Source organism: Pezoporus occidentalis, unplaced genomic scaffold (assembly GCF_034315485.1).
Source record: "Pezoporus occidentalis ecotype Australia unplaced genomic scaffold, CSIRO_AGI_Poc_V1 ctg222, whole genome shotgun sequence".
Lineage (NCBI taxonomy): Eukaryota > Metazoa > Chordata > Aves > Psittaciformes > Psittacidae > Pezoporus > Pezoporus occidentalis.
Genome location: NW_026914095.1, coordinates 174,443 through 244,025, shown reverse-complemented (window position 1 = coordinate 244,025; position 69,583 = coordinate 174,443). Strand labels below are relative to the sequence as shown.

General features: G+C 44.0%; 4 protein-coding genes and 1 long non-coding RNA gene across 16 annotated transcripts; 2 read left to right on the top strand and 3 right to left on the bottom strand.

Moving 5' to 3' along the window:
• The first annotated feature begins 18,284 nt into the window (after positions 1-18,284).
• YTHDC1 (YTH N6-methyladenosine RNA binding protein C1) lies at positions 18,285-39,496 on the top strand. 3 transcript variants are annotated; one of them, XM_062620636.1, is made up of 17 exons: positions 18,285-18,428; positions 22,260-22,361; positions 22,966-23,294; positions 23,427-23,781; positions 24,973-25,062; positions 25,569-25,622; positions 26,226-26,320; positions 28,262-28,370; positions 28,471-28,588; positions 29,619-29,703; positions 31,609-31,775; positions 34,249-34,331; positions 35,548-35,584; positions 35,677-35,716; positions 35,818-35,880; positions 37,452-37,586; positions 38,483-39,496. In XM_062620636.1, exons 1-17 carry the CDS (start codon positions 18,401-18,403, stop codon positions 38,705-38,707), a joined length of 2,115 nt encoding a protein of 704 aa, XP_062476620.1. In that variant the 5' UTR covers positions 18,285-18,400; the 3' UTR covers positions 38,708-39,496. The 3 variants fall into 3 exon arrangements, with proteins under 3 accessions (XP_062476620.1, XP_062476621.1, XP_062476622.1); XM_062620637.1 differs by lacking the exon at positions 25,569-25,622; XM_062620638.1 differs by lacking the exon at positions 37,452-37,586.
• A 2,349-nt stretch (positions 39,497-41,845) lies between these two features.
• On the bottom strand, positions 41,846-56,002 carry LOC134164638 (UDP-glucuronosyltransferase 2A2-like). 3 transcript variants are annotated; one of them, XM_062620641.1, is made up of 7 exons: positions 55,104-56,002; positions 52,666-53,288; positions 47,651-47,799; positions 46,269-46,400; positions 45,759-45,846; positions 44,796-45,015; positions 41,846-43,281 (listed from the first exon to the last, which is right to left on the bottom strand). In XM_062620641.1, the coding sequence occupies exons 1-7, from the start codon at positions 55,841-55,843 to the stop codon at positions 43,002-43,004; spliced, it is 2,232 nt and encodes a 743-aa protein (XP_062476625.1). In that variant the 5' UTR covers positions 55,844-56,002; the 3' UTR covers positions 41,846-43,001. The 3 variants fall into 3 exon arrangements, with proteins under 3 accessions (XP_062476625.1, XP_062476623.1, XP_062476624.1); XM_062620639.1 differs by lacking the exon at positions 52,666-53,288 and having other exon boundaries at positions 55,108-56,002; XM_062620640.1 differs by lacking the exons at positions 52,666-53,288; positions 55,104-56,002 and adding an exon at positions 49,748-50,638.
• Positions 56,003-61,892: 5,890 nt separating this feature from the next.
• On the top strand, positions 61,893-62,319 carry LOC134164636 (uncharacterized). The gene is made up of 2 exons (XR_009965196.1): positions 61,893-62,030; positions 62,243-62,319. It is a non-coding gene; the product is annotated as an uncharacterized LOC134164636 (long non-coding RNA).
• Positions 62,320-63,018: 699 nt separating this feature from the next.
• LOC134164635 (sulfotransferase 1B1-like) lies at positions 63,019-65,987 on the bottom strand. 8 transcript variants are annotated; one of them, XM_062620633.1, is made up of 9 exons: positions 65,848-65,986; positions 65,257-65,377; positions 64,511-64,662; positions 64,212-64,340; positions 64,003-64,100; positions 63,772-63,898; positions 63,591-63,685; positions 63,336-63,516; positions 63,019-63,261 (listed from the first exon to the last, which is right to left on the bottom strand). In XM_062620633.1, exons 3-9 carry the CDS (start codon positions 64,656-64,658, stop codon positions 63,149-63,151), a joined length of 891 nt encoding a protein of 296 aa, XP_062476617.1. In that variant the 5' UTR covers positions 64,659-64,662; positions 65,257-65,377; positions 65,848-65,986; the 3' UTR covers positions 63,019-63,148. The 8 variants fall into 8 exon arrangements, with proteins under 8 accessions (XP_062476617.1, XP_062476618.1, XP_062476619.1 ...); XM_062620634.1 differs by having other exon boundaries at positions 64,511-64,659; XM_062620635.1 differs by lacking the exon at positions 65,257-65,377 and having other exon boundaries at positions 64,511-64,659; positions 65,848-65,987.
• Positions 65,988-67,592: 1,605 nt separating this feature from the next.
• On the bottom strand, positions 67,593-68,788 carry LOC134164625 (sulfotransferase 1 family member D1-like). The gene is given in 6 exon segments (XM_062620605.1): positions 67,593-68,003; positions 68,091-68,186; positions 68,220-68,273; positions 68,276-68,378; positions 68,428-68,505; positions 68,771-68,788. Coding segments are annotated over 6 exon segments (540 nt in total). The 3' UTR covers positions 67,593-67,812.
• Between the last annotated feature and the right edge of the window lie 795 nt (positions 68,789-69,583).

Genomic DNA, 69,583 nt, shown 5'->3' with positions numbered 1-69,583 from the left:
TGTTACAACTGGAAGGCAGGCATATACCCTCTGTGCTTGAACCAAAGCTCATTTAACAGAGACGTAAGCATTAGCAGAAGTTTAGACATTTAGATGATTTTTAATTCAGAAAGTCAGTAAGACTTACTCACACTGACATAGTCCACAAAACAAATGCTTTGCTATATGGTGACTCTACAGGAGTCTGTCAGCTGACTTTGCACAGACTAGTGCACATCCATTATAAACAGTGTTTTAGTTCAAATACTCAAGAACTTTCCCAGGCAAAACCCTTAGGAAGTGCTTGACAACTCTACATCGTATGTTGGAGATGAGGAACATGTATTCAAGATGTTCGGCCACACATGGCATTCCCACAGGAGTCAGCAAGACGCGGGTTCTGGAGGAAGAAAAGCCTTCAACTAAAAGTCTTCAATAAAAAAAAAATTACATTTTTCCAAAGATATCTTAACTCAAGTTGTCTCTGCCACCAGCAGGACCAGAATGACTGCTAAACTGTTTGAAAAGAAAACCGAGATTTCCAGCATCTCTTGCCACAGATGGAAGGAGAAACTCATACTTCCATAGTAAGTAACTTAGCCATACTTCAAACATTGAGATAATCATGGTAATACTACTAGTAGTTGACACTCACAAGTGTCAAGTCTCCTCCACACCTGCTTAGCCTAGCAGTTAGGTGCTGCTGGACTGGCTCTTCTGCCTCTTCCTTGGAGATAAATGAGCCAACAGCAGGCAGCTCTAAGCCTTTGCCAACATCTGTACCATGCACAGGCTCCAACTGCTGCTCAGGAAGGATAAGGGTCTGCCTAAGTCCTATGCACTAGACCCAAGAGGACATCTCGGATACTCCAAGGTGTCTTAGGTAATATTAGAAGGCAATATAATGGCAATTGGATCAAACCCAAGGGACACTGCTCTTTCCATTGCAGGGACAGGAATCTCCATTACACTGGCAATAAAACACACTTCAAGTATTCTCCCTAAAAGTTCAACACTGCTGGACAAAATTTAATTCTCAGACTTGATTAGATAGAAAAGTCTTGTTTATATCTTAGATAATACAGGATCCTTACACTGACAGCAACCTATGGGAGATGCTGCTAAGTAATTCTGGCTTAACTTTGCACCAAAACCACATTTATGTTTATCTACAGAAACAGCTCCAACAGCTTCTTTTGAAAGAAATAGGTGCTCTATACCCAGCACCTTTCAGAGTCCTATGTTTGAACACAGAGGGCTGCCTTTCAAAGCTACCCATCTTTAACTCTGTATGTTGGCAGTCAGGACTGCAAGGGACAAGTGTCTTGAGGTGGTCCTGTAAGGAACTGAGGCTAAGGAGAGATGACTGCTAACAGTCAAGTCACCACATGATAGCTAGCTACAAGTTATCTGCTGAACTGTATTAACTCGTCAATTGCAGTGTAACCTGAACTTACTTCCATCTGATTTATAACAACATGTTAAGCTAACAAGCTTGCTTTGTACTGTGATAGGATAGAAACAAGCATACAATCCACATCAGCCAGCTGAGCTATACTGTGTTGAACAAAAGCAATTCAAAGGTCACTGCTTCTTCCAGCATCCTCAACAATCCTTCCTGTAATTCTGGGGTGCGGCACCTTCCCAGAATTAGCAGTGGTTCACTATTAACCCCTTCCCCTAGCCTGAAGAAAAATACATTATAAAAATTAGAAGAGAACCTAAGAAACCTAGTAACCATTAATCTTTTCTTCCCTCTGTCTCCCCTCCATGTCCTTTACCTTTATGGTCATCCTCACAAATAGCCCCAGGTGTAGTTTACTTAAACTGCATGTAACCTCTCCTAATTAATGTTGGAGAGAGGTGGAGCTACTGTTGTAACAGCAAGAGGTAGTCTGTCAGTGGCCACAAGATTCAAGATAAAAACCTAACAGGCGGAATTCTCCCACACACCCTACCAAGGCCCAACAAAAATCTAAACGTAATCAGTTTGAGGAAATGTAAGTCCATGTTACTCTACTCCAAGTATAATGTTTGCCAATAACATGGAAAACTTAATTGTGTGAGTAGCTAATATCTACTTCCTTTGATAACCACACTTCTTTCCTCTGCAGACTGCAGGTTTTAAAATGACAGCTTGGTTACTGGCTATATTCAGTTGCATCTACATGGTGGAGAGGACTAACTGCTACTGCTTAAACATATGTCAGAGTGGTAAAGAAAAAGCCTACTGAAAATTAAATGGAAGATCAAAATACGCTGTGGTCAAAAGATGCTTCACTAAGACTGCCTAAAACCAGAATCAGATTGCTGCATGCAGCGGCATGTTACTAAGGTATGATATATATTATATTTATATGTATTTAATAATAAAGGGTATTTTATTTTTTTCTTTTCAGTTCTTCATTCTCTTTCAAGGAAGTCAAGCCAAACAATGAAAATCTCTTATGAGCAAGAAGCCAGCTGGGGAATCACCGGGGCTTACTGTTGCTAGAGCATATAACTGCAACACCTCAATAGGTTGGACTGGAAGTGGCTCTGACTGCCAGCATCATCTCCTGAGGACCCCTGTGTAGTGGTATTGAACACTTGGAGCAGCGAGATGCTCTGCAAGAGGGTAGAAAGGACCAGTAAAGACAGCAAGAACAAGCACAATACCTGCATCGCCTTCCTTACCCAGCAGTCCTGTTTCCACCACATACATGTTTAATGAACTCCCGCTCCCCAGTGCACAGAAACCACAAATTGAGAGGCCTACCATGGGAACACAGGCAAGCTTTGCTTATTCTTCATGGCTTCCACCTCTCCCTCCCTGTTCTCAGCCATTCTAGCTGGGTATTTAAACCCTGAACTCACACAACAGCTCTGCAAATTATTAAGGCAGGCCACATTTACTAGTGACACAGCTCATGCTTACTGTTGCCCAACCACAGCTTACAGTAGGAAAAACTGCTTTTCCTTCTTGGCCTGAGCATCTTATGCATACAGAAGCTTTCACACGAGCAAAAAATACCCCAACCAGTTTAGACATAGTCTCATCTGCACCTAAATGAGAAGATTAACTTCTTCCTTTCCAACACAATAGACTTAAGGCAGTTTCCTTGCACAAATTCTCTAGTGCCACACCAGTCACGCTCTTCCTGCTTCCTCCAAGAGTCACCCATACCTCTTGAACATGAGCTACCACCAGTCATTCCTTCCACGCCCTTATAAAACAACCAAGGTTGTCCCTGGCCATCTTTCTTTTGCAGTGGTTTTCCATAGCAACAATGCTGCAAATCTGGCTGAAAGGCTAAATCCACCTTTGACTCTTCCTGACAAAGGATGAAACAGGAAAGAAGCAACAAAAAGTGCTGGAGGCAAACCCCTCTACCCATATGAAGACTTTTCCAGACATGATACAGTGACTGTACAGACCAAGCACATACTCATATGCATGCAGAACTTTCTCTAGGTAGCTACTGGTACCTAAACCAAACCATCTTAAAACACACAACAGTGGCTCAACCCAAAAAAAAAAAAAGAGAAGCAGATATGTACCACCACTGCAGGTTAACTGCTCAGTTTATTCCCTCAAAGGCATCTCTGGCAGCCTACACCAAGCTTAGCTGGTCAGGCATCTTCCAGAACTGCAGGTAGGATTGAATTGGTTAAGCTGCAAGAGTCTGCCACACATCCAGCCCTATGAGTGACAGCAGCATGGGCGTGTTGGACCTATTCTTAGTCTCTCCCATGAGGTCTCCACAATTAAATGGGTTAAACATTTGTAAGAAATTTGAAGGTTGTTTATGGTCACTGTGCTGGAAGCCTGGACCAAGTTTCTTCTCTTCTGACAAAAATGGCTTTAGGAACAAGGGAAGACAGACAACACAAAGGAAGGCAGTCTATTAAAATGATGCCTTTCATGAACCTAGAGATATGTCCAAATGCAGATAAAATCACAAATTCTGGTCCATAAAATGCCAACACAACATAACAAAGGCTCAGGTAAAGATTTATTGAACAGTGTGATCAAGACAATCTGACTAATAAATCTTTCCCCAGGAATTTAGAGCAGAAGTCCACAGGATCAACAGACTATCAGACTATTAAAGCAGTACTGATGAAAGATGCGTTCAAAATAAAAACTTAAGGAAGTTCTTCACACCAGCCTAAGGGAGTTCATACTCTTTAGAAATAGATGATGTCCTATATTCGCCTCAAAGTAAGTGTCAGCAGAACAGAATTTGATTTTATTCATTCTTCCTTACCACTTCCTAAGGTTGAGTAATATTCACTCAAACATTCCCAGAGAACTCCTTCAAAGGGGAGCAGGAAGAATGGGAGCACAGAATGTTCCCCTCCTGAAAACTGAGACTTGCAAGGGCAGGTAGGAGGGAGAGTTACTATATTAAAACTTGAGCTGTTTCTCAAGATGCTACTTCCACATATATGAGGTAGCTGGCAAGCCAGAGAGTATCAGCACACGGCAATAACACACGAGCAGGAGTGTGACAGGCATCAAAATTTGTCAGGTCTTGGCTAAACCTCAAGAGAGAATGGGATGAAAAACCACAGGCCTGAAAACCTCAGCAGTCCACCTAGTAAGGTAGCAAGCAGCCATGCCTCCAAAAGAGCAGGGAAACATGCAGCGTGGTAGTTTTAAATCAGCCTGTATTTTCTGATATCTCTCCCAACATTTCTAAATGCCTGTAGTCAGAACAAGCCTCACCCTTTTTCATTGAAAAAGGAAGTACCTCCTCTCAGATTTTTCTCCTTAAGGTAACATGACACACAGGAAGAGATATTGCACTGGAGAGGGGCTGGGGGAAATCGCACTAACTCCAGTAAGTCAGAAACTGCACTGATCCAGACAAGACTGTACAGCATCCAGCCTTTTCCCAGGTCATGGAAGAGGCTGCTTCAATCCGTTGCAGTACACACAGCCACAGACTTGCCCTGTCCAGGACAGCACTGGGATTACCACCTGTATGTCAGTCTCAGAACAAGTAAATGTAAACACTTTCAGCTACATACATAGCCTAAAAATCTCATTCCTGAAACCACTCTAAAGACCTAGTAATGACCAAAGTATTATTACTACCATTCTCATTTTTACCACATTTCAGAATGAACAGAGACAATATGAATTCCCACTGTAACACTAGCTGTGTGGAAAAAGGGAAAACAGCTTGCCTGCTCTTTTATATCCTTTTTAGAAGGTGATTACTTAGCTGCAGTGACAGAATCACTTTGAGCTGTTTAGACTGGGTTTATCTCAAACATATTACTGATACTAAGAGCAGACATGGAAATAAATCTTATCCAAAACTGAAAACTAAGTGGCTGAATATAGGCATTTACAACATGAAACTGTAAAGCGCTTTACCTGAAACACTCAACACTGCTTTGTCTCCACATACCAGCAAGAGACATGACAATCATCTACAAGATGAGGTTTAAGTTCCAGCACTTGAAAAATTATCAGTCAATGCAAATGGTACAGGCATTTAGTGAAATTAGAAGTAATGAGTTTATAGTGGGCTTTTTATGCACTATACAATTACTGCCTTGCTGCAGGATATGAATGTGCCAAACAGCTTTATAATATTTATGAAAAATATAAAGCAGTTGGCTTTAAATAACAGGGCAGTTCGGGCCTGACATCACTCCTACTTGTAACTGGAGGGAATTTGTCTCAAGCTGTGGCAATACTGCAGAAGTAGTCACTTAGCATGTTGCAAAGCAATCAAACGGGTCATAATAGCAAGGACCTCCCAAGGACAATCTCCTGCACAACTGGCACTGGCCAGTAAGAGACAAGCTACCACATTAGTTAAACCTGCATCAGGTTTACAACATTTCTGATCCACCCAACTTGCACTTAGATAGCTGCATTACAAAGCTGTAGAAGAAAAGATAATGAATAAGCAACAGGCATATCCTTACAGTACCTCCCATGGCATTACTCCATTATGACCTGATCATTGGATTATATCCACTTCTAGTATTTCCATTTTTTCCTTTGAACTACAAGTGAAATGGCAGATCTGGGTTTTGGATACCAGACTGGTATCATAGCCATCCTATTTGGTATGGCAATCAAAAAATATCACAGCCTGGTTTCTTATGGGAAAGTGTCTTTTGCAGTCACACTTTCTCTGTGCTTACCCTAAATAGTTCTATGCCACCACAGATGACATGTGCACCCCTACTGAAAGAAAGGATGGAGTTTAAACTCACGTCTTCTAGACACTAGGGAACTCTCATGAGCAAGGTGATCAATGACAGTCAACACCACTGGCCAAAATACAGTGGGATAAAGATCCATACAAACCCAACTTCCAGTCTCACTGCACACAGCAGGTGTTTTGGGAAGGCAGCAAAAATGCTGACCTTGAATCTGTGAGCAGTGCTAGCAATCTGGACAGGCAGCAGGAGTAAGGACAGGCGCAGAGATACCGCTAACCAGCTAAAGCCTCTGATCCAAGAACTAGGTAAAACCCCCTAGTCTGTTATTCCACCAGGAGTGCCTAGCTTCTAATTCAGAAGACAGCCAAGTCCTACTCTCCTGTAAAATAGCAGAAGGCAAAGCAATCACAATGCACGAGTCCTTGCCTGCAGGTTCTCCAGAAGTCAGCATCTATGCACATCAGGTTAGCTGGGGCTGCCAAGCAGCCTGCCTGCAAGCTGCTTGATGCCATCTGTGACTGGTCTCACCGGGGGGAGAAAGTCTCCCTTGCTGCATCTCTCTCCAGCGCTGCAGAAATTTAAGACTTTTTAACTCAAAATGCAAGTTTTACTAGAACCTAAATTAACTTTTAAAACAGGAAAAGCAAAGTGCCTATGCAAAACACAACAGAAATGAAACAGATTTATAGACAGCTCTCTCCTAAGAGATTTTTCCTTTTGCAGATTTGATTCTGGTCACTCTAGTAAGTTTCTGGATCCCAGTAAACCCTGTAAAATCCCTTCCCCAAAGAAGCTGCTCTTTCTGTCACCAGAAGTCTGGCCAGCTCTACAGCATCCACCCAACAGCAGCATGGTCCCAGGGCTTTAACATCCCTTTCACCACTTATCAATCAAGGAAAGATTATATCCTAAGCATTAGGCTTCATGACCTTCTAACTGTTGCCCTCTTTCATTTGGAAAAATCAAACTTCACATCATCTGGGTTGCCTTGTGTCCTGGGCTCAGCAGTAGCAGTCATTTATTTTTCTCCTTCTTAGTAGCTGGTGCAGTGCTGTGTTTTTGACTTTCAGCCTGGGAACAGCACTGACAACACTGATGTTTTTAGTTGCTGCTCAGTAATGTTTACTCTGACCAAGGACTTCGTGAGGCTCATCCCCTCCAGGGAGGAGGGGAAGCCGGGAGGAAGCAGAGATAGGACACCTGACCCAAACTAGCCAAAGAGGTATTCCGTACCACAGCATGTCATGCCCACCACATAAACTGGGAGCAGTTAGCCAGAAGGGCAAAATCACTGCTCGGGTTGGGCTGGGTATTGGTCAGTGGGTGGTGAGCAGTTGTATTCTCTTCCCTTGTTTTTTCCCTTATCATTATTGGCGCTAGCAGTAGTGGTTTGTGTTACACCTTAGTTACTGGACTGTTCTTATCTCAACCTGTGGGAGTTACATTCTTTCAATTCTCCTCCCCATCCCTCTGGGAGTTGGGGGAGGAAGGGGGGGGGGGGGGGGCGACTGAGTGAGTGGCTGTGTGGCTCTGGGTTGCTGGCTGGCCTTAAAGCACAACCCTTTGATACTACCCATATTTGTGTACACAGTCCAACTCCATCCATGTAAAATGCTTTTAATTCACAGCTCAAATTAAATTACATGGATGTGATGTGGTCTGCTGGTAACACAGGAACCAAAACTAGTACCTCTCAAAAGCAATTCCATAAACACTGCAAGAAGGCTGAGCCAAAAAACAGGGCCCACACACTCTCCCACAGAAAAAGGGCAGCTGAGAACCAAGGGGACTCCAAAAACTAGGAATGTCTGCTCCAAGGAGGGACAGCTGTCATTCAGCTTTCTGAAGGTTCAGGTCTGAAGGTTCCTGGCTTCCTCAGTGTCACAGCCTCCTCTCGCACCTAAGACTAGGAGATAGTTACTTAAGTTGAGCAAAATATCCTGTGAACACATCTCAAAATTATAGGCACTGCAAGTGGAATTAAGTTGAAGTGAGTAGCTCAGATGATGGAAATTTTTAATGCTTTTGCCCTATAGAATAGCTTGAAAAATAGAATTTGGCTTTGTTTAAGAAAAAATATAGAAGCCTTAAAATTTAAGTAATCTAGCACTGTCAGAATGACCTTGAGAAAAAGTGTTTTGTTCCCAAAGCAAAGTTATTTTTGCTCTTCTTTGAATTGTCAAGTTCTATCTAATATATCCACACCTGAAACAACTATAATACCCAAGAAAGCCATAATTAAGATAATTAACCTATCATATATACATAATTGATATTTCAAGACTCTGAGAAAGAACATGTTGCTACATGACAAATAGAGATGATAAAGAGAACTTCAAAAGTAGCAGTTAGTAGGCTATAAAATAAAATAGGAGGCAATTAAAGCAGTTCATCTCCTTGCAGAGATTACCGTCATAGAACATTACATTTGGTCTAGTTGGGTCGTAGTTAGTTTTCTTCACAGAAGCCAATACGGTGCTGTGCTTTGGATTTGTGACCAAAACAGCGTTGATAACACACCAATATTTTAGCTTTTGCTGAGCAGTGCTTGCACAGCAACAAGGCCTTCTCTGTTTCTTATTCTACCCTTCCCCTCCCTGCCAGCAAGTAGTCTAAAGGTAAGGAGGGATTACAGTGAGGACAGATGACCCAAACTGATCAAAGGAATATTCCATACCACATGACATCATACTTGGTAAAAAACACCAGGGGCAGTATTTTCCAAAGTAGCCATTGCTCAGAGACTGCCTGGGCATCCCACTGCTTGTGGCAGGTGGCAAGGTACCGCCTTTGCATTGCTTGTAGCTCAGTTAGTTTCTCCCCAACTCACCCACCCCAAATCCTATCTTTCTTTTAAACTGTCTTGATCTTGACCCACAAGTTTTTCTTTTGTTCTTCTGATTATTTCATTCAACCTACTGGGTGGGCCTGAGCCATCAGCAGATGGGTGATTAGCTGCTGGCCAGGGCCAGCTCCTCTCAGAGTCACACAAGACAGTTACCCTGGACAAACCAAGGAACTGGGAGCCATGCAGGTCAGATTAAAGAAAGTTTAGTACGATTTATGGCACTGCAAAGAAAAATTACAGGGGAACTGAAAATTCATTGTATAACAATTTCAAGAGCAGAGAAAAAACAAAGATAATGTAGTTTTTCCATTACTGAATAATTTCTAAATGACCAAGACAAGGATAAAGCAGAAAAAGTCACTGCAGTGACATTGCGTATTTCTGCATCCGCTTTCACTTTTAGGGGATGTGGAACAGAAGATCTTCAGGCTCATGTTAACTGTTTTCGGGAAAATGCAAGCTACTTAAAGAGCCGAAACTCAAAGCACCAAACCCCACAGATACGGTCATTTGGGTCTCACAGTCCATGCCTGAGTAACCCAAGACCTGCAAAAGTGTAGTAGAAATGAAACAGTAAATTTCACACCAGTAACAAGCAGACAAGAGAAGCTTGTGACCCAACGGTGCTGACAAACTCAGAAACACCCTGTGGATTAAATTAGATCTATATATTATGACTCATCTGAATAATTGCCCAGCAAGCTGTGGCTGAAAAAAAAAATCTCAACATGCAAGAATTTCTACACTTGGGTCAGAGAAGACAAGATGTACTTGGCTGCCATGCTTTGCAGCAGAACTTGGCAGTGCCTTGCAGAGAAAGCCAGGTGGCAGAAGAAGAGCTGAAAAGAGACAAAACAAATGACAGTTCAGAGTACAGCTGCAATGAACTGCAGAAGCAGATTAGTCCAACAACCAACAGATAAAGAACCAAGGTTGAGAAGAAAAGGATAAGCAATGTTTCATATGCATCGACACAGAGCTGTATCAAGAAGTTTGATGAGTAGATGCTCCCAGAGAACACGAGAGGCCAAGTCAAATTCTTAAGCTTTTCTGGAGTGAATCGCCATTGCCTGCATCTCAGATCTATTCCATTTTGTTACCAGCTCCCACAGTAACTCCTCTTTGGGACAAACCCTACAAACGCACAGAAGCTGCCTAAGGCCCCTCCTGCTACCTCTGACACATGTGCTTTCTCCCTGAAAATCACTGCTTTTCAGCAAGGCTTATCAAGACCCACAGGAAGCCTTGGCACACAGCTGGCACCAGCAGTAGGATTCAGTCATTAGGAGTTAGATGACATCCATCACCTAGCCATAGCACCATACCACAAACACACAACGTAAAAGGAGAGGGGTTCATCCACACTGTATTCTGCTTTACAGTGACGGAGCTGGGGGAGGCATATGCATAACTGGGTGAAACTTAAAGGCTCCAAATGTACAGAAGCTCTTCATGCTATAATTTAAAATTTATTTAGTTTGAATGATTCTAGAGGAACAGATGCACAGGCTGAGAAGTGCCATGTCAAATAAGAGATATTTCTAGAATCACAGAATGGTTTGGGTTGGAAGGGACCTTAAAGATCATCTGCTTCATCCCCCACCCCCCCCACACCCCCCCCAGGCAGGAACACCTTCTACTAGACCCGGTTTCTCAAACTGCATCCAACCTGGCCTTGAACACTGACAGGGATGGGGCAGCCACAGCTTCTCTGGGCTATCTGTTCCAAAGTGTTTTCTTTTCACCATTCCACCTCTTCCCACTTGTTTGCTCTAGACACGGTACTTCCTGGTAATTCAATTTGATTCCTTTGACACTTATGGTGAGGCAAAACACTGAAGTATAAACCCTACTTTGAAAACGCAAAGGCAAAAGAATACCCACCCTCATGGTATCCAAGCACTTAACTGTCCAACCTGTTCTTCCAAGCTTCATTTACAGATATTCTGTAACTTCTGTAAATAAACCATCAGGATCACTTAAACTGTACTTAATCATGCCTGTTGTGGAGGAGGAATCAGAAGACCCACCAATATCCTTTCAGCCCCAGCTTCTATTATATCTCTACTGCTCGCCTATGAGCATGACTTTGCTATTTTAAGGATCCAATGAGGGCAACACAGATAACCATCCCAAAAACTCACACAGAAAAAGCTTTAAGTAATTACAACAGGACACAGAATTAGATACTTTAAACTCCAATCCTATGAATGGGTATTCCAGCAGCCCTAGAAACAGAAAAGCATTGTGATTTAAAAATAGGGTGTGATACCAGATAACAGCAGTGATTCACCTGGAAGACAAGGAGAGTACAAAAGCAAGAGACAAGCCAAAACCTGCACTGTAATGACACCACACAGAGTCACAGCCTTAACAGTATCTTTGGTGCTGGAATGGAATGAAAGGTTAAGAACAGGGCAGCCTGGCTTTCATGAGAACAAATCACAGGAAAACCTATGTCCCTCACAGAAGCAGAAGCCACCACAAACTGAAATGGTTATTACTAGTTTATCTACCAACAGTGATGCACACTGCGGCCATCCACAATCAAATATAGCAACCCACTTTTTAAATCAGCACAGACTTTGTAACATGAAGCAAGACATTTATTCACAACCAAGAGTCCGACCATAAAGACTGCAGATGAATACGGGGAGCAAAGGAATTTCCTGCTGCAGTAGAAGATGCATGTATGCCTCCACTTGACTCTCATCCACATACTTATATGGAGAATGAGACAGTAAGTTCTTTAGCAATTGCTAACGTTTATTTGTATACTGTCCTTTATTATGAACAACATAACACTTAGTCCCATTCTTCTGGGGTTTGTGTTTTTGGGGTCAAGAGTTGGATACATACTTAACCTCTACCCCAAATCAGATATGCTTGCTAAACTAACATTCATACAATTATGAGATGGATTTTTTCTTAGCTGCTTCCTGCCCTTCAGTTCCTCTCAGACATTGTTTCTAATTGTCCAAGCCTCTGAGCAGTCACCTTTTGGAACCTGATTTATCTTTAAGAAAGACAAATAATGCAGATGGTGTCTGCCAACAAACTCAGCAGGCTCTGAAATTTTAAGAATTTGAAGGAGGGGAGGAGTAGGGTAGGGAGAGAGGCTACTACCCCTATTGAGAAAATGGCATTTATGCTCACTCCTTGTTAGACACCAGAAACTCCACTATAGACAGATGGGAAACTGGGTTTTGCTTCAGTTAAGGCTTCCAATGAATTACTTATTAACACAAAGTCCCCTACAAGCTCACCAGAAACAAGCTTCCTTCTCTCTGACTTCCCAGCAACAGTACCTCAATGATTATATTCAGTCTTTAATCAGACCTCCAACAGTGAACAGCTCTCTGTAGCCAGAAACTAAGCAGGAAATGTTCACAAGTGTCAGCATGCTGAAGGCCTTGCTGTACTTGGCTCCAACAGTGAGAGCTGGAAAAGGTGACCTTTACAATCTGCTATTCAAACAGCACATAGTGCTGTGTCTCTTGCAATTGTTGTTTGAAAGTCTGCACTCAACCCTCTGCATTTCTGCCACAGACAGGACACAATGGAGAAAAAAAAATACACCAACATGAGACAGGGAAACTTGACAAGTTCTCTCCATTTTGTTGTTGAAAGCTATCTGTCCATCATGTACAGCCTTAAACTACACTGCTGCCAATGGGTGTGAATACTTACTGTGCACAGAGCACTGCACAATTTTTGGGACCAAAACTATTCCTTGGTTTGCATCAAGGTGCTATTCACCTATTTCAGGATAAGTTAAGGTAGGGCTATCTAGCTAATGATAGGGTCTATCACAGTACCATGTAGACACCTAGTCTTGTCAAGCCTGTTCTTTAAACCCCTGTCTAATTGGGCTAGACAGTTTGTACCACACAGTAATTGTTCATACACTTCCAGTGAGATGACAATTAAGAAGAGAGCTGTACTTTTCAGCAACTATAAATTACAACAGACATGGGAATGAATAGAGAATACCAAATATATTCCTCATCCTTTCAGTGCAGCATAGCATATAACCCGAGCTCCTAGCATAGGGCTCACAGCAATAAAAAGCTAACTGTAATACAATTCAGCAAGGAGTGTAAGACCATACTTAACTTCAAGTATCTGTTTAGAACCTCATGGTTTCTGTAATGTTCAGGCAGGAGCAATCATAGTTCTGTAAAAACCCATCTGAACTCAAGACAAGCAAATGAAAGTGTCAAAAACAGATCTGAGAAATACATCTCAGGGATGACCTTAATTGCAACCGTACAGCCTCTCGTTTCACAAAAAAACGGACACAGCAAGCAGCAAAAAATTACCACTTAAAATATCACCTAGAACAAACCCTACCATCTCCACACAAGATCTAGCTAGTCCAAGCAGCACTCGCATGCCAGTGATCTATAGTGGACCCTTTATTTCCTTTCCTCCAGTCATAACCACTTATAGACCGCTTTCCCGCAGCAAAGAAGATAAAATAGTTCACACTGGTCTGGGATCAAAATAGGCTCCAAATGCAAGATGCTGCCACCTCCTGATTCAGTAGGGGACTGACCTAGAAAACCCCCAAAGCCGTACGGAGTTGCAGCTGGACTGAGGGCATCTAAACACTACTCAGCGATGCCAAAGGGGACAATACTTTTTTCTCCGTGTTCATCCTGCCTCTTGAAAAGCCCTTTCAATTTGCTTTCTCGAAAGTTATCCAGTAAAGAAAAATTAATCTGTTTTCTTTCAGATTTGCAATTTAAATCGGGTCAGTGATGGCTATGAGAACTGGGGTCAGCATAACTGAAAGCGTAGGACAGAAGACAGGATCACCACATCCTGCAGCAGAAATGCACAGCCTCAGTTATATGATCTCACCCTTCTTTAGGGGATCTGAAAAGGCAGGTTTTGGAAATACACTCTCATGTTTAAAGTGGAAGTGCTCAAACAAGGGAAAATTGCAGCAATAATTATGAAATGGAGACTCTTCAGGTCTCTCCACAAAATCAGCATCAATGAGACCACCCAAACTCCACTTTGTCCTAATTTGCTTGTCACTGAAGCGACTATACAACTCTCCAGGGTCAGCCTGTCTTACAATAAACACTTCCAAAAGCATTTCTCAGGTTTTATTTTTCAGAAAAATCTCAACCTCCTTGAAACGCAGTGCAAACACATATCACCTTTAACACTATCAGCATAAGAATCACATTACCCAAGGGGAAAAAGGAGACGAGAAAGAAGCCTGAAGGAAAGAAAACAGGCAACACACACAAACAGGAACAATGATGGGGAAAAAGCAGCCAAACCCGGAGACAAGCAAAAAACTTTTTGGCTTCTAAGAACTTACGTTTCCCTTTTCCCTCCCTCCCCACTACTCCATCTTAACACCTTACTAATTAAAAAAATATTTTTGAGTAATACCTATAGGGAGTTTCCTGTTTACACAGCGCTAACTTCATGAGCTAATAAACTCCCTGGCCTTGACACACACTCAGTCCAGAATACAGTAATTACCTAGTAAACAGGAAGCACACCACTGCCAATGCACCAAGGCCAAGAAGACAGGGCACACAGAAGTTAGACTTCTGCACTAGCACCTCCTGCAGCTACTTAAAATGCACATTAGAAATTAAATTCAAAGAATACTTTATGGGTACCTATGCCAACAAGTGTTTGCCAGCACTCCCTGAAGCTTTCATTTAAAAAGAAATCACAATTATTTTCTTAACCAGAAGCTTCTTCCATAGGCTGACATGGCCAAAATACCTTCAGGCATCGCAGGGTAACTTTAGAAAGGCTTTTATGTGTAAACGGATTAAGGCAAGGTAGAAGAAATTTCCATTATAACCTACACATTACTGTTGCACATTTATAAGCAGACGACATTTGGAAAGGTATAAGAGAATTATGAGGTGTCCTGCGTTCAGCAGTAGCAGTCATTTATTTTTCTCGTTCTTAGTAGCTGGTGCAGTGCTGTGTTTTTGACTTTCAGCCTGGGAACAGCACTGACAACACTGATGTTTTTAGTTGCTGCTCAGTAATGTTTACTCTGACCAAGGACTTTGTGAGTCTCATGCTCTGCCAGGGAGGAGGGGAAGCCAGCAGGAAGTAGAGACAGGACACCTGACCCAAACTAGCCAAAGAGGTATTCCATACCACAGCACATCATGCCCACTATATAAACTGGGGGCAGTTACCCAGAAGGGCAAAATCACTGCTCGCTCGGGCAGGGTATCAGTCAGCAGGTGGTGAGCAGTTGTATTCTCTTCCCTTGTTATTTCCCTTATCATTATTATTATTGGTGCTAGCAGCAGTGGTTTGTGTTATGCCTTAGTTACTAAACTGTTCTTATCTCAACCTGTGGGAGTTACATTCTTTCAATTCTCATCCCCATCCCTCCGGGAGCAGGGACAGGAAGGGGGGGAGTGAGCGAGGGCTGCGTGGTTCTGAGCTACAGCTGGGCTTAAACCACAACATGAGGTAACACCATTCAGATGTACAGATGTGAAGACTTACACAGCAGGATACAGCTGCATGAATGGCTCCCTGCTGACTTGCATCATACAAAGTCTGCCTTTTGAGAAGGGCAGGAGTAGTAATAAGTCTTATCCTCTGATCTGGAAGACAAATTCTGAATCAGTGTATTTTGCTGATTTTAATCTAACTTAAATAAAATAACCTACTTTACAGAAGTGGTATCCCCACTTCATCTTACTTCTCCACAGTTCCAAGTTACACAGGCTGCAACAGGCCTATGAAGAAATAATTCTCAAAATATATACCTCCTGAGCTGTCAGCAACCATCCTCACTCAGTCCCTTGATAAACAGCAGAAGGCCTGGACATAAAAGCAGGCCCAAATCTTGTCTCTATTATTCTCAGTCATCCTAGTCATTTGTCAATAGTGGCCCATCTCTAATACGCAGTCTCCAGAGAATGCCCATCAGCAGTCACTTGCACATAACACACAAACGAGCTAACGCTATGATGTTATAAAGACCATTTTACAGGGCGAACTTCCAAGCAGCTGTTGTAATCTGATTCTGACAGCCATTCTGCAGACACCAAAGGAATTCTTAAATATTCCTTTTAAAACAGGTTTGGACAGAGAAATTATCTGTCCCTTAAAATAATAGTGTATCTATCAAATCTCTGGCACAGCAAGAACTAAAAGAAAACACACTACCAAGTTCAGCATCTCCCTCCTTCCCCCCTCCTCAATTGAGATTTGTTACATTGCAAGTTAGATGAGAAGACACAGGTACCAGCTGCTTTGCTGCACTACGGAGTTTCTCTTATCCCATAATTCTTGAACAAGGGCCCATCAATAACAGAACAGAAGCACAGTTAAGGTTGTAAGGAGCCACTGAAGATTGATTAGTGTATCTAAAGTCACTACACCCTTGAGAAAAACATCAGCAGCTACCCTCACTGGTGGACACGCTAGCTCCTCACACTACCATAAAGTTGCTGGACCTATGCTACCAGTATCTGAATTCTGAAAGGCCACACGAAAGGCATGAGGCCCACCAAAAAAGTCACACTTGGCTTCAAAGCACAGCCTTCTCAAAAGCTGTCTTGGCACTCTACAGATTCAATAAAAGTACAGAAACTAAAATAAACTGCAGCTCCGTTTAAGAGCCCTTCCATTTAACTCATGTTAACAACACCATCTAGTGGATTACATGCAGATACACAATTAATTGGGTTTAGAGCAGAAACAAAATACCCAGAAAAGTAACTCCACAGGGTAATTCCTAGTAAAATTTAAAAATGGGGGCACACAGAAACTTGTGTCTATGCCAGTCGCTGAAAGGTCACTCCAGAAGTGGATTACCGAATTGGTGGTTTAGGAACACAGACACACAGGAATTGGTTGTTTTTCACGACAGAACCAAGAGATTAAGGACATATTAAGTGCATAATACAGTCAAGTCCTGCATACTTAACAAAATAAAACTCCAAAGGAGGCACAGACACATGGGATGAGCAAATGATCCATCAGTTGTGGCACTTTGGCAATTAATAGTAACATTTAATCACATCAAAAAGCCAATCCAAAGTTGAAGAACAGGTATCTTTTATTTCTGTAAACTTTACAGTCACCTCATCATTTTTGCCTTACCACATAATTCCAACTTCCACCACCTCTCTGCAATCACCTCTCCATTCTTCAGGAGATACTTTTATCCTCTTTACAGGCTTTGCTTTCACCATTTTGAAGTGAGATGGACAATACCAACGAGTGCTATAGAGTGCCCTCTGCACTGCAGCCTTCATTAAAGGGAAAAGTGCCTCCCCAAGATAACCAACAACTACTGTGCTGACCAGTAGCTCATTTTATTAACCCAAGTACGTTGTGAGCACAGGCAAACACAATTAATATCATGAGTGAGGCATCCTGGAACTGCATTGCTCTGGAGGAAGGAATTAAAGCATTGAGTTGACTAGCTTCACCCATCAGGCTACTCAATATCTGCAGCCTTAAAACAAAAGTCACCATTTCATCTATAGCATTAATCCACTTGCTATGCAACTACTCCTGTTAAAGAGAAAAAAAGGCATGTAGAGATTTTATAACAGTAGCATGCCAGCTAACAGTATTTAACATACCACAGATGAAACAAGCTCTTAATTGGTAATTGCAAATTGGCCTTATAAACTACTGGAAGCCACTCAACGGAACAGGTTTCTTCACAAGCTGCCCAAAAGGGTAACCAAGATGAGGTGGCAAGTTTTCACCTAGGCCATGGTAGGGAAGAAGCATATCTCAAATGTCGTTAAATGTATCTATACATTAAGATGGATAAAGGGCACTTGTTTCGTATTTGAAGAGGCACATTACAAATCAAACTGAACATCATCAGGAATAGGGGGAAAAAAATACTACAAAAAAAAAACAACTCTACACGAGAAAAAAACAAAAAAAAACAAAAAAAAAAACACAGCCGAACACGTAACAGCTAGAGGAAATGCAAGGAACAAACACACAACCCTGAGGAAGGAGACAACTGCTTTGCCCCACAGCAAGAGCTGCAGCACCTCACACGGCTATAAGAACAGCGAGGGAACGTTGAAAGGAGCGGGCTCTCCTCTGCTCCCTTCACTTCGGGAGTGCAGGAACCCTTCCATTCCCTGCAGCCCTTTTCCCAAAGGCAGGAACACCTCGCGGTCCCACACCACCAAGCACAAAAACCACCCGACCCCTCAACCACCGCCACAGGGCGGGCACCCAACGAGAGACACCTCATCCGCGCACCTCCACCCCGCCCTCCGCGGCGCACGCACCGCCCGTTCCGCCCGCGTGACGTCCATAGCGTAAACAAGGCGGTGCATTCTGGGAAGAGGGAATCGTTACGTGCAGGAAGAGGGAGCCTCCATCTTAGGCGGTCGACGGCGTCGTGCCGGCGGGATGGCGGCTGATAGCCGGGAGGAAAAAGGTAGCCGGTACCAAGGGTGTGGGCTGTGACTAGGTGCTGCGGAGGGGGAATGGGTTGAGGGGAGCAGCAGCCTTCTCCTTCAGCCGTTCGCCCTTCCTTGGGGCCTGGTCGGTTACTCGGCCTTCGGTCTGCGAGATGTCCGTGAGGAGAACGGAAGGGTAGCGGGGCCGCGAGGCATTCTTCGAGGAGGATTCTTGTGTTCTTTAGACGTGGCGTGTGGGGGAAACAGTTCTTGTTTGGCGCTGCGGTGCCGGAGGTGGTAGGATGGATCACCATGCTGTAATGTGGTGCCCCGGCTGCAGTGCGCCCAGGACAAGGTGACTTGAGAAACGGACATAGGAATAAATCTGTGGGCCGTAAGCTCAACGTTAATGGCAGCAAGTTACTGCTGATTATCTTCTCAGAAAGTGTGTGGGTTTGTTTTTATTTATGCTTAGGTTTCTGGCCGGTTTTTTTTGCTGGATTTCTGTTGGGGAATGTAGTTACTTAAACAAGCAGGAGCTGATTTTGGAATATATATGGTTTTGTGTGATGTTTGTTCGGCTTTTTGCAGTTAGTTATGCTTTCTGAGCACTGTCATGAATAAGTTTGAATTAAAGGAATCAGACGTTTCCAGGGTAATGTATGCTGGCAGCTCTTATAACTGCCTGTCACTGTGTACGGGAGCTGAAGTGATCCCCATGTGGTCTGTGAGATTATAAGAGTCAGTCCTCACAAAAGAGTCCATTTAAGAATTAAATCCAAAGTTTACATGTAGAAAGTTGCTGTTTGGTGGTTAGTGCAGATAATAGCAGTGCTACAAAAAAGGTAAAGGACTGTTGTGGGGGTGTGATTTGCTTGGTTTTTCTATGGAACATACTTCATGTAAAGTTTTTGCAGGATAGCTATTCGTATCTCTGTCAGAGTAGTGAGGGTTTGCTGTCTCTAATACTTACTGTGAAATTAGATCACATGGAAAATTCCCATTAAATTTTGTTAGAACTGCTAAGTAAAATTGTTGTGTGTGATTATTAGCAGCGTTACTGTAAGACTGGTGGGGTAAGATACAGTCAAGTTACATTGAAACAGATGTGAGCTGCCACCACGGAGGAGCAGTGAAATTAAAATACTTGCTGCTGTCACCTGTAAATTTGTACTCGTAGAATCATTTATCCAGATGGTTTTGAACTTTTTATTCTTTGGAGGGTTTTTTTGTTGGTTTGATTCGGGGTTTTCTTGTTTTAAATCACTGAGGATAGTCAAGTCATGACTAGCAGTCAAGAAATGTTTGTGGTTTGTATTTTAACTTGTTTTTAATTTTATGGCCTGTGAAGGGATTGAATAACGGGTGTTAATGCACATGTTTGTAGCTGAATTTATTTAGGCTGTAAATGCATCATTATTTTTGTGCTTCCTTTTGAAAGAGAAATGCTATGTCACTGCATGAGAAAGTGGAAATAAATTTCACATACCCTTTTAGTCTGAAATTGCTTGGTCTTATCTGCTCTGTTTGGCAGATTACATTTTTGCTTGGATCCTTCCTTGAATAGACCTAATGCACAATGCCATCAGAGGAAAAGTGATCTCCCCAGGCTACTTTAATGTTGTTTTGGATGAGTTAAATTTGTTCATGGAAGGATCCAACACACCCAAGTCAAGAAAAGATGAGTTGTAGGAGACCCCAGCTGCAAATATCTGTAATGGAAAGGAGTCATTTAGACCTTCCCCCTTGAGCAGTGATTAACTGTAAGAAATCTGTCCTCTGACAATTTTTTTATTTTCTTTTGCATTTCCTGATGCTTCTCTTGTCTGTATGAGATAATTTAGCTCATCAGGTTGAACACTAACAGGGGCAGTTCAGTGAGTGGAATCATCTTGCGGAATTCAGCTGAGCAGTATACTTGATGCAAGTGAGGGATGGAAATTGTATGTTGAGATTGTCCTTTTTGCAGCACCAGGCTGCTAAATAAATCTGGAAGTTTACTTTTAAATAAATTGGATGAATTTATCTACAGGAGGGATTTGGAGGCAGAACTCACCCTGCTCCCATCTTTTACATACTTGTTTAGGGTTCCAACTATAAATCGGGCCCACCTAACCTGGGAGGGATTTATTAGAGAGTATATGTCATGTCAGATTTGCATATTCTATTAAATTTTCTTTCTCATTTATTACTGAACCAGCTAGTAATGCGAGTCTTTTAGCACTTCTGAATGCTACTGCAGTAGTTAGGTCAAATGTAGTTGCCTTGTCAAAAGGGAAACAAAGCTAAGGTTCATTATGTGTGATGTGAGATTGGTGATATTCTAATCCTAGTGCACCTCTTTTTCATCAGTGTCCAGTAAAAAAATCTTGTGCTCTGAACTTGCCCAGTCTTCTGCAGGGAAGCAGAATGAAAGCCAGGAAATCACAGCCCATGTTTAGCAGTTGCACAGCCGTGAATCTCACTGTTGTATATCTCTCGGTAACAGCAGGAATACTTGCTATGAATATATAGGTATCCACAAACATAAAGGACTGTTTCCAAGAGAGTTATGATGCAGCTTCATGTGATACTTAAATGCCCTTTAACTGTAAACTGCCAGGGAAAGGCCAGATGCACCTCTCTGCCGCTGCCTTTGCATCAGCTACGGTTTGTGCAGTTCAGGGACCACTTCTGCATTCCCCTACCATAGGAAATGTGGAGAGATGCCAGCAAGACAGCTAGCAGACATGCTGACTTGACATTCAGTAGTATATAGTAGAGATGCAATTGTAACACTTTTTTTGTGGTGTGGATTGCATCTTTTGTGATGCAGCTAAAGATTTTGAGATAAACAAATTGCCAAACTCTGGAGGACTTTGCTGCCTTACAATAGAAGAGTCCTTACCTGCTGCTTTATAACATTATACAGTATGTCTCCTTACAGATACTGTTAACTAGCTGAATCGTTGGAGTCTGCTCTGCGTTCTGTTCCCTGAACACAGTAAATAGAGTCAATCATAGTAATATAAAGTGGAAGGAACTAAGAATTCCAGAGTTCAGGAGAAGAAATATAAACTTCCAAAATTAATACATTTTTTATTATTTTTCCCTTTGCATGCTTAGGCTTATTTTTTAAAGTGCTTGAAATACAGATCTGCTGTCTTAAAAGCTGGTGAATCCTTCTTCTACCAGAATTGCCTTATATCCTCTTTGGCTTCAGGCAAAGTGAAACAGTTGGAAACAGTGATAAATATTACAAGCTGTGTGACCAAGCGTGGTGGTTTACTGCTTCTAACTACTTCTGCTTCCCTTCTTAAACTTTTTCCCTTTTTGTCAAGGTAAACTAGTTGTACGTTCTTCTTGTTAACTTGCCCTGTTGTGGTTTTTCTACTTGGAGGTGAACCACAAAACTCACCTTCCTAATGTAGAAAAGACAACAAAAATAGTGGGGCAGGAAGGGAGACAATTTAACGTGCAAGTTCTTAAAGATTTTGAGGAGAGAGATCCTTCCTCTTTGCTTTTGGCACTCAGAATGTCTTGCAGTCTTCTTTTTCTCAGATTTTGTACAGGCTTTTTTGTTAAGCTTTCATTTGTAGGTCAGCTCTCCTGCAAAGCTTGGTGACATGAGGAGCCAAATTGGACCTTATTCAGAGTCCTAAATGCATCCTGTGACGTATTTTAATTTTTTTACTGGCTTTGCTTGATTCTTCTAACTTAAATTATAGCAGTAAATCAGGAATTAAATCAAGGAGACGTTAATTTTTGCCTTGTGGCAGATCTGAAACCCTAAAGGAAATGTTTGGGTTTGTAAATGCTAGTTCTACTGTAGTATAAATACCCAGACTTTTTATAGGGTATTTTTAACTTTTTTTTTTTTTTTATTCCAGATGGTGAACTCAATGTTCTGGATGACATTTTGACTGATGCTCCAGACCAAGATGATGAGTTGTATAACCCCGACAGTGAGCAAGATAAAAGTGAGAAAAAGGGTAGGTAGTGGATGTTACGCAGAAATGTAAATGGTAAAAAGAGTCTGTCTTATTATGGCTAAAGTCTGAAGTAGCAGCTCTTAAAACCTTATTCAAAGAGTGAAAGAGTTCTAGAAGTTTTTATTTCATGTACATCTGCTTTTTCACCTGACCTTCCAGGCAAATAGTTGACTAGGTTTCCTTTTGTGTCAAAAGCAACTGCTGAGTCTGGTTTATTGTGAATTCATTTGCTCTTAGTAAATGACTGTCTTTTTTGGTTCAGTGAAGTGAAAATAGAGCCAAGGGTTTCCTGAAGTCTGGTTCCAGCTCAGTTTTTGTTTTGGCTTTAGGTCAATCCCATAAGCATTTAATTCAGCATTCCTGTATATAAAATTTAGAAGTTGCCTACCACAGCCAAAAGGATTTATCTTTTAGAGTAAAATGTGTGTTTTAGAACATGAGTTGTTCCTAACAAGCAGCTTTGAGTGTTACTGCAAAGCCTACAGGTGGAAGATGCTACCCATGACTGCAACAGGGAAATTACCCAAAATAGAGGAAGTAGGAGCCTCTGCAGTTTTTTGTTTGATATACTGAATAACATTGAACTTATATCTTTCTATTAAAGGATCAAAAAGAAAAACTGACAGGATGGAAAATGCTGAAAACAAGAGACAAAAGCCTTCTGTGCATTCATCAAGGCAGATGATGCCAAAGCCTCCTAGTTCATCAGTTAGCAATAACAAGAGAATAGTGAGTACAAAAGGAAAACCAATATCAGAATACAAGAATGAGGAGTATCAGAGATCTGATAGAAACAAGCGTCCAGATGGTGATCGAAAGACACGCATGTCAAGCAGTTCCAGGGAACCATATAAAGGACAACCAGAAAAAACTTGCTTGAGGAAGAGGGATATTGACAGAAGGGCAAAGTCTTCTACACCAGATGGTTCAGAGGTATTAAATATTTTTGCTGCCTTATAAATAAAGCAATTCTATGAGACTTCTATAAGGCGCATTCTCTTAGGACTGTGTGTGCATCCTGACAATGTTATATGACTGCTGATTCACTTTTTCTTTAAACATCAGAGAATCAGACATGATGTGGATAGAAGACCAAGCCGATCCAGCCATTCTTCTAAAGAAGAGGTGAATTCTGAGGAATATTGTTCAGATCATGAGACTGGCAGTAGTGGTTCCTCTGAACAAGGCAACACAGAGAATGAGGAGGAAGGAATGGAAGAAGAGGAAGACGATGAAGGGGAAGAGGATGAAGAGGTGGAGGAAGATGGGGAGGAGGATGAAGAAGAGTATGAACAGGACGAGAGAGATCAGAAGGAAGGAAATGACTATGACACGCGAAGTGAAGCCAGTGATTCCGATTCTGAATCTGCCTCTTTCACAGATGGGTCAGTTAGATCAGGGTCTGGCTCAGATGCATCAGGTAGGTAATACCTAGCATGTGAATCTGAAATAACCTTGCCGTTGAAAGTTAGCTGCTTTTAAAAATAACTACTTCCTGACTATGGCAAAAGTAAGTCTTAGGTAGCGCAAGTCAGTAAGATACTAATTACGAAATACACTGTCATAAGGGTTTTTTTGTAGTGTTATTGACTGCTTTGGCCTTGCTGTTCAACTCTTTGAAATGTCAGAATTTGTATTTTCTTAGGTATCTAATGGCTTAGTTTCCCATAAGATTCTTTTCAAGTTGGTGTTGAACTGTTCTGGATTCATCTAGATGAGTGACAAGGTAGACCGGTGTAAAAGCATCATCTCCCCAAGGAAAGGTAGTTTAATCTTAAATAGTAGCTGCCTTCAGCATAGGAAATCTAAACCTAAATTGAAATGCTTAGCTACCAGGGCAAACTTAGAAATGTTTTAAGCAGAAACTAGAAACAGGTGCTTTGCAGTTGTATATTACAACTGGTCCTAACTTACACATGTGAAGTGTTAATGGCGTATATAATGTTGTGTTTGGCTGTTTTCTGTTTTGGTTTTGTTTTTGCTCTTGTTTTAAGAAAAACAGTTAGCAATCCTGTTAAGATTCCTCTTGTGTATCTTTCTTGTCTGAGGTCTCCACAGGTCATCATCCTGCTTAACATAATGCCTTTTTTAGCTCAGTTCTGCTGTTTGGAATTAGAGACCAGAAATGTGTAATCTGAAGACGAGTGAAGCTGTAGTAACTGTTCTAAAAAACTCTGTAGTATAATGTAACACTTTTAGGAGTAGAAGTAATTGCCTATGTGCCACAGTGTTTTGTTTTCATACCTCTTGCCTTTTTGAGCTCTGAGCAAATGAGCTCATTTCACTGTCACAGCACAGTTTGTGCTCCGTGTTGCAAATTTGGCTGAAGACCTAAACTACCCTTACTTAAAACACCTAGGAGATGAATTATGTGTCTAAACTTTGCACAGAATTATTAGATATTTAGAATTTCTTTTCCTTTAGTGAATGAAGAACTTAAGAAGTCAGCATTAGCTTCTTTTGTGCGTAATACTTTTGGGGCAGCAACCACAATTTCACGTGCAAGTCAAATGCCAATATCACTATTACGGATGTTATTTTCCTGTCTCAGTACTTCTCAGTTTTGCCTGATGTTTGAAATACTGCCTTTATTTGTTATGGGTTTTTTTAGATGAGAAAAAGAAAGAGAGGAAGAGAGCTAGAGGTATCTCTCCAATTGTTTTTGACAGAAGTGGAAGTTCTGCATCTGAATCGTATGCAGGTATTCTTTCCTTTTATTGCTTGTCATCCTGACTTGCATCAAATCTTAATGTGTAATCTAAAATAAATGTAACTGGCTATAGAGATATATGGGCTATGTAGCTTTGTATAATTTGGTATTGAATTCTGGCATGTTGCGTGTGGATACCTTTGGGGGGAAGTAGGCTTTCTTGTTACTTTAATGCTATTCTGTTGCTTAAGTGGAATTTTCACTTTTTTTTTTTTAAACTTGGAAGATGATGATTCAGTGACTAGTTTTCTGAGTAGGAAACTGTTCAAAGACTATTTAAAAAAAACAAACCCAAACCAAACAACCCAAAACCAAATCAAAAAAACAAACCTAAAACAAAACACTCGTGCACATTGAATAGTATTTTTTGTGTGTGTGGGTGCGCGCCAGAAAGCATAATTTGTCATGAATGAAAATTGTATGTGACAAGGCTGTAGAAATTGTATCTTATCTCTATTAAGGCTCAATCTGAACAAATGTACTTTGGCTAAACACAGGTTCAGAAAAGAAGCATGAGAAATTATCATCTTCCGTTCGTGCTGTCCAAAAAGGTATCATTTAAATTTGAATTTTTAATGCATGCCACATAGCAAGCCATTGTCTCTGTTCATTAAATTACCTGTAAGTAGTAATGTTCCGATATAAATCACTTTGAGCACATAATCGTTCTAAGCATAACAAGTGAATCTTGAGCTACTTTTGCATATGTTGAAAGCAGTATGCAAAAAGTTGAGTCGCATTGCTCCTTGCAAAAATGGCAAAGCAAAAAACAAAGCACTTGCATCTTAAAAGAGGAACATTTCAGCATTTTCTATTAGAAAACTCATGGTGATACGAATATTACCCACTATTTGACCAAGCATTCTTAAGCAAGGAAATTCAGGCCTGTATATCGGAGCATCACTGAATCATGCTGATTTTATTTTTTAATTACCTCAGTATTTAAGTTTTAGTTTTGATTTGGTTTCCCCTGACATCGTGTGCTCTACAGCTTAGACTTCAAGTTGGGTGGTTGACTGTGATAATACACAGGTAGTAACTGGGTGGGATACAGTGTATTTTGAAAGAAGCAAAGAACTATTTACATGCAAAGTGACATTTTTGACAACCGTAGATATTTACAGTCCAGCTTATTTGATGCTTTGTTTTTTCAGACCAAACAAGTAAACTTAAATACATTCTCCAAGATGCAAGATTCTTTCTTATCAAGAGTAATAACCATGAAAACGTATCACTTGCTAAAGCAAAGGTATGTTGAATTTTCTTTTAAATCGATCGCTTTGCCTATTTTCAAACACACCCACCTTACTATAGGAGAGCATATACATGCATTCTTTTCTCCATCTTGGTAGAGGCAGGGATGAAAGCTGCTGCCCTCTGATTCTTCAAGGGTAGGTATTCTGCTTCCACTGCAATCTAGAAATGATTCTAGCCATTTATCTTGGTAAGAGTAAGGTAAAAAAGCGGCCTCAAGATCTGTTTGGTACCATCCTTAGTTACCCTCCATTGGGAGTGTGCACTGATGGTATTTTCTCCCTTTCATCAGCAGCTGTGTTCATATCACTGTACTGTGGGGAGGTTCAGAACATTGTTTTGGCTTTAATGCTATACAAAATTATAGCATTTTTTCAGTTTATTCAGTTTTATAGCAGTTTTTCAGTTTATTCAAGGTTCTGGAAGCCTTATTGTAGAACTGTATGTCTGGCAGTGCTGATATAAGTGAGTTCTGTGGAAGGGATTCCAGTGCACTGGACGTCTGCTGAGGACTGGCACTAAGCCACTCTGGTGGTTTTGTATTTGCATGTGTTACTTGGAACAGCTTGTAAAAGAAAAGAGCTGATTTGCAGTTACACAATATACACAGAGTAGGTATTTTCTATTAATGAAGATTTTTCTAAAATAGAATAGCATTAAAACAGTTAAATCTATCTAAAGTGCTGGTCTGTTTGGCTCCCCCCATTCCTCCCGCAGCCCCAGCTTTGGGTTTGATCTGTGCAATGAACACCATTATGATGGGTGTTTGATTTAGCCCTTTCAAGGAGTATATCCTTCCTGGGTCTCGTTCACACTTGGGACTGCAACAATATCCTTGTTCCTAAAGTTCTTGGGGTGGATGCTTTGTGTCTCAAATGTGCAGATGTCAGTGCTTTGCCACTGCACTTTCACAAAATTGGTTTTTGTGTTGGCAATGTAATAAGTTGTTCTAATTCACAGTAGGACTTCACAAGTAGCTAAAAGCAATATAAATCTGATTGAAAAGTGTTGAAAAAAGAACAAGTAGTTCTCTGGTAACTAATGAATTCTCAGAGTTGCGCAAGCACTAACCTGGGCATAGAGTAGGACATGGGAACATACTTTCAATAAAAAAGGAAGGGGTGGAACATTTTCTTTGCTAGATCCTAGATTATATTATGAGGCTGAAGTTTAAACATACTAAACCAGCATACTTCTCCTCTGAGTTTGCCCAGAGAACGTACTGGGGAGCTGATCTTGCTGAAAAGTAATGCATCAAACTGGTGTTTTGCAGATTAGCTCAGCTGGTACCTTAAAACAAATTTGGGTTATTGTGCATGGCTACACAATGGCTGGTGAAAAGGAAAAGGTGGGAGGCTGAACAAACTGTTTTGAGTTGTCTTGTCAGTTTGAACTGTTGGTCTGGTGTCTTTCATGTTTCTACCCTTTCACTAAAAGAGTTTTAAAGTCTGCAAGCTGTCCTACACAAATCTGTCATGCTAAGGTTACTGAACGCTGCTTGCCCCCCATTAGGTATATATGCTGCTGGCTTTTCATCATTCATGCATATGATATAACAGATGACCCCCCAAAGTTACTTAAAACATGCATTAAAGATGCATTAAAAACAGTAAAACCAAAGGTCTCCATATATCAGTCCATCATTATAATTACAAGTGAAGCCTTATACATGGTCTAAATGCATCTGCAGTGTTACAAAAAAAAAAAAAAAATTGAAAAGCCAGTGTTTTAAAAGTTCCATCAGAGGGCAGGCTAAAAATATTTTCTGAAATAAACTGAATTTAGCATTACCTTTCTCTTTCCATTCTCTTCTATTCCAGAACATGAGTTTGGTCTTGTTTCCCTCATCTGCACTATATACTTCTATATATTTAGCTAAATCCCTTGAGATGAACTCTTACGTTTTGGTGGTGGGATGGGTATTGCTTTGTTTTAGGGAGTATGGTCGACACTTCCAGTGAATGAAAAGAAGCTCAATGCTGCATTTAGATCAGCAAGGAGTGTTATTTTGATATTTTCCGTAAGAGAGAGTGGCAAATTCCAAGGTAAGGGAAAGTGAGCTATTATAAAGGTAAGTGAAATTAAGTTTTGTGTGCAGCAGCTTTTATGTTGTGTTTTTGTTACAATTCATGTGAAATCCTTTAGGATTTGCAAGACTCTCTTCAGAGTCCCATCATGGAGGATCACCTATACACTGGGTGCTGCCTGCAGGAATGAATGCAAAAATGTTGGGAGGTGTCTTTAAAATTGACTGGATTTGCAGGTAAATAATTGTTGATTTACATTGCTGTTTAGTAACAAGGCATTATAGTACCTTTTATGTGTAAGACTGGTGGTGACAGCATCCTTTTGAAAACCCAATTCAGCCAGAATTCTCCAGTCTCCCCAAATCCTACATGTTACTGAGCTTGGAACTCAGGTCTTCACCTGACATACACAATAGAAATTTATTTTTAATGTAGGCAGTAAATTAAAGATTTTAAATACTTGATTGTGTTCCTTCACTGATCTCTTGCACTGAAAACAGAAAACTGTATTCTGTAGTCTTGGAGTAAAAACTGCTCTCTTGAATAGACAGCTGTGGATAAAAGGGAAGAAAAATCCTGTAAGGACAGATCTTTGTTCATCTGACATCTTGGCATCTGGCTGAACAAAGAAAATGCTGCTGCTCTAAAATAATGACAATAGTACAGATATTTTTGCATAATGTATAGATGGTGAGCGGTAAATTCACTGACTTAACTAAGTATGTCTTAAGGAAAATATTTTAGCTCTTTAGAAAAAGAGCTGTATCAGTCCTGTGGGATATATTGCATGGTTGTACAAGCACTTTGGACTGCCAGAAAGAATAAATACAGGGACAGTGAGACTTAAAAGTAGAGAAAAACCTAGGTTGGAAAGATCCTCTCTAAGTTGCTGACTCCCACGTCCAGAAAAAAGCGGTTCTGGCTTCATAGTTAGGTCAGATGCTCAGGGATTTATTCCAAGGGGTACCATGGGCTACAACCTCACATTGAGACTGGTCAGTGTATTTAGGTGGTAAGACTGTACAAAAACAAACATATCTTCAGTAAGATAGCCTGTCATAGTGTGGACTAGGTAATATTGGAATAAGTCAAAGTGAAATCTTCAGTTTGTAATACTTCATACATACTAATATATTCATTCTGAGACCTGACAGTACAAAGGGCAACAGGATTATTTGCATGTAATGTCTTGCTGTATTCGATTTTAATTTTTTTTTTAATGAAAAATGGAGGCAACATTATAAATGATGCCACTTGCATATTTAGGCGTGAATTGCCGTTCACTAAGTCTGCTCACCTGACCAATCCTTGGAATGAGCATAAGCCAGTAAAGATTGGACGCGATGGACAGGTCTGTTAATTTTTTTTCTCTTTAACCTTTGTGTTCTACTGCTTGCTTCCAGCTTTGCACACACAAAAGTTTTTGAATCTTCTAGATCAGTTGCTGCTTGCAGTAGAGTACTGTGACAAAGGTACTTGGCTTATTTCTGTTGTGGACAAAACAGTAGGGTGCCGATTCTGTTGTCATATTTGTGATTAATAGTGTTTGATGCTTCAAAATAATATCGTGTTTTGGATGTGAAATGTAATGCGCCTTGCATTGTATGCAAACCTGTTTAGCATCAGTTTGTAAGAACAAGTTCTGGTGTTTCCAGCTGCATTCTGCATTGCATTATTTTTATATACTGAATTGCTTAGGGCATAGACTCTACCATTATATAAAGTATATGCTGAGTAAATGTTAAGCGGAGTGGGTGGCTCTTTGCCTTGTCAGACATACCAGAGTTGCTGCTGTCATCAAGTAACCCAGCCTTGAATAAAATAACAGCTTCTGTTTTCTTACAAGAAAGTAAGATGGTAGTTGCACAATCCCCATACTATATGGAAAATGTAGATTCTGTGTGTTATATTGCCTATAGACACATTCACTTTATTGGGTAGCAGAAGTAAAATGGTATTTTTGGTCTTGTTTATAATATAGTGTGAACTTTAAACAAAAAAAAAAGGTATTTTAGTTTGTTTCTGTTAATTGGTTAAGGAAATATTTTTTAAAAGGTTTTGCCCTCTTCACTGTAGGGTTGCAGTCTTGTTACGAGTTTCATCATTTCTCCTGAAATTGTTGTGCTGTTCACACAGCAGTTGCTGGGCAAACATTGCGTGATGCTTGCTCTCCCTGCTTTTCAACTCTGGTTATTTTCTGAAGTGGTGGCTGTTTATCCATTTACATTTTATGTAACCCTGAATGGATTTCTCTTCTGAGGATGCATACGCTGAGCTTCTTGCATTTATGACATCCTTTGGGAAGGCGTTCCACAGGCCTGCTAGTCACCAGGTTGAAGAAGCACCCTTTTTGGATTGTTTTGCAACTGGCTCCTGTTAGTTTTATTTGATGGCCCCGAGTTTTTGTACTGGAAGAGGGAGTCAACATGTTGATCTCTGTCACTCTCTCCTCCAGACAACTAGTGGTGTCAGACACTCCCGGTGTGTCCATCTTGTCCCCCATGCCCTGCATACTCCTATTTTATTCTAGGCTGGAGAGACCCAACTTGCTCAGTCATTGCATGGAATTGTGCTCATTCAGTTATCCTTGCTGCACTGCTTTGAAGCTTTTCCATTTCTGCTGTTCCCATTTTTTGAGATGCAGGGGTCAGTATTTAAGGTGTGGAGTCTGTGGAACATGGACTTTCAGTGTGGTATGATGACTTCCTTATTTAGTGTTACTTTCTTAATAATCTTGAACACACGATTTGCTTGTTCTGACTGGTGTCAAGAATTGAGCTGGTATTTTTATGGACCTCTCTATCATATGTTGAAGAACTCACTTTTGACTGGTAATAGTCAACTTCATCAGGCCATGGCTTTATACGTGAAGCTGGGATGGATTTTTTTCTTCCCTGCATGTGTTGCTTTTCTTTCTGTAATAGGTGGTTATTTTCTTTGGTTATGAAAAACAGTGCTCTGATTTTGTGGCAAAAGAGTGATGTGGCTTGTATGTCTTACGGGAAGATACGGTTGCCCCAAGTATTGGACTATTTTCTGAGTAGTCCCTAAAGAGTGAAAGGTAATGTAAGTGAACTTTGCACTGTCTCAATACTGAAATCTCTTCAGAGTGTTTTGTTCTTGTTTCTTGGTTTGGGTTTTGTTGTGTTTTGTTTTTTTTTTTAAATATATACATATATATATATGTTGTTAATACATTTGGGGAGAGTCTTTTCCTCAGTTTATAAACTACTACTGAACTTCTAACTAATTCTAGGAAATTGAGCCGGAATGTGGAACCCAACTTTGTCTTCTCTTCCCTCCTGATGAAAGCATTGACTTGTATCAAGTCATTCATAAAATGAGGCACAAGAGAAGAATGCACTCACAACCCCGATCAAGAGGACGCCCATCCCGTCGAGACCCCGTTCGGGACCTGGGAAGGTTAGAAACGTTCTTTGGACTGATAATAGGCACATGTATCAGAATAACGTGATGGAGGAATATGATTCGTCAAAGCTTTCCCTGCGATAAAGAAGAGAGAAAATCCTCAAATCAAGCTGCATGGACAAGTTTGTGGCTTCATTGAGGATTTCACATGGTTCCCCGGTCTGTCATTTTTCAAGAGGAAAATGGGGATCTTTACTTTTGCAGAAAAAAAGCTCTTAAAATGCTGTCTAGTTTAGACTAGATGATTTATTAAGATAATGCAACATGTAATGCTAGCTGTAGGTAGGCTTGGATGGATAAAGAGCAGGCTAGATGGAGAGAAGGAAATAATTTATATGCCAAAAATGTGTTAATATCTTGTAAAAGCCTTTTCTTTCAGGTATGTCTCTGGATAAGCCTTATCAAATATGGGACTTTTATAAGGATCACTTAGAATTTTGCAGAAGATGCCGCCTCATTTTGAGGATAAAATATTTAAGTTATTTTGATATTCAAGAGGAGCGTTATTGGGACTGTTTCAAATTGTATCACCGTGATGTGTTAACCCCATTGCCAAATATTCTCTAACATGTAACCACTGAATTCACACATCTTGCTGAGCTTCTGAAAAACAGTAGGTTCTTTCCAAAAGGGATCAAGTGGCCCTTGGAGACCCGGCAACAAACCAAAAAGAATGGCTGTTGCTGTGTCTGTATATACAACCTTTCCAGATGCTGGCAGTACCTGTGGACTTTAAGTATTTTTAGAGGATCGACATGGTTATTGATCACTGCTATATGAACTTAACATCATTTTCCAGAAAAAAGGGGGGATAACTTGTTGCAGAATTGGAGAAGTCATTGCAAAGAACTGATATTAGCCCTTCTGCCAAACACCTTTTCCCCCGTGTAGCCACTTTGCATACAGACTGATGTATGGTTTGGGCTGAAACCTTTGGTTAAGTTTCCTCTGTGGAAACGTCCTGTGGTAGGTACAGATACCCAACAAGAGTCCCCATTTCCTTGACCTTAAAAAAAGGACACTGTAACGAGTAGGTAGGAGGAAACCTGGCAGCACCCCCTATTTTTGGCTTTAAAGGACTGAACACCAAGATGGCTTTTGAAGTTAAGATAAGAGGTTTCCAGTGCAATAAAGTATATACAAGTGAAGGTTTTGCAATGGACTGCAAACTATACATATAACACCACCACACCTTCTCAAGCCTGCCAGGGCCTCCATTTATGTGTGTGGCTTACAGCTTAAAGTCAGTAGTTGGACTACTATATGAACTGTTTCTATCATATTTTATACCGGTCGTAAATGCACTCTCAAAACTACAAGAAAGCGGTATGTTTATTCTTTACACCAGCTTTTATTTTCCTTGATCTGATTTTGCTGTTAGATGCAACTGCTTTGGTTTTTGGGCTTTTTGCTCATAGTAAAGAATCTGCTTTCATTTTAAAAAGCTTAGTAACTGGGTATGGTGGGCTTTAAAGGTTGACGTGGGAAAGGGGGACGAAAGATTATTATAAAATTAAAAGCTATGTGAGTTTGTTACTCAGTAAGCAAGTTACAAGTAATTAAGTGATTTAAGAAAGTGTAAATTTTTTGTCATAAGGAATTATATTGTTGGGAGTGCGGGAGGGAATGGATTTGTAGCTGCTTTGTCTTTTAAAACACTGTTATGTTAGCATTGGAGTCTCCCGTTAATGTCTGTGTACCTTGGTGGAGCAAAATTAGCAGCCAGTTTCTGTATTAAACGTAACAGTAACTGGAATGTAACTGGTTTATAATTAAGGTTCCTCCCTGAGAGTGAAGTTCTTAACATCTCTTCTGTAAAAAAGCTGTTTGTATAGAAAGGATCCCCAGTTAACTTAATTATTAGGAATCTTAAGTGTTCTTAAACTTTTTGTAAGAGGCACCACTGCATTGCTGGTATATTGCTTAGAATAGAAATTGTTAGAAATAATATCATTGGTCTACCCAGTTAGAGGAGCTACAGTGAAAGAAGCAGTTTCACAAAGCATGCACAATTTTATTTATAAATGTTACGGAAATAGACTTTTTATAGAATTCTTTACTCCATAGCTATCAAATACAGCGATGTCCATGCCTTCTGACTGTAATGGTCTGTCTTGCTATCTGTTTTCACTGTAGTTCTGTAAATTCTTTTGTTATCCAGTAGGTTGTTTCAAAATGTAATGTGGGGAGTGCAGTGTTAAAGCATTAAGTCTGTTTTAGAGAAATTTGTTACCCTTTGTTTGGTACACAAGTACAGTTACCTTACCTACCAAAGCGCCTGTAGCCAGAAAGTAACAGTGGAGGGGATTTGTTCCCAATTATTGAATTTAAATTTAATCTGTAGCAAATGGAATTCAGAACGATTTAATTGAGATCCTGGGCAGCTCAGGCCGTGTCTGTGAGGTATTCTGCTGTTGATGAGTGCTCCAAGCAACCTTGTTTAATCTTTGATATCTAATTTGTGTAGGCGTCGACCAGAAGATTATGATATTCATAACAGCAGAAAGAAACCAAGGATTGACTATCCCCCTGAGTTTCACCAAAGACCAGGTTAATATCTTACTATGAAGATTTGTGTGCACCAATTCACAAATGTTTTCTCTTTTACTGTATCCTCATAATTCAGAAGTAAAATACCGATATGTCTGGGATGAAAAAAAAAATGGGACTTGTCCCAAGTGCTGCCTAATGGTTTAAAGCACCTCTCACAGAAATCAGCGACGGTTTCACTGGTTTGAGAGGCAGCTGAGTTAATCTGGGCTGAGCCCTTTTAAGAGCCTCAGAATGGTGTACATTGTGAATTATCTCCTCGTTTTGTTAATACTGGCACAAGAAGTGGCTTGACCTACTTGACAGTGCACTAATTGTCAAATTAAAGTGCTTATCAGAAATTTCCAGCTGGGAAAGTCAGCTGAGGTTGCCTGACTAGCAGCCTCTCCTTAGAGATGATGATACACATCTGGTTATGTTTTCAGAGGGAATTTATTTATAAGCTTGACAACAAAGGGAGCGGGAAGTTTTACAGCACTTTACAAGAGGGTCTAATGATGAGTTTGAGATGCAAAAAGAGTGTTGTTGCTGCTCCCTGGCTTTCCAAGACCCTTGTTTAGAGTATAGAACAATTTTTTTTTTTTTGAAAGAATGAAGCTTGGAAGCATAATTTTACTAGCATAAGCATGCACCATATTACTGAGCTCTTTAAAGTTTATTTCCTGGGATTTACTGAAGCTGTAAGAATTCCTTGCCCTGTGGGGCTTTTCCAGATGTTTCTGTTGTTTTGTATTTTCTGTGTAACATTGTATACAAAACATTTTAGGAAATCAGCCTTAAGAGTTGCCCAGATGAACATGTTCTACTGAACACAGAGTTAATAGCTAGTAGCAGCCATGTGCAGACAGCCAAGGGACAGTGCCCCTTGAATTTCTGGGCATTCCCAATTACTTGACTAAAATTCAAGTTTTACTTACACAGATAACCCCTTGCGTGTTTAGTTGTACTGTGAGCAAGTTCCTATGGGTGTATCTGTATCATTTTTTGTTACTACACAAAAATGTAGTAACATCTTTGTTAAAATTATACTATTTTTCTATACTGTCTCCAAGAAGTTCTAAGTTTTTGAGAGGTATTGTGAAAGCAGAGGCAATGGCAAGTAGACACAATTTCATAGCTGGCACAGAATGAAAGGGCAGTTTCTAATGAGAATGTTTTTTTAAGACTGTTAACTTGAGATGGTATATTGAATTCATACTGCTTGATGTTTGAACAGGGTATATAAAGGATCCCAGATATCCTGAAGTAGACAGGTAAGGTGTGTTCATGTTACTCATTTTATGGCCTGGTAACTTGCCTGTACGGATAAATTGGATTTAGTTCTACAAATTTTTATTCCCAACAGACGATTTTCAGGAGTCCGACGAGATGTATTTTTAAATGGGGTAAGTTGGTGCATGCGGACTTGGGGGGAACTTTTATATTCAGCTTTCTCACTTCCAAAGAACACTCATCATAAATGTTAATATTATATCTTTCATTTTAGTCCTACAATGATTACGTGAGGGAATTCCACAACATGGGACCACCACCACCATGGCAAGGAATGGTTTGTGTCTTGCTGAATTCATTTTTTCTCTGTAGAGTATGGCTTTTTTTGTTCCACTTGAGAGGAGCCCAGCATATTTAATGTGTGCTCAACTCTTCCCTTTTCCAGAATGTAAGCTTTTTAGGGGGAAAATTATTTGCATCAAGTATTTTGTAATATACTTAGCAATCCAGCAGTACAGCAGCAGGAGTCTGACTTGTTTTTGACTTGTGAGAAACTAAAAAATTACGAGGAAATAGCAGAACCCTCTTGTAGCCTACATAAAATGATGTGATGAAATTTTGTGTTCTGATAAATATTCATTGCAATTGGCTTTCTCTTAAACAGCAGACACATCAAAGAGGTGGACTTGCTGCAGAGGCTCATGGAATGGACTGGCGTGCTGTAGTGTTGCGTGGTAGCTTGCTTTTGGCTGTGGCAGTGAAGCATGCAGCAGAGTAGTAGAATGTACTGCACACTGTAATCAAAATAAGTCTTGCTGTGTTGCAGCCTGTAATGAAATGCACTTTTTTCCCAGTCGTGAGTGTATGTATGAACACACATATCTACAGCTTCATACATGGAAATCAACTGACGGTTCATTTGTACAGCTTTGGTTTCACTATGTCAGGAGGAGTAGTTATTATAACTAGTCACTTTGATTATATTTAGTAATTCTGGCCCTGAGTGTCCTGATTTCGGATAACTGTAATGAGTCTTTTGGCTCTTGCGTATGCTGTGAATGAGCAAAAGGCAGTGCCAGATGCAGGGATGCCACTGCAGCTTCTCATTTTTTTCAGGTGAAACACAGCTCTGTTTTATTGTAACTGAAAGAAGCGAACAAAGTTGTCAGACTGGGAGGAAAATGTTTTTTCGAGCACAGCTAAGCCTCCAGAAACTCCTTTCTTCCCCCCCCCCCCCCCCCCCCCCCCCCCCTTCCCTTCTCCCCTATTCTGCATGCTGTTACCCTAAAATAGTCATCCTAAAAGCCAGCACTTCCACCTGCTTCCTTTGTGACAATAATAAGAGCAAAGATGCTTCGGTTATATGGGAAAGAAAGGCGTTGCTGATTGAAGAAATGGAATAGAATAGCCAAGACACATCTTGTTTAAAAGAAGAAAAAATCTGCTAACATTTTGTCATATAATTTGTCTTGCAGAGTAAGTTTACTCATTTAAAATAGGAATATAGTTACAAGGAGTGGCACAGAAAAGCTTGCTGGTTTGGACAGAATTCACATTCCATATAGATAGATTAAAAAAAAAGAAAACAAATGAGCAACCAACATTTAAGTAGCAAAGTTTTCATGTACAGTGTCGTGGGAAGGGCATGGTTGGGGGCTGGGAAGGGTTTTGCTCAGACTTCTAAAAAAGCAATGGTAGAGAAGTAGTAAAGCATGCAACTTAATGTAACATGGTCTGCTGTTTGTTCATTTAGGAAGCTGTAATCACATATATTTAGGTGTCATGCTTTCCGTCTGAATGGCAGTATCTTTTGTTCTTAATTCCAAGGGCTCAGCTGTGTGTGCATTTTTTATTTTTTATTTTTTTTTTTTTTAAGTCTTCAACCAACTTCCTGTAACTTTCTTGTAGCCACCGTATCCAGGTATGGAGCAACCACCACACCACCCTTACTATCAGCACCATGCACCTCCACCTCAGGCTCACCCTCCATACTCAGGACATCATCCTGTACCACATGAAGCAAGATACAGAGACAAAAGAGTAGTAAGTGTCCACGGAGACAGAGGGTGACAAGAGTCTGCAGGCCAGAGTACGAATTTGGGGTACAGATGTAGCCAAACCTGAGACATGTTGATTTTGATAAACTGCGTTTTTAAGACCTGTCTTAGTTTTCCTTGGAAAGAGCAGTTATTAAGATTGACTGGAGACTTCCAGCATCCTTTAAAAGCCTCTCTCACAGGTGATGTGTAAGTGCAAAATACTCAGAACATAACTCTTGCACTGAGATGTGTGCTTAAAATGGCTTCCAGCTGTCCAGCTCTGAAACTTTTCATGCTGAAGCCCAGTGTGAATAAGGACTTGCCTGCAACATTGCTTGTGCTCATGCAGACAAAATTACCAGCAGAAAAGTTTGTGGTTTTTATAAATTTTTAGACAAAAAGTAGCAGATTGTTCAATAATTTCTGTTAGCTGGCTTTGAAGGCGGCTTAGCTTTCAGGTCTCTTGAACCCAAGCGTCTGCACAGTGGAGGCACACACATAGTGTTACCCTGAAGATGAAAGAAGAAACTTGGGCTTACGGATCATAGAATCACAGAATGGTCTGGGTTGGAAAGGACCTTAATATCATCTAGTTCCAACCCCCCTGCCATGGGCAGGGACACCTTCCACTAGACCAGGTTGCTCCAAGCCCTGTCCAAGCTGGCCTTGAACACTGCCAGGGATGGGGCAGCCCCCTCTTCTTTGGACAACCTGTGCCAGTGCCTCACCACCCTCACAGTGAAGAATTTCTTCCTTATATCTAACCTGAACGTCCCCTGAATGCTGGACATAATTCCCCCCACCCCACACCTCCAAGAGTTACAGCCAATCTTACGGATAAGGCAAGGAGGGGATTTTAACCTGGGAAAGAAAATAAACATAGCTGTCCTTTCATCACAGCACGACTATGACATGAGAGTAGATGACTTTCTTCGCCGCACACAAGCAGTTGTCAGTGGACGGAGAAGCAGGCCTCGGGAGAGGGACCGAGAGCGGGAACGGGACCGTCCTAGAGATAACAGAAGAGACAGAGAACGTGACAGAGGCCGGGATCGTGAAAGGGAGAGAGAGAGGATTTGTGACCGGGACAGAGACAGAGGTGAAAGAGGTAGATACCGAAGATAATCTATCTGGAACCAGTGCTCACTTGAAACAAAAGCTTGTATTTTTTTGTGTGTTTACAAGTAGTACCTTTTATTTTCAGCTGTCTACTTAAAGTTCATTGTGTAGAAGGATTTATAATGACCCTCTCTATTCCAAGCATGCAGTGAACTGTGAACTGGAAAAACCCAAATCAGCCAAAAATAAAACATGCGAAGCTGACACTCAACTTCATGTTTCTGTTGGAGCAGAATGGGAAACAGCCGAGATTGTAGATATTGGTTAATTCTCAATAAGTGTTCATCTACTTAGTGACTTTATTCTAGGTTTTTGAATACTGATGAATAACTGCCTTTGTTTTTTTCCTTTTTCATTTGCTTTGATGTTTTCTTCCTGTGTTTTCACATGGTTCAGTGGGAGAATGCTGCTATCAAGTATGCAAATATTGAAGTATGATTTTTTTTTTTTTTGTACTGTATGGCAGTGTTGTAGCAGCCTTTTTTCCCCCCCCCCCTCCTCTCGACCCCATTTTTTAACCCTATCTGTAAAGTCAAGTGTTTTTTCAGTCTTCAGTAAGGAAAGCAATATTAAGAAGACACTATTGATATCTAATTTTTAATGTTTTTAAAAACTATTCCTGTGTTCAGTAACATTTTGGTCAATTCTCTTGTCTAGTCTCTTTCCCAAATGTACACATTGCTTGGAATGTTCACAACCTGCCTGTGTGGAACCAGAAAATATTGCTGTATTCTACATTGCTACAATTTTTTATATAAAAATAAATTGGTAACTATTGAAATGATTAAAACTCCAGATCGAGTTTCTTGGTCTTCGAACTTTGCCAGCTTTGATGATAGATTCTGGCAGCTCTAGGAAAGTACTTGTCTTCAAAAATAGATAATAGGTTCTTGTGATAAGTGAAGTTGAAGCCTGAATTCAGGTAAAGAACTTCTGAAATAAAAGATAATTGATTTTCTGTTTCCACAGTGAAGTAGTCAACAGCTCCTGCAGCTAATCAGAGTTAAGGCCATACACATTTAACTTAATGAAATGATCCTCAAGCTATCAAGAGGCTATCCTTGGCCATAATCATACCTGTCTCCCAGGAGTGTGTTAGTTGTGCAAGACCGAGGCTCTCCCCATGTCTTCTTTATAGTGATTACTGCATCACTTGCTATTTCTCTGATCTAAGAAATACTTCAACCTAAGTGCCAATGATAAAACTGAAAAAAAAGAAGTAAAACTTGTAGTAGAAGTTGTTCAATTTCTGCACCTATTTTGTATTTCTCAAAACTTGTCATGGTTTAAGCCCAGCTGATAACTTGGAACCACTCAGCTGATCGCTCACTCCTTCCCCTCCCCTGGGTGGGATGAGGAGGAGAATCAGAAGATTGTAAACCCCATGGGTTGAGGTAAGAACAGTCCAGTAACTAAAGTATAATACAAAACTACTGCTCTTACCACTAATTAATGACAAGGGAAGTAACAAGGGGAGAGAAAATGAAACTAAAAGGGGGAGGGGGAAAAAACAACAATAAACCCAAGTGATGCACAATACAACCACTCACCACCTGCCAACTGATTCCCAGCCTGACCTGAGGAGCAGTCTGGGCCTTCTGGGTAACTCCCCCCAGTTTATATGCTGGGCATGATGTGCTGTGGTATGGACTACCCCTTTGGCTAGTTTGGGTCAGGTGTGCTCTCTGCTCCCTGCCGGCTTCATTTGCCACTCCTGACCGGCAGAGCATGAGAGATTGAAAAGTCCTTGATAGGGGTAAACATTTCTTAGCAGTAACTAAAACATCAGTGTTATTGGCATTGTTCTCAGACTGAAGCCGAAACACAGCACTGCACCAGCTACTAAGGGGGAAAAATAACCGTTAACAGCTGGACCCAAGACACTTGTGTGAGTAGCACTGCCTCAGTGGCCTTCATAACCTTTCTTCAGTGACTTCTCGCATAACAAAGCCAGATTGTAGCATTTGCTTTAAAGACCTCCAACTCCACAGTGCTAAGTGCTGTAGCCGTTTTTACGAACTGTAATACAGGATTGGCCACAATGTGGCAGTTGTGGAAACCTGTGTTTTAGATAATTTGGGCTCTGTATATTTTAGTCTGTGCAGCTATAGTAAGCATCTACATGTGCTAAACAAGAAGTTTGACCTCCCAGCATGCAAGTATATTGGGAATTTTTTAGATGTTGAATGTTATATTCCTCAGAACAGTCTACTGTGCACTGAGAGGTATGTGCATGAACAATAGGATTAGATCAGTCTGTCCAATTCAGCACATATACTGTGTCTAGTTGGAGAAATTCATCATAGACCACCTTCATTCTTTGATATCATTATCTGCTTTATATACAGACTATTAATATTTATATAGAGTTAGAGTGATGAGGCAATGGCAGAGGTTGCCTGAAGGAGTGATAAATGTCCCATTCTTGGCAGTGTTTAAGGCCAGGTTGAATGGGACTTTGACCAACCTGGTCTAGTGTGAGGTATCCCTACCCATGGCAGGGGGGTTCTAGCTAGATGATCTTAAGATTATTTCTAATCTAAACAATTCCGTCACTCTCAAGAGAGAGGATTGTTTTTGGTTCATTCTATGTTTATTTTTTAAATACAATACTAGTTAAGCCAGTTTTATCTGATTTAAGTTACAGAAAAGAAGCTCCTCTGTAAAGTGACTGCATAGCATTTTCTCTTCCAGCCCTTCCCAACTATCCTTTTTCCTGAGTACTTTGTTAGCCCTGTCTGACCAGTGTCCCAGTAGTGTATTAACAGGCTTGCTGGCCTACTGGCAACCAGACTAACACCTCATCAAATCTTGGCTGGCAGAAGCTGGATGATGGGGGCTGTTAGTGATCAAGCTTGGTGGAGTAGTGCCTAGGGACAAGGCTCTATGAACAGTTACGGAAAAACCTTTCAGATCTGCAGCCTGAATGTCAGGCTGGCCACTTTCTGTTTACTATGCGTATTTCAGTGGGTATCCCTGCATATGATCCCATCATGACCATAGGAACAGTGTAGCAGAAGTTAACTATGTGAAGCACTAGTCTTGTTCTAACCCTTCTTTAGCATGGAAGCAATTCACTTGAGCTTTGTAAATGTTGTAGTTCGAAGAGATTTGAGCAGACATTGAAGCCATTGACGATGCTAATAAAGTTAACAGAGTGTAGGAATTTTATTATGTAAACAAATATGCCATGTTTTCTCAGCCTGTTCTATTTGAAAACAATTTTGCAGCATCCAGAATACCACAAATACCAGTTAAAATTGGGATTGGTTCCTCCTTGAGTAAGCTGCCACAGCAGTGGAACAATCTTGCCTAGAACAGGAGGCTTCAGCAAACAATTTTAGCGGGCTTTCGTCAGTAAGTGCACCTTGAACAATTTAAGGAGTGCTGTATTTACTACCACTCTTACCTGATCCAAGAGCAACATTATTTTCCCAAAAACTTTTCAGGCAAGGCAAGTGACTTTTGCACTGTTCCCACATGTAATGTTACTTCCTTGCAAGTTCCATGTCTAGAAGTTTTCCTGTATTTATGAGTTAGCATGGTTCAGGGGCCGTTGGGGGACTAAGATGGGCAAGTTTCTGACAGAGGTGGTTTTCACACCTTCATATGATTGCAGCTAGAACAGTGGCCTGTGCAGGAGGACTGCAGACTGAATGGGAAAGAAGTTATTTTCAACAAAGTAATTTCTCTGGTGGTTTTGGGACTTTGGTCTCCCTTCAGCTGCCAAGTAGTGCGTTTGTACAAATGTGATATACAGGCTTCACCAGGCACTTACAGCTCCCAGGTTTTCATGATCTTGGCCATTCAGATGGGTGCTTTTTAGGAGCCCATGACTCCAATCTGGAGAGAGCTATTCTGACAGGAGAGGCATTTTGGTTGTGAATCATCAAACCTGGGTGTTATTACAGGAGAGGACAGAGTTAAGGTAAGGAGACTAGATGCAGATTAAGGGACCCACAGTACCACATATGGGAAGGCTGAATTTGTGCAATACCAAAATGAATTTGAAAAGTTCGACCAACAATCATTATTCTGCAGATCATATGTGTTGTCAGCTAAAGGGGTCTCAAGGGATAAAGCAGCTACAATTTGATCTTATTTAGGCCAGAAGGAATTTGCTGGTCAAGCAAGTAGCCCTGCCTCACAACAGGTTTTTAGTATGACCCAGTTCAGTGGGGTGCTTCATGATACGCCCAGCTTAAAGCATATGCTAATCATTTTATTTGGGAAGGTATGTGCATAAATGCCTTGCTGAATGGGCATAGGAGAAGAAAAAGTGCTGACAGAAACAGGATGATTATTCTTTCTTCCTCTTTGCAATCCCTTTGCCACGTCTCCTACAGCAAAATAAGCAGCACTTGACAAGAATGAAGACAGCAGTGGCTGTACAGGTGAACAAGAATGCCAGAACATCCAGGCAGTGGTACTGGTACCAGGTGAGATTGTGAGCAGCTGGTCTCAAGTGCTTTGCTCCTTTGTGACGCATGACAAATTCAATCCAAAAGACAGCTCTGTCCAGAGGCTTGATTGGCTGGTCATGATGTATCTTGGATAACCTTAGAACATTTTCCTTATAGCTGAGGAAAAAAGAAGAAACCAATGAGATTTCTCACTGATTCCTGAAACAACCCATTCAGCACCTGCCAGTGTTGAGGAAAGTAGACATCCCTGCGTTTACTTTCATCAGTTACTCAAATATATTTGAAACTTGCCCAGTTTACTCTTATCTGCATAAAACTGGATTATGAACAATAATAGAGAAAGCTAATCTTTTATAAAGGAATGTTACTCAAAAATATTCCAGATACTCCTTTTAAAAAAAGCAGCATGTGAACATTTGCAGCATTTTTTTGTTCCAATATAATACAGAGTGCTGGGTTTGGCTGGGATAGAGTTAATTTTCTTCATAGTAGCTGGTATGGGGTATGTGTAGTTATAGGACATGGGGTAATTGTTTTAAACTGGAAGAGGGTAGATTTAGTTTAGCTATTGGGAAGAAGTTTTTTACTGTGAGGGTGGTGAGGCACTGGCACAGATTTCCTAGAGGAGCTGTGGCTGCCCCATCCCTGGCGGTGTTCAAGGCCAGGTTGGATGGGGCTTTGAGCAACCTGCTGTAGTGGAAGGTGTCCCTGCCCACAGCAGGAGGTTGGAACTGGATGAGCTTTAAGGTCCCTTCCAACCCAAACCATTCTGTGATTCTGTGTTTTAGGTTTGTGTTGGAAACACTGTTGATAACATAGGAATGTTTTAGTTACTGATAAGCAGTACTTACAGAGAGTCAAGGCCTTTTCTGCTTCCCACACCACCTTGCCAGTGAGTAGGCTGGGGATGCACAATTAGCTGGGAGAGGACATAGGCAGGACAGATGACCCTGACTGACCAAAGGGATATTCCATATCTTACGATGTCATGGCCAGCATTAAAACTAAGGGAGAGGTTGGCAGGGGAGGACAGAGCTGCATGCAGTGGATTGCATCCAGGTCTTTGGATGCCTGGTCATCATCCAGATCATTATAGATCACTTTCACCATGGTTAATTCCCTCAGATACTGGATATCGTCATCAATGTTTGTCTGTTTGCTTTGGAAATTTTCAGGTCCTTCACCCTTGACAAAAGTCACAGCCAAAGCTGAGGACTCCTGGCTTTTCTCTAATCCTTTGTCAATGGTCTTATCCTTCGCAAGGGATTCCAGCTGCCAGGTTTCCTTACGCTCCAATTCCAGACTGATAGGTATGGTAACCTAAGGATATGGGTAGCTCGGGTGTAGAAGAAGGAACTGTGGCTACAGACAGCATAGACATACTACAGCTGTAATTGTCAAGGGAGAAAGAGCAGAAAACTGTCTCAAGAGTTGCTCTGGGTTTTCCAAGAACTTCTTCTCAAAGGGATCATAAAATGTAGTATGAGGAAAATGAAATTTCTGATCTCTGAGAAATGCTGATGCTCAGAAATGAAAGACAGTTTTTATCTGAAACCCAGACTCCAGCTACTCAGTATTTTTGGTTCCCAGAAGAGACACCAGAACTTCTCACATCAGCAGCCCAAGATTTTAATAACCTCATCCCACTGTAAGGCAAGAACAAAACTCACGTGGAATTGTTAATGACTGTATTCAGTGCATCAACTAAGTCCTGCGTCGTCATTGTGCTGAAATCCAGCCCGACTGCAGCTCCCTTTGCTGTCATGTGAGCCATGTTGTCATGCTGGTCAGCAAACATGGGAATCCCAACCATTGGGATCCCATGGTAGATAGCTTCATAGATCCCATTGGTCCCACCATGAGTAATAAAGGCCTTTGTCAATGGATGGCCTGGAAGGAGAGACATTCATAACAGCAACTGTGACAGACTAGATTCACTAGGCTGTGAGCACTGCAAACTACCCAGGCACCTGGACTGCTAGAGAAGGGAACAGCCGTGATCTCTGATTCAGCATCAGAGCTTGCACACTCAGCTTTCATGCATGCATGTTTATTTTAATGCAGTGTGTGAATCAGCATGTTTTCCAGACTGTCCCAGAGTTACTTCAGCCTGTCTGCTGTTGTGCAGGTACAGCTTCTACATGATACCAGGTTCACAACAGCCCCCTACTGCAGCCTTGCTTAGGTCAAGGATTTTGAAGAATGAGCTCTGAAGATTAACTACACAGGCCAAATGGACCTCCAGAGTACATGTCTACTTTCATATTAACTCATGCCTGCAGGTTTATTTTAGTCCTTCCAGACAATTGCCACTGAGCTCCATAAGAAAGCCTTTTGCTTTAGAGATGCATCTCCATAGCTAAGCTCAAGTTACTGCCTTCTTCAGCTACTGCTCAACTTCCTTCACAGCCTGGATGCATCTTCCATGGTTCTTGTACAGCAACCCATCTTAAGTCAAAAATAGGCTACAAAGTTAAGTCTTCAAGAGCAAACCTCTGCTGTTTAAGCTATAGAACTAATTGTGGCCACAAGTATTATGTGATTGTTTTGCCTTGAATAAGCCATTTTAGTGGAAAAAACAAGGAAACAGTTTTTCCAAGGACTCATTGAATCCCAGATAGAATTAGTCTCACCAAGCAAGTCATTTTGGGGTATCCAGTCATAAATCCTGGTGTTGGAGCCGAGAGTTTCTGGTTTTTTTCCTTTGTACCGCCAGAGGACCTTGAACAAAGAAAGAATAAGATAAACGCTGTGCATGTGACATGCCCTTCTGTATTATTACATGTAATCTAGGGCTTTATCTCCAACCCATGTACCTTTTGTCAGTAATTCAAATAGTTTTGGCTTCAGTTTAGCTCTTTGATTAGTTACTATGTGCTTATAAAAATCACATAGAGAGATTTTTTGTATTTTGGCCTATGGACACACCTCCATGTGATTTGGTTCAGAGAAGGGGCAACACCAGAACTCCCCATGAGCTGACTCAGCAGTCTGCCCCTCTGCAGAGCCCAGCTTCCCAAGTGTGGCACATGCAGCAGAGATGCAGATAGAAAACAGGCCAGTCCAAATGTAAAAGGCTTGCTGAAAGCAACAGGAGTGACTAAAAGCAAGGCAAGTTGGTTTAGACTTGAAAGGAAATTCACCTTTTGTGGAAGCTGGCTGAGGGCTCTGGCAATGATGTTGCTTTTTTCAGCAGTTAGGTTGTAGACCATTGACCCAAGAGAGAATACCACAATGCCGTGTTTTCCTGAGCTCTGAACAAATTCTTCCATTTCCTAGGAGAGGAAGAACACATACTATGAGTAATTATGCACTGCAGATTAAACAGTTTTCTGTGAAGAGGGGGCATAACCTTTTTAACTTATCAAGATGATGGTGGTGTATAAGCACCTCTGGCTACACAAGGGTATTACAAAGAGAGATCTGGCCCTGTGCAGAACAGTTTCTCCCCAAGAAGGTGCACGACAAGTTGAGACATGTGGCAAAGCTTTGTCTTTTTGAAAGTGAGTCAGGCAGTTTCAGGACACATTTCTTTCAGAACACAAGCAGTAGGAATGGATCCTGGCACTGGTGTGAGAGGGCTGCACCAGTGGCACCTTCCCTAGCATAGTCAGTCATGATTCTGGATTTTCCTGGAACAAGTACTTTGCATTTCATAGCTCTGCAGGAAGGGACAGTGCTGAAAACTGACAGGGCTTTCCAGCATCCTGATGAGATCATTGAGTCACTGTTATTGTGAGTCAGCCGGTTCTCTATTTTTCGCAATACAGCACATGCTGCTAAACAAATTTTCTAGAAATCAAACCAATAGGTTTTCCTGTTCCTTTTTATAGTTGGTGTCATGTGAAATGGAGCAGTAGCATCCAAAAGAGAATGGTTATCCATTTTCCTCAATTCAACCCCTGCGACAGGGGAGGAGGAAGGTTTCTTTTAGCAGACAACTTGCCCTAAAAATACCCTACCTCCTCTAAGGCTCCTACAGGAATGATAATCTGGACCAGAGCTTGTTGTGTTGCGGTCATTAGTATCTGGGAGTTTCAGATTTCACCAGAGTATTGCCATTCACAGCAGAGTGTAGGCTGAAGAGGCTGAGTATTTTATACTTAAAGATGTCTTAAACTAAGCAACAGTAGAAAAGTGTTCATCACTGTGCAAGTCTGGACTCCATTTTGTCTAAATAATTTGTCCTGTCACAGTGCCTTTTTGCATCAGGTATGTCAGTGTTACTGTAGGCTGCAAGTCTGTGTCTTAGAATTAATCTTACATTTAACTACTGTGAGGTTGCACCTATTTTTCCTAAAGCAAACACTGTGTTCCCTCCTGCTGATCTCAGCTATCTTCTTTGAAGACAGCAGGCTGTCATCCCAGCCCTCAGTTTGCACAAGTATGAAGAGATTACTAAACAGCTGCATGCTTGCCATTGGCAGCAGAGCGCCTTCTTTAGGAGCAAGCTTCCCCAGAGTATGGCTTGCACAGTTGATGAGGGAGAGGAACAACCAGCCAGTGGCAGAACAAAGTTGGGTACCTTTGGTAAGGGCTTTGCGGGCTGGCAGTGAAGTCCTCCAACGAACTCGAAGTTGGGCAGGAAAGGGCGTGGAAATTCAAAATCCCAGTAAGTCCTGATTAACCATATCTCTGCTTTCCCCATCGTCTCACACAGTGTTGTGGGCCTTCCTATCAAGAAGGTACAAAGGGTTTACAGCACGCATGGGAGCGGTCTTGTTTGCTGTAGATAGCGAAAAGGAGCCTTACCTTTTCTTTTGGCACTCCCATTCAGTGTAGTCTATCAAGTCGCGCATGAAATGAAAACAGATAAATCTAGACCTATCCCTTGTCCTGTCCTGTGCTCAGCCTTGGCAGGTTTCCATGAGCAAGGCAGTACAATCATTAGAAGTATTTTGAACCTTCGGTATGAATGTAGAGCAGTACAAGAGCAAGTAGGAAGCATTTAGTTCCTGTGACAGTGCAGTTCTTGTACCACTGAAAGACTTTGTTATCTGTGCTTGGAATAAAAGCGCATTTTGGGGAATAGAAAAATAACAGAAAATTTAGTTCCGAATGAAAAATAGATGAATTACAAATGGATGCCCACCAGCCAGGGGGGAGGAAAGTTCTTAAAGGTCTGTAGCATTTTTCAAATGGTGACTCAGTCAGTGGCTGCTCAGGCTACAGTAATACTACTAATAATACTACTATTACTCAATAATACTACTCCTACAGGTGCATCTATCCCTAGTTCTTGTAGGGGCTCCTTCTGACACATACTGGGAAAATTTAGCCAAATCCATAGATGTTTTTTGAGTGTCTTTTTATGCAAAGTCCCATGTCTTCAGAAGCTGATCTACAGAAAAAAACATTGGCTAAAATAGTTTTATAACTTCCCATTTGGAAACATCTATATTCTCAGGTACATGTTGCAAGTCATGTTTGCAGTATTTTCCCCACAAAGGGGAAGTGGAGAGTAAAAGGGTTAGAAGTGTTGGTAAATGATTGTCTAAAGCCTAATGCAAGCAGGAACCAAGCAAACTAAGCAGCAAGAAAAAATCTATCTATCTGTAGAGTGTCTTCTTATGCTACTTTATCAACGTTAGAATTTACACCAGTAATTTTAAATTTTTTTTTAGGTAAAGAACAGTGAGTCAGTTACGAAGTTACAGGGCTGAAAATGAAAAAGCCTGCATTTACAAGTACAATGATACAAAGTTGTAATTGCATCTTATGTGGTGTTAGAAAAATAACAATCAGGGGAAAGGGGACTAGTTTGCAGAGCACAGAGGTTTTCTTGGGAAACACACAAAGAGGTTAAAGGGCAGCAGAATAGATGGCCTTGTGCCTGCTGTTCACTCCTTATCTGCCTAAACACAGATACTCTGTGCAAGATTCGAAGTCCATTGAACAAAAGGTCTCCTTAGTAGACTTTGAATCAAGCCTGAGTTGTACTAGGTTGGAACAAAAATTTCATTGATTTGTCTAGTTTGAGGAGACTGTTTCACAATCTGAATGGTGAATGAAAGGGAAAGGTGACAGTTCTTAGCATTTAGTATTGGAGAAAATGAATTCATGCTTAGTGTCCTGTACTACACAGGATTCAAAATGATACCTGCAGACATATGCAGTGAGAGCAAAGGGTGCTTTTTTTTCTCTGTGGTTGTTTAGAGACAGACAGTGTTCCTAGTTACAACAGGGTTAACTCTGTCCCTGTATTGTCAATGGAGCTGCCTTCAGCGCCTCACAGTTATGAACAATTTTGTCCTCCAGCCTTTACCTACTACCACCTTAATTGTGAAAGTGTCAGTCATCAAGATGAAAAGGCAACAACAGTCCTCTGAAAGCACTAAAATGGGAATACATCTCACTGCAAGAGCTCACCAGCAGTATCATAATTGGCAAAGATCAGTACCAACATGGTCTAAAGACCCTCAAGAGGAACTAGAGCAAAACTCTAGTAGTGTCTGTTAGACTAGACAAGACCTAAAAGGGAAAGCAGAGCCTCCATGTGACTGAAACAGGATTACCATCTCTGCTGGCCACTGAGAGTATTTTGAGACAACAGCATCGAGGCACCAGACATTCAAAAGGCACAGCCTATGCAAGAGGAGAAACCACTCAACAACTGCCTTACCTAAGACATTACTGTAGTACCCATCCCATTCATCTCGCCAGAACTTCAAGAAAAATAAATCCACATAAAAGTAAAAGAGGAAGTTCTTTAGTCTTTCTGTGAAGGACATGCAATCTGTCAACCCACTTGTGCTAGCGGGCACATAAGAAGGTGGGGATGGGAGCCCACCACACAGCCGCTCTACCACATTCCCATCAGAGAAGCGGAAGCTGTAGACAAAAGGGATTGCTAGGATTTCTGCTACAAGCTCCCCACACATAGACAGGGGGTCAGCAATCAGAACATCAAAATTGGCCTGCTGCAGCTTTGCTATCAGTTGGGTGTTCGTCACAAAGGTATGACAGGTCTGCTTCAACATATTGGTAAAGACCTCCTGGTCTTTTTTCATCCTCGACATGAACTCCCAGGGTGAGAGATTAGAGACCTCATTCATCCAGAAATTGAGGAAGTCATCCATGACATCATCCAGGTCCTTCTGGGTAAAGGGGACTTGCAGGACCTCAAAGGTGAAGGGGGAGGAGGTGTCTTGGTAGTTGATAAGCAGATTGCTTGAGGCCACCAGCACAGTCACTTCATGACCCTGGAGAACAAGCTTTTCCAGCAGCACTTTCATATTGATCCAGTGACTTGCGTCGGTGGGCCAGACCACCACCTTCCCACAAAAGCCAGTGCTCCAGCAGCATGCGTAGGTCCAGAGCAGCCAGGGGAACCTTGGTCCCATCATCTCGGTGATCCGTGTACAACTCCAGTCTGACTAAGCTGGAAGGAGTTCACTGCTACAGTGTGCAAACACTTAAGAGCCAGCCAATAAAACTGACATCCACTTGGTGCCAAGCTTGCCAGAGGGCATGCCAGTCATGGGAGGATAGAGCAAGCAGCAAATCTCATTCTGGAGCAACTCCTGTTTCTGCTTACTCACTTGTTGCCTCTCACTCCCCCACAGTAGGAGGGGAAAAGGAAGGGCAAAAGTTGCAAAACTCATGGTTTGAGATAGAGACTGCTTAATAAACAAACAAAAAAAAAATAAACCTAAGAAAAACTGGCAATTCAGAAAGAGCAATTGCTCACACCAGCTCACCACCCAGCGTGTCACTGAACAGCCCTGGCAAACTCCCCCTTCCATCCCCAGGCTTTCTTTGCTGAGCACAACATCATGTGCTATGGGATATCTCTTTGGTCAATTGTCAGCCTAGATTTGCTTCTTTGCCCTGTAAGAACCAAGCTACCTGTAAAGCTGGTTACAGTTTTTATCTTCTCATTTATTAGGCACAAAATGCCCTGCAGTGATTCACATCTAGCCCACAGGGTTCTCTAGTTCTGTTTTCTCTGTGACCAGATGTGGATACACGACACTGACGCTGGAAGGGCACAGTCCTGGTAGAGATGACTCCAGTATCAGGCCACCCCGGGAGACAAACAGAAGCAGGTAAGGAGCACAGGTTTTGCTCACCTTCCTGCTTATGTATCCTCTCTTGGGAGGATGCTGCAAACTGGCATCAGTGTATATATGTCATGTAGTCCAGGACAAAGAGTGCCAAGAGAAGAGACCTGAGTTCTCCTTTTGACTGTATCCTTTGGAGGTGGTGGAGATGCTTGGATGCTTGGTGCTATTGATGTGTTCAAGGAAAGGAAAGGGCAGCCTCTCTCCTGAGCAGAGGGTGAATGAGGGTCAGACTGAGTCTAAACAGGGCCGGAGCACTCCTCCAGGAGTTCAGCACAATGATGTGACCTTCCCTGACTAGACTGACAGTGGAGCAAGCAGTCTTTCATCATGCTTCAACCTCATCTCTTGAAAAAGCCTTAGGTAGCTCTAGGAAAGCAGCTAGAATAATAAGAACCCTGAAGAAGATTTTCCAAAGCAAAAGAGAAGGTGCTTGCATGCACTGCAGGAGCTGGGACATTGCCCCATTTCTGCGGGATGCTTGCCTCTTTTACACCTCCTTCAGAACTAGATACACTCCAGATCAAAGCATATCCCAGTAGAGAACAGGTAGGCTAACACAGCTAACAAAACAGGAATTACACATAAGAGTGTTAAATGCTAACCCCCACATTTAGCAATTAAAAAGACAACCCAAAATCCAAGCAGCCCTGAGGCTTACACAACAGGAGATTGGCAAACCATGCTTCTACCAGCACAAGGTTTCCTACTCTCTGTCAAACATGATAAGCAACACATAAACACACAGCTAGCTACTCTAATAGTAGGATGTCTTAACAAATCAGCTGCCCACCTCCAATGCATGTATATTTGCCCTATTTCTTTTAAGCATTACAATAACCAGAGCAGAAATGTGACAATAATTATGCAACTATTATATAAAAAAGAAAAATATCTCTAAAGAAATAAAACTATATTTTAATAGTTCCTTTAGACACCTTCAAAAAAGCAAAGAACTCTGTGCTGGGGGCCTTCTATCACTGCAAACTGGGGCTCGTTTGCTCTCCCAGTCCTTTAAAAGACTGGAGGAGGCTCTTATCTCTCATTTTGAGATAAGCTAGCAAACAAGAAGGGTGCTAGGGGAAAAAAAAGGCAGTGTTGTATAGCTTTCCAAACCCATTTTTTATTTCTATTTCCAAAGGTTTAATTCCCTACTAGTGTTTGGTGGGTATATAGTATTATTTCACTGTTTTTAAGTGTCTGTCATGATTCATCTATGAACACGACTGATGAGCTGTGTTTCAAGTGGCTTTAGCACCATACCTGTATGAACTTATCTGTACTAGTGTCAGCAGGTCAGGATTAACAGGTAACGTTTGTACTTGCCTGGAATGTTTGACTTGACATGGGAATTTTGGAGGACAGAGAGTGTGTCCAGAGCTGTTTTGCTTCTAATTTGTGCCTTACACTCTCAGCTCTGGGTATTTACTCTTGTACATAGAGCAGATGTAATTTTTGGAAGTAAAAGCAGCCTTACCTAATACATCAGTGTAGTATTGATCCCAGCTTCCCCAGAGAAGGAAATGATACACAAAATCCTGAGCAGTGTAGGAGAAGATGTTCTTTAGCCTTTCCAGGAAGGACATCCTATCTGCTAGGCCGCTTAGGGTGGCTGGTACGTAGGAAGGAGGTGCTGGGAGTGTCCCACAAAGCCGCTCCACTGTGTTGCCCATGGAGAACCGGATGGTGTATATGAAGGGGATACCCAGCTTCTCAGCAATCAGCTCCCCAGTGGGTACCAGCGGGTCTGCCAAGAGGACATCGAAGTTGGATGCCCTCAGTCTCTGCATCAGTGCCTTATTCTTCAGGACTCTGTCACAAATGGTTTTGGTTAAGTTCTCCATCTTGTACAGCACTTGAGCCATCCTGTAAACACTTTCCCAGATGGGTAGCTGACTCTCCTCATAAAACCAAAAATAGAAACCTTCTTCCAGCATGGCAGCCATCTCCTTTTTGGTGATCGGTGCCTCAATCACCTCAAACTGGAAGGGTGAGGCCTGTGTGGCGTTGAGGATGAGGAAGCATGAAGGCAGTAGCACAGTCACCTCGTGGCCCCGGACCACAAGCTCATCGAGTATGTACTCCATGTTCAGCCAGTGGCTGTTGTCAGCCGGCCAGACCAACACCTTCCCTCCAAACCCATAGCCCAACACAGCCAGCAGCCACAGCACCGCCACCCCTTTCCCAGCCATAGCCTGCCCTGCGCGGCAGTGCCCCACAGGGAGCAGCAGTGCTCCCAGGCTGGGCTGGGCATGCGAGACAGTGCCGTGCTCCCGAGGACACGCAGCCAAGGTCGCCGGTGTGAGGTCCTGCGTGGATAATGGCGTGGTTTCCTGGGTTAAACTGTGACAGGGACGAGCTGGCGCCATCTGGTGGTAAATGCCTTCTCTGGAGCTGTGCAACGCTTCCGCTGGAGCAGAAGGGAGACCTGTCAGCCCTGAGGGGCAAAATCCAGCGTGGACTGTGGCCTCTTGGTTATTCTAGCCCTCCTGCCTGTCTAACTACAGCCTCTATATTATTCGTTTGGTAGAAGAGGTGACTTTTTCATTCTTCTGGCTCTCTGAAGCACAGCTGGGATGCACCAAAGATGTTCACCTACTGTGTGGGCACCCTGCTGCTTTATAAAGCCAATGAGCATCCATTCGCAGTGCCCTTAAGGTAGCAATCCAGGGCTCCAGCTAACAACTTGCATCTTGAGGTGGATAAAACTACACAGCGAGTGACTCCAATACCAGAGTAGGACTGTCCACATGTGAACTTGTCTCTTCCAACGCATGCATCACAAGCAGAAAAAGCTGGTGGGCTGCCCCCCTGCCACTTAGTGCCAGCTATACACTATAAGTTGAATCAGAAAATCTGTTAAACAGTTTTATTTATGGTCACCCTTCTGATGTGCAATTAAGAAATCCTGTAAGTCCTCTTCACTGTGATAAAAATTGTCACCACTGTGCTTCTCTGCAGCTCTGTTACACAATGGTTTCCTGTAGTTGTTGTGCAAGGCTTTTGCTGCGGCTTCCATAAAGCAGCCTAAAGCATCTTTTCCTGGATGAAAACGAGGGTGGTGGAAGCAGCTGAGCTGTGAGCAGTCAAGCTGAGACACCTTGTCTGCTGTGCATATAACAACAGTTTTGTGTACTTGAGGCGTACAGTCCTGCAGCATACAGGTATTTGCAGGCAATTGAACCCTGAGAGGTTTACAGTGCTCTTTGTAAGGACCTTAATGAGAGGTCACTAAAAATGGCATGCTGATTACATGTGATTAATACCTAAATAAACATCTTTTTCTACATATTTGCTCGAAACAGCCCAGAAGAAAAGCCTGCAGAGAAAGACTTGCTGCTTTCACTGTTTGCTTGTGGGTAGAGGCTATGTTTTAACAAAACTTGTTTTGTGCAAAGAGAATTGGTTTTATGTGACCAGTGACATAAGTGAAGTCTCTATTCAAAAGCCACAATGGGTTTCAGCATTGTTACTGATGGTAATGGGGTTGTCTTGTAGTTTACTAGCTCCCCTCTCCTTGTTACGATATTCTGGATTAGGAAAACAGCTCTGTACCTGGATGTGTAGGCAGTTGTTGGAGGGGGTGAATGTGTAAGCTGTGCAACCTTGCTGAGGGCCCTAAATGCTGTGGAAGTTGCTTCAATCTCCACATTAAAAATCATTATGGCAAAAGTAAAATCCATCAATGGGTATTACCACTGACTGCTGTCTCAATGCATGGCATAGCACAGCACAGCACCCTGATGGGGGAGCGGGTGAAACTGATGGACCCTGGTGGCTCCTTCTCTTTTCCACATAGGCACATAATGACAAACTACTTGCTGACCTCTCCCAGACTTTGCGGCCCTGCCAGCTTTGTAGCTCTGCAGCTCTTAAGGAGGCTGGGATGTAATGAGCAGTAACGTAACAGGAGACTTACCTAAGATCTTGCTATAGTAGGTGTCCCAGTGTCCCCAGTAGCTCTGAAAAAAGAAGTCTTGCCAGTGGTAAGACAAGATGTTTTTTATCCTCTCACCAAAGGACATGCGGTCGGTGAGCTCTGACAGGGCTGCAGGTGCATAGGACAGTGGTGCTGGCATCTTGCCACAGTGCCTCTCCACGGTGAAGGCTGGGGAGAAGCGCAGCGAGTACACGAAGGGGATGGACAGCTTGAGAGCCAGGAGGTCCCCGCAGAGGGTGACCGGGTCTGACAGCAGCAGGTCATAGCCGGACCCCTGCAGGTGGGCCATCAACTCGTGGTTGGTTAGCACTGCGTCACACATCAGCCTGTTCATGTCATGCCAGTTCTTGATCTGCTTCCCCATCTCCCTGTAAAACTGCCAGAAGGTCAGGGTGGTTGGCCTGTTGTTCAGCCACAGTGCCACTAGGTCCTCGATCATGGTCTCGATGATATCCGTCTTGAAGGGCACGTTATAGACCTCAAACTTCTCCATGGCATCATCCCTGGATTTAATGAAGAGGGAAGCGTTGGACACCAGGACAGTGACGCTGTGCCCACGGCTGATGAGCTCCTCTGTAACTATCTTCATATTCAGCCAGTGGCTGCCTTCTGTTGGCCAGACCAGCACATTCCCACAGAAGACAGGCCCTAGAAGAGCAACCTGGAAAAGGAGCAGCTGGAGGGATTTCTTAGAGCTGTTGGCTTTTGTGGCCATGGCAAGACAAAAGGGCCAGGTATCCTGGGAATGTTTCCCTTCCAGCTGGGAGTGCTGCACCTCTGTGCTGTGTTTGGTGGCTCTTCACTAGCAAAAGCAGGAGTTTGCTGTTGCACAGGTGAGGCCTTTAAAACCCACGTTTGGTCTCGGGTCTGAAATGACAGAATAGGATGTTTGGTGATTTACTTCTCTCTTTCTGCCTTCTATCCTGGCAGAAAGGATAGAAACCTCTCAGTTTCCCTCGTTAGCAGGGTGGCAGCAATCCTCACTGCTGTCAAAGGTCTGCCCTCAAGCTACTCCCTCGGCACAAGATGAACTTAATCCTCTTTTTAAATCTACCTTTTGTAGTTTCTCTGAGGAATCCTTGTCATAAAAGCAAACAACAGAGGATCTCTTCTGTGTAATTACTGCATCTTTAAATGCTGGCAGATTTACTATAAGTATTAGCAAGTAAGTGGCACTACTGACAACGCTGGCGAAATACTGAGATTTGCAGGAGAATGTATGATCACGTGTTGCAGTTTAAACTCAGCCACCAGCCTCTCTCTCACCCCCCCTTCCTCCCTGGCCCCGCTCCCAGAGGGATGGGGAGGAGAATCGAAAGAATGTAACTCCCACAGGTTGAGATAAGAACAGTCCAGCAAACAAGGTACACCACAAACCACTACTGCTAGCACCAATAACAATAATGATAAGGGAAATAACAAGGGAAGAGAATACAACCGCTCACCACCCACCGACCGATATCCAGCCCAACCAAGCAGTGATCCAACCCTTCTGGGTAACTGCCCCCAGTTTATATAGTGGGCATGACGTGCTGTGGTATGGAATACCTCCTTGGCTAGTTTGAGTCAGGTGTCCTGTCTCTGCCTCCTCCCGGCTTCCCCTCCTCCCTGGCAGAGCATGAGACTCACAAAGTCCTTGGTCAGAGTAAACATGACTTAGCAACAACTAAAATCATTGGTGTTAACAGTGCTGTTCCCAGGCCAAAAGTCAAAACCACAGCACTGCACCAGCTACTAAGAACGAGAAAAATGACTGCTACTGCTGAACCCAGGACATCATGTCTGATTTTAAAATGCCTGTTTTCAATTGCAACAGCCCTGGTATTTGTATCCTGTGGTGTTTCTATCACTGAAGCCTACCTGTACTTAAAGATACATTTTTCTCATTCTGAGCTTCCAGTCTTTCTCCACCTTTCTTTCCAGAGGCAGCACAGGGGCTTACTTAGCTAACAGGCGGCAGTGCTACAGGGACTGCTTGCTTGAAGATACTGCTAGACCTGGGGCAAGAGCCCTGGCCAGCACAAGGTGGAGGGACACCTGTGATGGGCAAATTATATCATAGGCATCCTTAAATCTCCTCAACCCTTCTAGAGCCATGTCCCTGCTGGTAAATAATGAAACTTCCTGGCAGTCATGCCCCAGCCCCTACGGAAAGCTGCTGCATCTCTGGGCTTCACCATTAACTCACGTTGGAGCATCTTTACAGGGCAAGATGAGCCAGACCTCTGGGTGCCAGCCCTCAAACAAATCACTTGCATTATACATCCATGAACCGGCAATGCCAGAGGCAGACCAAGGCAGGAGGGGCCACAGGGTACATGTAAAGGGCTGACTTGGAAGTGGCATCTTTTTTTAGGGTGAGATGTTAGAAGTGCTGATGTTTCCCATGCTGATAGAAGGCAGCAAATCCTTCATTTGGGTGATGATAATGCCAATAATAACATGTGGTTTGTTCTGATATGTGACAGATGGTTTCCAACCGCTCTCAGAGAACTCAACACAGGGAGCTCATTGCTACTGTCTGGGGCACTTCACCACCAATCTGGTCACGCTGTGGGCTCAATTCAGTTGTCTAAACATAGGTCTGAGGCCCTCCTAGCCCATAAGGGTTCTTCTCGGAGCAAAATCCATATCTTTTGGGGTGTCTCTCACTTGGAAAGTCAGTGCTTGAATGTAAGGCACTATGTCCTGGGAGGAGCTCTGAACCACCAGGAGCCAAAATGACAATTAAAACCCATGCATAGAATGATGCACTCGATCCAACATAATTTGGGGAATGAATCCCATGCAGCAAAAGCTCTTACCTAGTGGAGTCTTCCCAGGTACGTAAGCTTTGAGTTGCAAAGGTGCAGTTTGCTTACACCGGTTTGTGTCTGTGTCTTGCTGCTCACCTGCTCTGTGCCTGGGCTGCTCTGGCAAGGTTGGGTATGAGCAGAAGGAGCTTAAATAAGTTACCCTCTTTTCAAAAAGGAGGAAGTAATACAATATGGGGTGATGACAACAAGGCATGTATTCTGGCATTATTTATTGCTTTGCTATGCTCCAGTAATTTAACAGTCAAAATGGTCTTCCTCATGCTGGGCTGTATTATATTATGCTATATTATATGCTATATATATTATTATGTTATGGCAGAGCCAGATCCCCAGGACTTTGCATCCTGTAGCTCAGAAATATGACTGCTGAAAAGACTTTCCTCTCCCTTTAGGGTCCCAGCTGGCAAAATAATAGTAGTAGTAATAATAATAATAGTAATAATAGTAATAATAAGTAATGGACTTCTTTATAAACTGTGCACAGGAACAAAGATAAAATCTTGTGGTTTGTAGAGCTTTTCTAGAGGTGGTGTGCTGCCTGTGCTGGGTGCGTTGGCCCTCGGTTCTGGAGATCCAAGTTTTTAATGACTTGGAAATAGAGAAATCTAAAATGCACTTCCATTGCATTTCGTTCACTTCCATTGCAGTCACCATGGGGTTTGAGTATTTTCCATAATATTCAACCTGACTTCTTCTAAGCCCTCAGAATTCAGGGCAATGATGCCAGCATGTTTGGCCTTACAGCCAGGAGTTTCAGTATGATCTCTCCACAGACCTCTGTATTCAGGATTATATCTTTTTCAGGCTAATTTAGCTTATTTGGGAAAGTGCTATAAAAAACTTAAAGCTTTTCCAGCAGCTGTTGAAAGGCCATATTCATGTGGGCTGAGACAGACAGGAACCTGGGTTTCATTTCTAACCCCTCAATAATTAATTCCTTCCTAGCAAATGAGAACTATTATGAGGTGCAGTCCCTCCTCTGTCCTCATAACCAAACCGTTAAATTTGTCTTGTTTCCGTGTCCACCTTTTAAAGATTACTGCTCAGATTACTCTTAATGCAGAGAAGAGCATTTTGAGAGGATTAAAGGATAAAATCCAGCAGCAAATGAGAGAAAATTGGGGCTGAAGAAAGTAGATGGTGTTAGGTGTCTGTATTTCACACATCTAGCATTACTAAGCAGAAGTGCTTTGATGCAACCTCCAGCCTTGTTAAATAACAAAAGGGATTTTTTGAGGTGAAGGTGAGTTATGCAAAAGTTTGGCAATACAGACCAGTGTGTTCCACATATGGGTCTCTTCACCATTATGGCATGCAGGGCACCTTTATGTTTAGAAGATCTTGATGCCAGCCAGCACCTCAAAAGCTCAGTGCCAGAGTGGAAAAGGGAAGCTTTTGCCCTGAGAAGCACCACATTACACTGTGGTTTTCCTTTCACTTATAGCAACAAAGCAGACTTCAAAGTTTTGACTATATTTTGGGCAGGTTTTGTGTGGGGAGGATCAGAGGAGAGGCTGGATAGGGTAAATATGAAGGTTGGCTCACCCCTGGGTACAGACAGGAGTGAGTGGATTGAGCAATTCTGCAGAGGCATATGTGCAGGTGCTCAGTAAAAGGTTTACTGCCACGTGATGCCCAGGGGTAAAAGCAAGCTCCAGCAGAGGTCAGTGAGTGGAAATAGCCGTACAGTAACCGTGATTCTCAGCTGAATGGCATCTTTCTGTTGCTCCCTCGCAGCTGTAGGACAGGAATACCTCATGCTAGCTTTATCGCACTTCACTTGGGTTTAGTGATTCAGTTTAAGGTTTCATGAACTCTCTTCATTGCTGTTGCAGTGTTGCAGGGGACACTGCTTTTCCTCTGATATTGCCTGTTTGGAGCTGATCCATCAGGCTCGGTGTGGGAGGCAGAAGGGAGCTCCTCATCTGCTGCTGATTGGAGTGTGGAGGACTGATTCTGCACACCTGCCTGGGAGGCAAACAGAGGCACCCTGTCTGCTTCCAGGAAACCAGGTCTGGAGGTTTGGACTTGGGCTTCACCTCGCAACTTGAGGGGTGCCATTTCATCCCTGGGGCATTTCACCAGGGTAGGTTTGTGTTTCCTCCTCTGTTTGCACCAGGATCATGGGTGGGATTCCAGTGGGGGCTGCCATGTCCTTTGCCTGAGGTGTTTCAAGGCTGGAGGAGTGAGAGAGAGAAACATCCTGATTCGGCTGTCATCAGCTCGGATGTCTGGACCTCCGCATGCAGTGTGGGAGCACTCTTGACCACTCTTACTCTCAGCATCAAGGACCCCACGCTCCTGCCTCTAAGCCAGCAGGAACCCCCTTCTGTGGCCCATGGCTCCACTCCCTGGCATCTGCACGTGGCCATGAGGAGGAAGGGTCCTCTATCCTCACCACGGCTTTCACCCACCACATGTACACCTTGGCACTGGCAACATGCACTGCCTTCATATCAAGGGATTCAAAGTCCTGTTTTTACAAGGGTGCTTAAGAGGGAGCTTGTGTGGAATTACACATTCCCTGATGTGCCACATGGTGCTTTGAACAGCAAAATTACTTCCACTATCCCTCCTCTGGCCTCATCACCAAATACTTGTTTCTTCCCTGGGGTCTTAGCAGTTTAGGTCCTCACAAAACTCGTGGGGCACAGTATTTTAGCCTCCCCTACCTGGCTGTGTTGCAACCCTTCAGCTCTCACACGCACCCTATCTACAGCAGTGAGAGCAGTCAGGATTGCACTTTGAGCCCAGGGACAAAAGATACAGATACAAAACCCCCTGCTTCTCATGGAGAGCAGTGAGTGTAAGCACCTCTTGAAGCATGTTTGATGCCCTTATACATTTCACAGGAGCTGCTGTCTGAGCTATGAGGAAGAAAGAGGTGTCATTAGAGAGTCATCTACAGATGAGACTTTGGGGAAACAAAACCCAAATCTGTGTGTTTCCACACAGATGGAAACATCCAAGGAGCAAAGCAGGGGCAACTGGAAGGCCTGGCTGGATATCCAAGCAGCCGCAAACAGGTGTGTGAGAGATTTGGGGAAGGAAGAACATGCCTTAAACAAATTAGAGAGGAACAAGTTACTGACAGTAACTTTCAAGAGCAGCCGGGCCAAAACACACTGGTGGTGCAGAGTCACTACAGCAAGAGTAAGAATGAAAGGAAATTCCTGCGGCAAGATGTCACAATATTGAGAGGCTAAGGGATAAACCAGCAGAGGAAATCAGTGCCTGAATAGACTAAGATGCCTTCAGCCTAAAAATACACAGCTGGGGGGCTGCATTATAAGGGAAGACTATAGAGTCCCAAAGGATGGGGTGAATCAATGTGGATGAGTATCTCAGGGTAAGGGGCCTCAAGAAAAACCCTCCCAAAATAAAACAAGCTGGGAAGGAAAAGCAAATCCCTAAGGGGGGAACAGCATGGAATGGGATGTGCTGGATGTCACAAGAGTCAGGGCTTCAAAGGCACATTTATAGAGGACAAAACTACAGACTGACCAGATATAGGCTCAGGAGCTGCTTTCCTGCATGGCATCTCTTCTGTATGACAGAAGTAGCTGAAGCCACCGTTCACCAGTTCCGGTATCACTGCTTCTGTCTGTAGTTACCTGGGTTACTTTTGCCCACTCCCCTACTGGCATCTCTGGTTCAGGTTTGTTTGTACTTGGGCAGCAAGGTGAGAGGGTTCAGAGCCTGCTGCATTGCTCTGTAACAAATCACTGCAAGCAAGTGATGCACAAACCACATCCTACAACATGGAGGTGCTCCGAACATCTGAGAGAGAACCAGAAATCCCTTGCAATTATTGCACTTTATTGTGACTTAACCTAACATCTCTTTTAAGGAGGAATCACAGTCTTGTACCTTCTCTTTTTGTTTCTCTCCACAACTACCTCTGCTGCAACACCCCTCACCCTCTACTTTTGCTGGGTTTATGGTACCTAATGGCCAAACTCCAAGGGCTTTGATGAATGGTGATATTTTACGCAGTTCTGCTGCCTGTATTCCCAGACAGGTCCCACCTGATGGTCAGTCTCCTCCCTGGAGTACAGTGGAGCTGTTTCACATCTGACAGCCCCTGTTAAAGCATTGAGTTGCCACCCCCTCACCTTGCCTGCCCGCCCAGGTTCCCAGTCATATTTTTTTAACCTCTTGGCCTATGGCACCCACTCCTGAGACAGAAATCACATCCTCAGAGATGCTCCGTGCCTATGAGCAATGAGTATTTCCTCTGCTTTGCAGGCAAGTTTGTCTTGCACATGTATCAAACAGATGACAAGCATGGGCAGGAGGGGACAGCATCTGAGGAACTGGGACCCAGCAACCTTTTCTTAAATGACTGCACCATAAACCCAGCTATTTTAAAGCACCAGCTTTTAGCAGCGCTGTTCCAGCCCCCTCTCTCCATCATGTCCTGCAGTGCTGCAGTGTGCCACTTAGCTATGGTTCTTCTGGCCATGGTTCTGGCCATCATCTCTCTTCTGACAAGAGACTGCAGGAGCTGGGCCTGTTTAGCCTAAGGAGAAGACTGAGAGGGGATCTCATGGATGCATATAAATATCTCAAAGGAAGGTACCAGCTTCCAGGTCCATGGGAGCAGAACAGCACAAAAGCAACTGGCAAATCCCCCTTGGTGCCAGCTCCCCCAGCTCTGCCCATCTCCCAGCAGCACCCTGGAGCTGGTTTTGTCCCCATCCCACTCACCTCATTTCTTCCACGTGGCCCCAGCAGTAAGTTGGGGGCACAGCCATCACTGTGCCCTCTTGTGTCATCCCCCCCCAAAGAGTGACAGCAGCAGGAGAATCTGAGGTAGGAGGTGGTGGGTGCAGGACCCTATGGGGGATCCAGCCATGGGGGAGATGTTCATGTGGGGGCTGCTAACAACTTCCATTCATCATGTGCTGGGAACAGCTCCGTAGCACATACTGGCTTTTTTATTCCTCAAGAGCCACACAGGCTTATTCTAAGCATGTCCTGGGCTGGCCACACAGGGCTGGGGTGATGCAAGGTGGGATGAGGATCCACAGTGCTCTGTAGCAACATAGCAGCTCTCACATGGGTGCAAATGTGGGAGGAAGATGCAGAGATAAAACTTTATTTCTGCAAAATTCCCTGTGGCACAAGGAGGAGGGAGGCCTGTGGGCAGTGCCGGGACCGGGAATGGTGGGTTGGATGGGGAGGATATAAACCAGGGAGTCTCAGATCTGGGTGCGGAAGCGCAGGTCGGTGTCCGACATCTTCCGTGCGTAGTCCTGGTCAAAGCGCTCGTTCTGGGCCACGGTGAAGTGATTCTTCCAGTCTCCAGTGATGCCTGGGGGCAGGTGAGATGGGGCTCAGTGGAGTCCATGGGGAACAACGTGCTGGGAGCCCCCCCTGGCCACTCACCTTTGCGCATGAAAGGGGAGGCGCTGTGGTCCATGACCTGGGAGGGCACCATGCTGTAGTTGGTGGTGGGGTTGTCCCGCATGGTCTCGAAGGAGGTGTGTCGGGTGATGGTGTCCAGGGCCGCCTCTGGCAGCTCCTGTCCCAGGAACTGGGCCACCTTGGCAACCTCCCGGCGGAGATCCTGTGGGAAACAGGTCAGTGCTCACCCCTCCTGCCACCCCCAGACTCCTCACACCATCAACCACAGCCCCTCACCTCCTTCAAGTCCTCGTAGAAGAGGTAAAGGATGGGGTGATCCTTCCTCCTCTCCCAGTAGCCCTTGACGTGGTTGTACCAGGAGCCATATGCCACTGTGTAGAGAGAGCAGCCAGGGGGTGTCAGTGGGTGACACTGCTCTGCGGGGTGCCCGCATGGACCCGTGGGTGCCTTTTCCCACCTCTGCCGGCCATAAACTCCTCCAGGTACTGGGCCCATGTCCCAGGGTGCGGGTGTAACTTGTTCATCAGGTCAAAGTGGTAGAAGGAAACGGCCACATCCTTGGCATTGCGTGCCACATAGAGTATCTGCAGAGAGCTTGGTGACACGTGGGGACTTGCAAGGTCCTGGCAGGGCAGATCCCCCCTTATCTCTGCTTGACCCTGTAGGTGTGTCCCCTCCAGACTGTTACCTTGCAGTGGTTTTCCCAGAAGGATTTGGGCAAGATATGAGCTGGGATGTGGGTCTTGATGATGCGAGGGGGTGCCATGGCCTCCAGCTGCTCCGTGCCTACAAAGGAGGTTTGCCCCAGGACCGCTCCCACCACCAGTGGGGTCCCTCCCCTTCAACCAATCCTGGCCCACATCCAGCATCCCCTGCCACCCCTGGCCACCCCACTACCTGGCACCATGCTCCCAGGGGCGGCAAACTCCAGCATGGGCACCCGGTTGCTGATGGCATCCTGCTTGCACTTTTCAGGGTCACAGCCTTTCAGGATCATGTCCACAATCTCACTGACCCAGGTGGTGCCTGGTAAGGAAAGGTCAGGAACCCAGCTGGCACCATTCCCACTGGTGCCCCATCTTGAGCACCAGAGGGGCCCCATCTCACTAGCATCCCCCCACGTCCCAGCTCAGGGGGCTGCAGGCTGGTGCTTCCTCTCCCAGCCCAGCTCCTCTCTGGTACGCAGGGATGCTCACCAGATTTGGGGAAGCTGGCCACCACGGTGTCCTCGGGGTGGCTCTGGAACATGTCAACCTTGTCCCAGTTGTGGGTGAAGGCGTTGACCATGGGGATGCCATGCACCATGCGCCAGGGCTGCCGGAGGTGGGTGTCTGGGTCGGCCATCCTGCTGGGGACAGGGATGCAGCGGGGGGCTGGCCGGCAGCGGAGGGCATCACGGGACAGGGACAACCCCCACAGTCCCTGCTGAGCCCCGGCATCCCAGCCATGGGAAGGCAAACATCCCTGGAGGTGGCACCTGCCTCCCGCAGAGGTCTCGGGGGTAGCGGGCAGTGCAGAGAGCATGGAGGGGCACGGCCAGCGCCGGGGGCTCAGGTCAGCACAGGCAGTGGGCAGCTGCCCGTACCGTGATGGAAAAGCTCGCAGGCGCTTTGCTGGCCGCAATTTCACGCTGCTTTCTGCTCCCTGCCCGCAGCTTTCTTTCCCCAGCTCCCTGTTACACAGCAGCAGGGGGAAGCCCCGCCTGGAGGGCTCCGTGGGAGTTTGAAGGAGATGGGAACGGGGAGCAGGACTGACAGGGGTTTCGCCGGGAATCCTCCCCATCGCCGGACGTCCCCGCTCTGTGCTCGCTGCAGAGCAGCTCTGTGGCTGGCCTCCGTCTCCAAGGGGACATGGAGCCCATACGAGCCCCTCATCCCGCTCCCCGCGCAGGCCAGGCTGGGGCACCCTAAAGCGGTGACCGCGGCCAGGGTGTCCCCGTTACCTGCCTCTTCTCCGGGCGCTCTGACGGGGGGGAGGCGAAGCTTCGCTCCCAGCCTGGCGGGGCCGGATTTGTTATTCTCCCTTCCCGTGTGGAAGATGGAGGCGCGGGGAGGCGCCTGGGGCTGCGGGAGGCGGGGGCCATCGTTAGGGAAGAGACGCGGAGAGAGCCGTTCCCGGCCTGAGGAGCGGGGAGTGCAGCGAGCAGAGAGCCGGGAGGGGAACGCAGCCCCGCTGGGGATGGTGCCAGGAGCCTGCGATGAGCTGCGCCGGGCTCAGTGCCCGCTCCTCCCCCGGTTAAACACACAGATGGCGGCGGGGGAAACCACAGCTTCCCCCCACCCGCAGAGGCAAATCCCAACCCAGGTCCCGGGGGTTAAACATCACCCTGTTCCGATCCGGGGATCAGCCCGGGGACGCGTCCAGCTCCTCGCACTGGGGCCGGGCTCTCGAGCAGGGTTAGGCTCTGGTCACACACCGCCCCTTCAAATACGGGTCCAAAGTTTGCAGAGTTGCGGAGCGCTGGTGCAGCTGATACCGTGCTACTGGGAGCGCGGTTTAAAGGCCGCCGTGATGGTAAAATGCTGACATTTACCTGTTTTCCACGGGCAAACGTGGGCCGGGAGGGAGTGGGTAAGGCAGGAGAGACGGCAGCAGGGCAGGGCAGCAGCTCGCCTGGTGGCAACCTTGAGAAAGAGGTCCCTGATTTGTCCCCAGGGCCAAGCTCCCGGTGAGGCAGTGTTACAGGCGAGTGACACACCTCACTCTGAAGAGAGAAGCAGCAATCTGGTTATTGATGTAAAACGGAGATTTAACAAAGCTTGGTAGTAAATGTGACTGCGGTTTAACAAGATTTGGTGGCAAGGTATGCCTGAGGATTTACTGCATAGAGGACAGGGTCAGGCAAAACTGTCAGGGGGACTCTCCTGTTGAGTCATGAGGTTCAGAAAAGACCCCCTCACTTTCTGAACAACTCAGAGGAGAGTTTGGGCTGCAGATGGATCCACTCCTAGTCCCAGACTTGGTCATTTATGTCTAAAGGATTCTATATGCAAAACTTAGCCTGTTTGTCACTTGGCTAAGATTTCATGTTTAGCATCCTATTAATCACTACAAGAGCCTGCTGCAGGAAGGGACTCCTCCTCAAGGAGTAGACTTGAGAAGTCCCTACTCGAGGGGAGATCCTCGTGCACAGCCCACTGCCATGCAGGGGAACTCAACAGGCCCTGGTGTGTCCACTAGTTATGGAGTCAGATAATTGATTTATAGCCATATTTGTGTATTGACTACAGAAGTTAGTTTCCTCCAGATTTGGTCTGAGTCAGACCTTGACCAGCACTATGGTTAGGTGGGTGCGTTGTTCAGATTAGCCCTTGGCTGTTGTGTTATTTGTCTCCCTTGAATCCACTTTGAGTCAGATGCAGCCCTCATGACCAGACACATCCAGCACTACCTCCACTGGTGGTTATCACTTGAGCAGGTGGAGGGGAGCACACCGGCACAGCTGGGACATTCCAGTCAGGCCTCCAGGATGTGCCCTCCCTGCCCATCACAAACTGCCTGCGTGTGCAAACCTCACAGGCAAAGCTGGGAGCTGGGGAAGCACAGAGATCTCCATTGGCATTGAAGTAAATACATGGAGAGGGTTTATTCCTATGGGAGAGCGCCCTTCATAGCTCTGCTGCTGTTTAGGAGTCAGATCCAGACTGAATCTCTTCGGTAATGAAAACAACCCCATGAGACTGCCGTGCCAAAAAACTACAGTCTTGGAAACTCAGGCTGGAAATGGGGCATAACTGGGGAATTTGGGGCTCCAAAGCAAAGCCGTGTTCCCAGTGGGATGGGACTGTATTTCTCCAGCCACCCCCGAGCAAGGGCTCAGTGCAGCCGGGTTGGAAGCTGGGTTCCCCAGCTGGCAAGGGCAGCCATCCTGCTGAGCACACACTGTGCAGCAGGGAGGAGTTTCCCTTCGCCTTTGCTCTGCAAACCACAGGGAGCCCGGGTAAGCCCCACCACCGCCCGCTTTGTCAAGAAACCTCTCACAGGCCCGAGGCACGAAAGCTCCTGAGCACACAAGAGCCACTGCTGGCTAAAATCCACTGCATGTGCCCACCTAATCAGGGCGGAGCTGCTGTTGGGATTCAATCTCAGCTGCTGGATTGAATCCAGGGATTCAGGGCACTCAGCCCCACCACATTTCCCCGCTGGCAATGGCTCACCCTCCAGTTACTCCAATTTACTGCCGTGGGAGAAGAGAATTGGTGCAAGGATGCTCCATCTGGAACTGCCCCCCCTCCTGGGGTAGGGAAAAGAGCAGCCCCACCAGGAAAAGGAATGAGTTCCCCATGCCTCCATCTGGAAGATGACATCGGAGCCTACCATTGCTCCCAGTAATTCTGGGCTATTCTGTGCCACAGCGAAGTGATTCTTCCAGTTCCTGGAGATCCCTGCAGGCAGGACAGTGAGTGGGGCAAATCCTGACACCGCTGAAATATGTGGAGCTGTGGATGAGGACTGCAGTGCAGCTCAGGAACACCCCTCTCAAGCCCTCCACCACTGGTTAAAACCCACCTTTCCAGAGGAAGGGTGAGAGGCTGTGGTCCATAAGGGCAGTGCACATGGCCTCATAGTTGGCAGCAGGGTTCTTCCTCACATGGCCAAAGGACATACAGTGGAGGATCCTCACCACCATCCTCTGCACCACCTCCTTGCCCAGGAACCACAGGATCTTCTGCACCTCACATTGTGGGCCCTGTCGGTCAGCTGATATGGAAAGGCTGCCAAAAAAGGCTGGAGATGGGGGAGCAATCGGGTACCCTCCTCTCCATCCCATCCTCATCTTCTTCATGTCCTCACAGAAGAGGGAGAGGAGCTGCTTTTTCTGCTACTTCTCCCACCATCCCCACACGTGCTTATACCAGGACCCATAGGCTACTGTGGGAAGTGGTCAAGAGGTTCAGCCTCCACCTTTGCCAGCCATAAAGGTCTCCAGGAACTCTCTCAGTGTGCCGGGGTCAGGAGCATCTTGGACATCTGATAGAAGCAGTAGGAGGAGATGACAACATCTTTGGGGCTGCAGGCCATGTAGATGACAGCAGAGGGAATGTGGATGTCTGGGGCAGAGCAGTGCCCCTCCCTGCCACTCACACAGAGAGGTGGGCAGCACCCATAGCATCCCCTTGTCCTGGAAGGAGGCCAGGAGCAGCTGGACAGGGAGTTGGGTCTTCACTATCTAAGGGGAAGCAGCTCGATGCTTATGGGACAGGGAGCTTAGTGCTGCATCCCCAGCACCCGGCTCAGCGCCATTGTCACCCGGAGGTGTTTCCGGTGCCCCCAAGAGGCAGCGGGTATGTCGTGGTTTAAGCCCAGCCGGTAGCGCTGGAGCCAGGACAGGGTATGAAAAGCCGGCTCCGCCAAGGGCACGGCGAGCCGGTAGCAGGTTTAACGGGACGGCAGCCGAGGCGCGGGGGTTTTGGGGTGGGCACTCCCGCGGCGGCCGCTATGCTTTACCCTCCCACAGCGCCAGGCGGCGCCATTGTCACGGGAACGGAGCGCCGGGTCCGACTAGCGGGGCAGAGCGGACACCGGGCCCCGGGCGTGCTGTGGGCCGGGAGCGGGGCGCCCCTGTGCTTCGAGGTCCCGGGACGGGAAAACGGGGAAAACCAGGGAAAACCAGGGAACCCGAGGCGGTTCCTTCCTTCTCCCCGTCTTGCTGGATCCGGTGTGGGAGCGGGGCTCCGGCCACTGCCCGCTCTGTGCCGCCTGGAACTCCGGCCCTTGTCCTCCTGCAGGCAGGTGGGGGGGTGTCTGCGCGGCTGCCGATTCCCACCACAGGATCAGCCCCAGCTCCATCGCTGGGTCCTGGCTCCCAGCCGTATCCACAGGCGGAGAGGAGGACCCGGCGGGGCTGTCGGTGACCGCTCCTGCCACCGGGCTCCCTTTTCCCCGTGCAGGCACCGACTGGTTTCTTCTGCCCAGCAATGGGAGTTACACATGGGCTAACAGAGACGGGAGATCAACGGGTGTGTGCATATGTTATTTGCAAGAGAAAACTGATCTCCGTCTCTCTGTTCCTCCACAATGGCTTCTGTCCCACCCCATCATCTAACACAGCCCCCTCCTCCCCATTACCTGCCTCTCACCACACTTTACCTCTCCCAATACTCCCTTTTTTTCCTCAAGAGTCCTCTGGAGAACGACAGACTCAGATCACTGCCTTCTGCATGCCTCGTCTTCACACAAATAATTTGTTTCCCTTAGCAGCGAGAGGCAAGAACTAAATGTCCTTCCTTCGCCTCACAGAATCTGTATCATCACAGACTTGTGTTTTA

What these genes read in the sequence shown, in the direction of transcription:
- YTHDC1 (XM_062620636.1), top strand. Translation starts at nt 18,401, where the DNA reads ATGGCGGCTGATAGCCGGGAGGAAAAAG. An exon ending in GTCTGGCTCAGATGCATCAG is followed by an intron (nt 23,782 to 24,972) that starts GTAGGTAATACC and finishes GGGTTTTTTTAG; the next exon opens with ATGAGAAAAAGAAAGAGAGG. An exon ending in TATCACTTGCTAAAGCAAAG is followed by an intron (nt 26,321 to 28,261) that starts GTATGTTGAATT and finishes GCTTTGTTTTAG; the next exon opens with GGAGTATGGTCGACACTTCC.
- LOC134164638 (XM_062620641.1), bottom strand. Translation starts at nt 55,843, where the DNA reads ATGGCCACAAAAGCCAACAGCTCTAAGAAATCCCTCCAGCTGCTCCTT. An exon ending in ATACTACACTGATGTATTAG is followed by an intron (nt 47,800 to 52,665) that starts GTAAGGCTGCTT and finishes CCTTCTTGATAG; the next exon opens with GAAGGCCCACAACACTGTGT. An exon ending in TCAGCCAGCTTCCACAAAAG is followed by an intron (nt 45,847 to 46,268) that starts GTGAATTTCCTT and finishes TCTTTGTTCAAG; the next exon opens with GTCCTCTGGCGGTACAAAGG.
- LOC134164635 (XM_062620627.1), bottom strand. Translation starts at nt 64,838, where the DNA reads ATGCTCTCTGCACTGCCCGCTACCCCCGAGACCTCTGCGGGAGGCAGG. An exon ending in GGCCAGCTTCCCCAAATCTG is followed by an intron (nt 64,341 to 64,510) that starts GTGAGCATCCCT and finishes TTTCCTTACCAG; the next exon opens with GCACCACCTGGGTCAGTGAG. An exon ending in CTCCCCTTTCATGCGCAAAG is followed by an intron (nt 63,262 to 63,335) that starts GTGAGTGGCCAG and finishes ACCTGCCCCCAG; the next exon opens with GCATCACTGGAGACTGGAAG.